The following is a 72,089-nucleotide window of genomic DNA, read 5'->3' on the forward strand; positions in this document are numbered from 1 at the left end:
GTGATGACGCGTGCGAATACTGTCAGGCATTGTCGTCAGAAGTCAACTCATCTATAAGCGGCTACTTGGTCTTGTAGAGATACTTATAACATTTATGTTTACAGATTGTAACCATGGTAACATGTATGGTAATTGGAAATTGCCGTGTTCTTAGGACTAACGACATTTTCCACAAAATACGGAAAAACACTCCTTAGATAATTCTAAATGGAATAGACCTCTTCGGCAATTCCCGACAGCCTTTGCGTATTTACCCCAGAATACATGTACGTCATCTTCGTTACTGCGCAGTCCAACGTGCGTAGAAACGATGTTCGCATCGACGAAGACTTATTGTGCAAAGATTTCCGATAAGCCGGTGAATTCTAATATTATTAAGCTTATTTGCGAAATGACCAATTATAATTATGTATTCTACTATTATGTATTGTATGTTGACGTGAAATTCCAAATTCCTTTTGTGAATCGCGCTTAAAATCTTACTTTCCAGTAATCATGATTGTGGAAAGACTCATATGAGTCTAGAATTTCAAAATGCACCCATTAGTGGAATCTAAAGTTTCTGGATAGCATATTATTCAATATGATATCTATATAATGTTGGTTAACCATTAAGCGTTAGTACTGGTTTGGTGGATCATATCGGCGCCATATCCATACATTTGAGTGCAATTAATCTTCTACGTCATTTTTTTACGCTCTTCAAACATTTATGGATATAACCAGTGTCTTTCTCAACTACATGGAACATAATTTACCAAAGCAATACGTTAAAAGCTATTACATTGTCTACCAGCAAACACAAAACGTTTTCGACATCATTCGCAAAAGGTTATAAAAGGTTGTCAGAAAACGTTTAAATGTCGGGTTATATGATTAATGGTATAAAACGTTTTCATAACATTAAATAACATTTGTTGGTAATTTACTGCACAGCAAACACAAATGTTTTACAGAAAACATTTAAATGTCGGGTTATATAAAGGGTATAAAAACGTTTTAATAACATTCCAAAAACATTTTGAAAACTTGGTACAAATCATTCTAAACAGAATGTTATTTTGGGGTTGGAAAAAATGTTTGCCCAAAATATTTACAATAACGTTTTTAAAATGTTTTCACGACATAATGTTATTTAAGTGTTGACAAAATATTTGGCCAAAAATAGTTTACAGTGACATTTCGAAAACATTTTAAAAATATTGTTGTAGTGTGTTTTCATACAAAACGTTTTAAAACGACTTCATGACCTTTATATAACCCGACATTTTAATGTTATTAAAACGTTTTTACCTAAACCAAAACCCAAAATATAACTTAACTTACTTAAAACGTTTTAAAAACGTTTTTGTGTTTGCTGGGTAACACCATATTGTTTTAATAGTGCAAATGTAAGATTAAAATTATGTTAATTTTATTTCGTAGCCCAGAAATATTTTTACATTGGGTTAACACACATGTAACAGAATTTACCAAAGCAATACGTTATAAGCTATTACATTGTCTAACACCATATGTTAAGGTGCAAATGTAAGATTAAATGTTGATTTTATTTCGTAGCCTAGAAATATTTTTACAATGCACGTTAGGTTAACACTATGCAAGGACACGAATGTGCCCACAACTTTGGTCTTTTCAAGTTTTTTTAGTATTATACGGAAATTAAAAATCGAATTTGTTGACAAATTCATTCATTGCATAACTGTTCTACGAATACGGCATGCTAATGTCGGTTGAAGAGATGAACTAACTAAAATGCAATAATCATGATAATTAATTGGTGGTTCCCTGTTAAAGAGAAAGTTTCTTGATGTTGTTTTATCAAAACGTACTTGATAAGAAAATTGCAATATTTTTTTCTAAAAATGTACATACTAAACACCAAAAAAATTCCATTTGCTTTTACTCAGCTCTACAAATATTAGTTGACGTACTTGCCAGAATGTCTGCATAGAGTAGTTATATACTGCGCCAAAAAAGTATCCACACTTGGAAAAATAATCACAATTTCAAAACTGAACCATATTGGGGTAAATTTTAAAAGTGACAATCTGGTCTATACAAGGCGCAAAAAGATTCCAACAAGGGCAACAAAGAGACAATACAGTTTCTTCAATGAAGCTTTATTCAAAGCAGTTTTTATTTCAGTTTTTACTTCTCTGTACTTTTCATAACTATCATTTTACTTGTCAGTTCTTTTGTTTCAGTTTTCTTTTGTTCCTTTTGTTTTAAATTAAAGGCACGCATTAATTAGCCATTCACCACTCTCAAACCAGATGTCTACATGTAGTCAGTGGAGTTTTGAATAGGCCAGAGTGTCACTTTTAAAACTGGACCTTTGTCTAATCAAATGCTTGTAACTGTGCTTCTTGAAGTCACACTGGATTCAAGTGGGGTGTCATCATGTGCCGAATTAGATAGTGCATCTAGTGAACAAATAAATTTACCAAAATATGGTTTAGTTTTAAAATTAGGATTTTTCTTCCAAGTGTAAGGATACTTTTTTGGCGCAATAGTTTTGTGTTTACATTGCATTGTTGCTCTTATAACTGTTCATTCGAACTCTATAGAAAAACACTTCGTTCATACGCTTTAGGAAAGTTTTAATAATTATTCAGAAACATAATTACTTTATTTTTTCATGAAATCTAGCTGGTTAGAATGACGAAACTTTATAACAAAATGTTGAAATGCACACGAAAATAAAATAATTTGTCTTTCATGAATCCAACGCTAGCATGCTTTATTATTGTTACAATATTATATATTAATGATACTAATTTATCTACATACCCATTGATATCTTTAAGAGTGTGTCAGATCAACAGTCTCATTCCCCAACTTTATCCTATCAACATGGAGATGTTGATATCAGAAGAAAGTTCGTATTTTTCTAATAATCCAATTAAAATTTTAGACCTGTAATATGTTCCGTTATAGATTTTACGAACAAAATAGTGATTGCCTCATCCCGAATGGTGCTTATCACCCGTACTATTCTATGGGCCGCTGTGAATTTTGCTTTTCGTGTCAAAACCACTACTCTTGAAAAATACAGCACAATTTTTTTTTGATTGAAAAATGTTATTATATTTTGCCTAATCCTGTAGTTAGCTCTAAGTGGCAATAAAAGTTATATTTTAGTATATTTGGTCACTTTTTGGAAATAAAGACCAAAAACATGCATTTTTCGTTTTTCAGATGCTGCGACAATCAAGACCAAAGACTTGCAAAGACTAATTTAAAGTTATGCATTGTAATAATATGGCAAACACATTTTCGAATCTTTTTCATAACCAACTATCAAAAATAACATAAAATATTAAAATTTTGAGCTACCTCTAACCCTATACTCAAGATTTTGACTGCTTAGACTTATGCAAAGTCCTAACATTCTGTGATACAATTGTTGTAAGAAAACATGAAAAAAATGCATGTTTTTGGTCAACTTTCAAATTTTGACTTTTATTGCCAGTTAATAGAACTAACTAAAGGAAATAAGGAATATATGATTTAGCTATGTTTCTTTTGGCAAAACAAGATAATATTGTTTTAATCCCAAAAAATAAGTGCTGTATTTTGAATCAGGAGAAGTGCAAGATGAACCCAAAACATAGCATTATTTTGGTATAGGCCTCAATGTGCGGTACAAACTATTGCTAAACACAATATGAATATGATGGAAAAGTCTGACGACCCACCTTTAAGAAAACCTTAATTTGACGTTCTTAGTCAATGTTGCACACATGTTACACGCAAAAGTGTTGTTATTGTTGTTTTACCATATCTCGCCCGATCTCGCAACACGGCTGTATGATTGACGATCTTCAACTTGGCTAGATAACACAAATCTACTTGCGTAATTTATGATCTTAAAAAGCACCCGGTCATAAATTGGTCTTTTCCAGGGAGCCCCCCCCCCAACACCTTTAATTAATACACAATTTCAATTTGATTTTTATTTGATAATTATTTTTGTAATCTAGAAAATATTTTACTGATTTCATAGGCGCGTATCAGCTTCATCCGGCTCAAATGCATGATTAAGTTTCCACATATCATTTGTTTCTCTTTGAAGGGTTGACACCGATTTATTTTTAGGTAAATACCCCCATTTACCTTTGGGACTACCATACTGTGCAATCTTTACCGCTTCTCTATACCCACAGGCCATTGCGCATGTCATCATCACCACAACTACTAAAAATATGCAAACACCGATCAGAAAGTTTAAAAACCACACCGCTTGAGCAGGAGTCAAATTCCACCCATCATCTTCGCCTATTTTGCATTCATCTTTGTCGCAAGTGCTATATTCTAAAATGTCTGGAATTGTTTCTGTCCAGAAGTAGATCTGTTGCCATCTGTACCGGTGCCTTGCTGACACACTGTCTTCATTGGTGGTATCGTTGGCAGAAAGGTACATGTAAGACATATCGTTGAGGTTGTAATTTGGCCACGTTGGAAGATCATTGATTGCATTGGCTGCTGCTGGTTGATCGGGATTCTGATTTGGATTGCTGGAAATGAAACGAGCAAAGAAGATAATACATGATTAAAATTATATTTTCCTGGCATTTTAGGGTGTGAAAAAGGTTATGCCTAGCAGCTGGTCATGCTGATCTCAGATCGGGCGGATTCCTATATATATCTAGGTAAAAAGAGGGCATTCCATGATGAATCTACCTCAGTGCAAATGTCTCATCCCCATCTCCAAGCGGATGCCTTACACGTTAAAATCGGATGCCCTTTGGTCCCACCACTAGTAGCATGGTGTCGTGTTCAATGGAGGCAGTTCCTCTATTAAAACAATTATTGCTGACTGCATTTAGCATTTGCTTTCGGTAATCTAGTTTGGATGCGGTTTATTATTAAAATATGAAGCTGCTTATGAGACAAATCATTCCAATTCTTAGTCCTCACGGTGACATTTCTGAAATAATACCCACTGTGGTAAACTTACCCGCTTTTTGCAAAGTTTGTCCAATACATCATCATTGTATCACTCAGTTCCTCTTCATCCTCAGTAAAGTATCCCATTAACTCAGCATTAAATGGTGCGCCCCATACGTATGGTAGCTCTTCAGAATGAAAGGCTCCAGGTAAACTGTTAGTACTATCAATTTCAGTTCTATGATCAAAGACGTACATAAACGTGTTACTAGATTGCCCTGCCGAAATCCATGACGTCAAGAATTCATAAACTTTAACGACAGAGTTCATATCTCCGATCAAGTTCAAAGCTTGCCGTAGCCTGGCTATATCATCACCATACCCATGATACACGTACTTGTCCCAATCAGTGTATAGTTGATTGACAGACGAAGCAACTAATTTTTGTTGATCTCCAAAATCTGCTAGAAATGAATTAAGCAGAGTGTTCCAAGATTTCGGAGATAATCCAGATGTGAGATCTCCAGTAACCATGGTGACGCCATTGATCTCTTCAATCTGCCTTATAAAACCTTCTAATGTGTTAACACCAATCAAAAGATCATGATCCATGACCATGTAGGCATCTGTTGCTGAAGAGTCCACTGATGGTATGGGAAGGAATTCACCATCAATAACAGGTCCCCATGTAATGCGCCAGGGATGCTTTTTCACGATTCTCCATGCATCCATTAAAGTTTGTAAGTCACTTTCACGTAAACATTGAATAAGATCAGTATTGCTTTCGAAGTTATTGCAATTACCTGCATTTGCTCCAAACTCACGAGCTAAATTCACTGGTTCTCTGAAGCCTTCGTTTAAATTCCAAGGTATAACGACTGAACTTTCTGCAATAACACGATGAAACAGTTCTTGGCTACCAGGCGCAAAGAGATGTAAAGACGCACTGATTCCACCGGTTGATTGTCCAAATAAAGTTACCCGATTTGGATCGCCACCAAATCGACTGACATCTCTTTGGATCCAGCGAAGCACAAGTTGTTGGTCAAGCAAAGCATAATTTCCAGTCGCATATTCATCTAGAGTTGTCAGGAACCCAAATGGTCCTAACCTGTAATTGAAGGTGACAACTACTACACTACCTCTGGTGGCTAACACAGCACCATTGTAAGCTGCACCTTGACCAACTTGGAATTCTCCTCCATGTACCCACACCATTACAGCATGTTTTTCAGTACCACTTGGGTTCATATCACTTGGTGTAAACACATTAAGAGTCAAGCAATCCTCACTTATAGCCTTAGCAGATTCAGGAACATCGAACAAGTAGTCTCTCCCATCATAAATCTCGCTGATTTGGACAATATCTTGCGGGCACGATGGGCCGTACTGCATCGTATTCAGAGTATCATTCCAAGGCGACTTCGGTACTGATGGAGCAAAACGTCTTGGTTGTTCAGCGTATGGTATACCAAGGAAGGCACGATACTGTTCTCCATCTAGATTCTTTAGAGCTCCTCTAACTGTTCCAGATGATGTTTCTATCTGCACTTGTGCAAAACCCAATCTCAGTAGTAGAAAAAGACTCCAGAGAACTCTAAAATACTGCCGCAGAGAAAGCATGGTTGATGTTGTTGTCCAAACTCAGTTTTATAATGTCACATAGATGATAATAGTCCCAGACACGATTATAAATGTATAATATATCAATAGTTGTGTTGCAATTTTTCTTGTCCGATTTTATTACACCACAATTTCCATAATTTTGTTGAAATCGGAAGACGACAAGTTTTAGTTTATTTTTACATATATCCCGATTCCTTACAAAGGGTCACCCCTCTCCAAAGTACACAAAAGTAGTGATTTATTCAGTCACTGGTCGTGCTACTGACCACTAGTTGCCCTACTTACGCATATTTAATAGTTGAATGAATGAACACTGAATTAAGAATTTCATTGCTGGACCACTGGCCTCACCCACTTAAAAAGAGGCAAACATACATTCAAATATCCTGGGTAAAATCAGGAAAGTTCAACTTTCCTGGTAAAATATATTTTGTTAATCTGCTTGCTGGTTCATTTTATCTGTGAACTGTCTAAGTGGTAAAACCCGTTCATTATGTGGTCCTCCCATAAACTATGGAGGTAGATTTGATCTCTGCTTGTTTCCGTTTTATGTAAGCTAAGCAAAAAATGCAAGCTAATGCACATATCTCGGTCTGTTGGTCATTCTGTTCGCAAGCGATATCGTGTAAGCATGTAAATGGTTAAAGCAAACACGAGCCAAGTGTGTAAATGGCTGAATGGTCCGCCCCAATGCACATATTCAATCAGCATGAATAACTATACATTGTTACCCGGCCCAGACTAAAAAGAGTAGAATTTTCAAGGTTTTTGGTGTTTCCCTTCGCAGTCTGAATCATAATTTAGAAATTTGGAAGAACAAAAGAGAGGTGGAGCTGGAGTTGATCTGCGTCCAAATGGGGGTAGTATTTGTTCTATATGCATTCACCCCGACCGCAACAAACAATCTACCTTCAGCGCTGAAATAAAAGTCGTCATTTTTTTGTTTTTTAATCTGTACAACTTCATGCAGTTGAGTAAAGAAACCGCGAGTAAGCCAAGAAACTGGTTTGGTCATGTTCAGAATAAAAATTGTTCTTATATAAGGGGGCAGGCAGGGACACTCAAATTGGGAAATTTTTAGACATTGTTTTGTATTGTATCTTTAAAAGTACATAAAAGTATTTTCAAAGAAAATGCAAGGAATCCATCTAGCACAGAGATATGTGCAAAAATGAGCAGTTTTTGAGAAAAGCATCAACTTTGATTTTCCATCGGCCTACCACTGAATGTTTTTCGGTCCACCCTAACAACTTACCCTAAATATCGAAATTGACAAAAAATGCGTATTTGTGTTCTAAAGACACAATGTTCTAAAGACACAAAACTAGAAAGGTTTTGTCAAATTTTGTAATTTTTCTTCGTTTTAAAAATATGGGTCAAAAAGGATCAAAATTTGCCTTTTTTTTTCAATGTTGACCAATAGACCCCTATTTCAAGGTATATTTTTAAAACGAATAAAATTAACAAATTTGAGAACCCCCTTCCTAAGTTGTATCTTTACAACAAATTTGCAATTTTCGTCAATTTAGATATTTAAGGTTTGTTATGGCGGACTGAAAAAAAAATTGGCATGGAAAATCAATTTTGGTGCTTTTCTCAAAACTGCTGACTTTTGTAGAAATCTGCCGTGCAGGTTGGATTTCTTGCATTATTTCAGTCTGAAAATGTACACTTTTATATGCTTATCATCATTACTAAACAATACAAAACAATCTCTAAAATTTCCCAATTTGCGTGATCCTGCGTGCCACCTTAAGAAACAATTGGTTGATATCCTTTGCCGAGGTGTGGGTGGGGGTGTGGGTATGGAGGGGGGTGCGTCGGGGTGTGTGGGTGTATTCACTTTCGCCTTTCCCTTTCATGCATTTAAAGAACAGTTTTAAAACATGTGCAAACAAGCTTTAAGCCAAAAAGCAAATAGTTGGTATAAGTGAAAACATTTTAAGTACTGATATGAGTTTTGGTGAATTACTTTACCAAGCCCTAGGCTAAGATATATTTATTTCAACTGTTACTTTATATAGCCTGGCCTAATAGTGAACCGATAACATCTATGCCCAGTCAAATGAGTTTGCACTAGCTTTTTGTAAATTTTGTAATGCGTTTAAATCTCGTTTTATATAGGTCACGATTCACGAATGCTTCTTTTAGTATCATCTCATCGAGTTTGGCCGCTTGCAGCCTTAATATTTAGTAATAATCTGCGTGCATTTTAGATACGTCTTTGTTAATGTAGTTGGATATAGATACCCAGATATCTGCAGCAAGCCTTGTTTTAGCACTTTAAAAGTTATATTAACCAATGATAATGATGACGACAACAACAACAACAACAACAACAACAACAACAACATAATAATAATGAATTATAACAACAACAACAATAATAATAATAATGAATTATAACAACAACAACAACAACAACAACAACAACAACAACAATAATAATAATACTAATAACAATAATTAATTAATAATGATAATAATAATTAATAAAATCATTTAATTTATAAGTTTGCCTCAATCACTTAACATGTGGATAAATCAAGTGCACTGAAACTTAATAAACAGCCACAGGATATAGCAAACCAATGTATTGAAGGTGCATCCATGCAGTTGCTTTGTTTAATGATCACAATATGGGTCTATATTACCGTCTATTTAATCAAGTGGAAAATCATGCCAAAAGGTCACCATTAATAACATAAATTAGGGTTTTTTTCTGGAAATGAGCCAAGTCTTATTGTTATCTGCGAATTGTATAGTCTGTGTCATACGAAACTAAATATGTGCGTTATCTTGTATTTTGTAGATTTTAGTACTTCTTTTTATTTAAGGGGGTGCTACACCCATGTGGTAAATTTGTGACTATTTTTGCATTTTTCTTAAAAAATAATTACACACTGGTAACAAAAGTTATGTATATTATTGGGGCAAGGAATCCAATTACTACACTGAAATTTGAGTGACTCAAGACAAGAGGTTCAGTATTATGATAGGAAACAAGGTACATCCTAGCGGTACCTTATTTCTGATCATAAATAACAAACCGCTTGTCTTGGGTCACTGAAATTCCAGGTTAGTAATTGGATTCCTTGCCCCTATAATATACAGTAAGCAAAAGAATTAAGGTAGCAGTTGTGTTCACCCCTGTATATTCTAAATAAAGACAAATGTGTCAAAATTAAAACAAGCAACCGATGCCTCTACTTTTTAGCTCTGATTTAAGACCTTATTTGTTGAAATTGGTTGAGAATTAAAGAAACGGTAGTCCAAAACCTGATGAAGATACGAAATAAAAAGTTGCACTTTTGTGTTCTAATCAATGAAAGCACGATGCTAGTTTTTCGTGCTAATCAATGAAAGCACAGCGCTAGTTATCTTGTTCGCATACGCTTTGTGTACAAATCAATAGGGCATGTAATGTGGCAAACTGCAACTTTTATATTTGCATCTTCCTTCGGTTTTTGGATCGTCGTGTCTTTATTTCTTGGACAATGTCAACGAATGAGGTCTTAAATTCGAGCTGAAAGATGCAGCTATTGGCTGTTGGTTCCAATTATGACATGTTTGCCTTTGTTTAGGATATACAGGGGGTTAACGCAACTGGTACCTTAATTTTTTGGCTTACTGTACATAACTTTTGTTACCACTGTGTTATTAGTTTTTTGAGAAAAATGCAAAAATAGACACAAATTTATCAAGGGGTGTAGTACCCCCTTAATATTACAATTAAATTTGTATTATATGTGTATTAAAGTATTAAACACATGGATTTTATTTTAGACATTTGAAGAAAACCAAATATATAATTATTATCATACTCCTAGTACTATTGATTTGACTTTGAGTGTCTGAACTCAGGAGCCATAAATAAGTAATTCAACAATGGAAAAGTGATGTTAAACATATAAAGCATCTTTTATTTTTTCCAAGCATATAAGTTATCATGTGCACAATCACATTGATGCATCTGTTGCATGCATCTTAAGAGATAAGACTCAAAGGGTACCAACTCAAAATTGTCCTGTGTGTAATGCTATGGTAAATTCCCCCACCATATTGGTTTGTCGCTCATGGAGGACAAATAGTGTACCTCCAGCATTTATCAGCCAAAGCCTGTAACAGAACAATAATTGGCATCTTTTTAAGTGTTATAAACTGAAACTGAAACTGAAACGGAAACATAAAGCTTTCAAATGCAGTGCTTTTATAGTGTAACACAGAACACACTTAGGCATCCGAATTAGAGTTAGCGTCGTTATTGAGCCCCCTATGTGATGCCATTATACAAAATAAGTATTTTCATATTCCTCAATGTTTTCATTATGCTGAAAATTTTAATTTCAGTCCTTGAGACAAATATTACCAAAGACACTGATCACTTCTTCAGAGGACCATCACATATACTGTTAGTCTGTTACATGCATCTGTGTATGCATATATCCTAAAAAATCTAGGGTTTCTCATGATCTCTTTTTGATTTACAGAATTCAAATAATATTTAAAAACAATAAATCTGATTATAATTACAATTGCACTTATTATATTACATTAATAATTGTACAAAAAAAATAAACAAATAATTGGTCAAATCCCAAAGAACATCAGAAAAAAACCAAAAAATTGGCAAACTTGCCTACTGGCCAAACACAAAAATATATTGTCAAAATAAAAAAAGGCACAGAGGGGGAAAACATTAGCTGAAGTATTTTTCACCCTGATGTGGCAGTGGTGTTAACATGTTAAGGCATCTATTTCACGTAAATATCTGTAGCGTCTTTAAACAAATATGTGTGTATGCTAGCACCTTGAGCATACACTGGCAATTTGAAGCTGTGCCTAATGAAATACACACTGACATCACTGCCACATCAAGTGAAAAATGGTATCAACAGTTTTTAGAAATAAGGATGATATGCTATCCTATGGGTTTGTAAAATTCTACCTAATTCAACACTGACTTCTACATAAATCCTTCCCTGTTGATATGTGACATGCAGTCTGACCTGTATAACGTAAAACCCTACTTTAAACATGACATATGTGTTGAATTCAAGCCAGTAAAAATCTAGGAGGTTCCACAGCTTTCCAAACTAAATGAATCATGAAAATGTTGGCTTATTTCTCACATTAGCTATAAAATAATGCAGGGGTTTCAATCCTGTTATCGAATGTGGCCAAGTCAGACCATTCTTTTCAGGTTAACCGTTAAAAAGGCACATATTTACATATAAGGTCATTGTGCTTTACTGAAAGCTGCTGACCACTTTAGCTAAGACACACCTTATCAACCAAAGGATGTAGATGTATCATACAAGCGTAGAACTGCAGCCTATATATAGAATAAACATTGCAGCAAGGATCAACTCCCAGAGTTTCATATGGGGCAGACAGACCAATATTAAGCAAGTGCCTTGTTCAGGGGAATTTCAAACTAGTTCCAAAATTTTCCATTAGAACATAATCATGACACACAACATGGCATAACATAATCCATGATAATAAAAATATCCAACTCACCAAGGTCCTGACCATCTAAAAGAACACGGTGATATGTAAGGACAAGGTTACCTGCCCAAATCCTAGTATAAACATTTAGTAATTGTTGGTATTTAGTTCCTGCACAAACCTTTTTGGACCTTTAAACCAAAATTTTGGACCTTTAAACCATTATATGCATTTGTAGTGTTTCTTGACATGTATGGAGAACAAAATAGAAATATCACAGAAACTTGAAAGGGTAAATTGCATGAAAACTGACAGCAAAAAGTTGATGATTTTTCAGAAAACAGCAAAATATATTAAACTAAATGGTACCTGTTTTTGACACACCACATTTACAACAATGGCTATAATGACAAAATTTATAACTTTGATATAATTTTTTGAGTTGTTCATATTATACAGCTATAAAATAACTTTTATACTATTATAAACATAATAATAATACAAATAACATAATGATGTTGTAATATGAAAATAAAATAAATATACAAAATGATTGCTAACCAGAGCCATTGGTACAGTAGCAAATTAGTGCTATACCACAACAAAATTCAGCCTAGGCTTGATGATGTTACGTATTTATCCGATATACAAACTCACACATTTGTGACCATTCACTACAAACCTCTTGTAAAGTCGGCCCCCTGTCAATTTTGGTTTGGTTTTATATCATATTTTGAAATTGTATGTCTTAAGCTTTCAAATGATCATTTGACTTTAAAGGATATCCAAAAGCAGAGTAATGGTCAGTTGAATGTTACAATTCATGCACATACAAATACAACCTTCATGCACATTTTACACTGCAACACAAAATCAAATTTGCCACCTCTACGAGAGGTTTGTGGTGGATGGTCACATGTGATATGATCAAGCAATATGACTTTGATGTCAACTCAATTTTATCTCTTATATCAGTCATTTTTTGTTTGTAGCTTGGTTTCTCCAAAAACTGCATCTTTCCATCCACTTGTTAAAAAGTTATTCAAGGTTTAGTCATGACAAAAAACAAAAGGGATTAAAATCATTAAATAGGAAATTTCTACCCATTTTGCTTGATCACATCACATTTTATATCTTGTCTTATGTACAATCATGACCCATCATCATGAAGTGTCAGTTTTTGAAGTGTTTGTTGAGATTGAAATACTTTTACATCTAAGCAGTAGCCACTCTCTCATACTTTATACAAGTATTCATTGATAGTGAATTAGACATTTCCACATGATTACAATAGCACTGCCCAAGCTTATGAAGGTGTACATAACAAGGTTATAACTAGTCTTCAGCACTCCCAAAAGTTTTGTTCCAAACTGAGACAAACTGATTATCGATTCATGACATTGAAAGTTTTGGTGTTTCTAGAGACCCTGGGTCATTAATTTTGAAATGATATCGGCCTCAACAGTGAATGTCCGTCCATCAAACATTTGTGATGTGCATCTTCTGTGAGCCTATTTCAGATCATAATCAACCTCATTTGAGCACATTTTAAAATTAAAGTGCAAGTTTCATGGGCCAGTAAAGTAACTCTAGGGGAAGCCAGTCAGTGGGACGACTTTACAAATTTGCTTCCCTTGGAAATTTTGCCCAGTATGCCACCAATCTTGAACCAGTTACAACAGAATTTGGTTACTGCAAAATTCTGTCACAAATTTTGGTGAGTGCTAAAGACTTGTTTTAATTTGATTTTATCTATGCATTTGTCCACTAGCATGTATAAAGCATACAGGCTCATGCATATTTATGAGGTCCTCAATGTGATTGGGCAATTTCTGAGAAATACTGGAGCACTTCATTGATACTAAATTCTAACTTGACATTAGCTCCTGGATAACATCTTGCAATCAGGCCCTCTATTTGCTTATATTGACGGATGAACTCTTCTTGGAAGGAACGCCATGTTACCTAGCAACAAATAATAAGAGAAAAAATATTACAATTGTGGAAAGTGTAAAATTAAACTGTTTTAAAGGGATATACGGTCACTTTGTATATTTCAATTTTGTTTACAAGCAGTAGCGTAGCCAGTGGGGGGGTTGGCAGGGGGGGAGAGTGCCGCCCGAAAAAAAAAAAATGAAAGAAAAAGTGCCCCTCTGACAAAAAATGAAATAGAAAATCAGGAGGGCAAAGGAAAAGAAAAGGGGCCCCTTTTCTACCAAAATTCAGCCCGATCATGGGCCAAAATAGTGTAAAATAACAAATATTTGCGCACTACGCGTGCACATCGTCCCAATAAAGCCTTTTTTTGAAGCTCATGTATGTATGCATCATTGTATGATGCAACTGTAATTTTTTTCATCTGTGCCCCTGAAATTTTATGTTGCCTCCCCTGACCAAAAAAGCTGGCTACGCCTCTGTTTACAGGAGCTTTTCACACCATAAGTTTTACATGTTCAATTCAAGGAGAATGGTGAACAATGTCAACAAAAGAATTCCCTGTGTTTAAAGGCAGCACGATACTAATCATACGACAGAATAAACTGCACAAGTGCCCTTTATTCAAGGGTGCACCATTTTACTTAAAGATTATGAAGAAAACGGCTTTGAGTCCAATTCAACAAGAGGTTAGGTTTCTTTAATCACAACTTGCATACTATTGTCAAGTTGGTGTTACACTTTGGGTGTTTAACATCCAAAGTGTAAATTTTAAAAAAAATGACTGTATATCACTCTTGTTCTTTACATGAATTCAGGTTTTGTTGGAGTCAAAATGTCCATGTTTGTATTTATTTAAGCCTGTTCTGTGGGCTTGTTTTTGTTTGAATTCACACACTTTTTCTCACCAGTGTCAGTGTTTTATGTTAGTGAAACTGAGAGGCATCTGAGGTAGAAATTATTAAGAGAAATAAATTGTTGCTTCAGGTGTGAACTCAGCAGGATTTTGAAGAAACCCGAAGTGAATAGGGAAAGGTTTGATGGCCAACCACTGGACATAATATAATAGCAATGTGCCAGTTATGAATATAACATTATACAGCCACTTATTACCAATTAATCAAATGCGGCACTGTGATTCCTTCAAATACACCACATCTGCTTCAAACATTTGGGCAAATCTATTTTAGGATGACACAATAGATATGCAGGGTTTCAATGGGTTTGCAATCTCTTAATAATGTATCCACTACCAGTATTAGATACTGAGCTCCAATGTATTATATTGAAGTTGTTGAGAACCAGGACACATTATTTGCCTACCATGCATAATGCATCACAATACAAATGCAAAAAAAGAAAAACCTCCTTCGTGTAATTGGCCCCTGAACATGTTTCAAGCAAAACTACGTAACCTCTTGGCAGTTTTGTTTTAAACATGTTCAAGGGCCACGAGTACGATGGAGGTTTTTCCCATGTTATTCTATTGCATCACCAACCTGGAACAGATTTTCTTCTTCACACAATGTTTTCTCTACTTTCTTGCACAGACCATCTAGTCCCTTTTTGACCTGAAAGAAATACATATCAATATCAAAGCATTAATTATCCAATCAAAATCTACCTTCACGGATATCATAATAACATGAAGTCATTTTCAAAGCTGCATCAAGGAATGCTAAGAAGTTATGTTAACATCAGATAAGCAAGGTCTAGTTTCATTCTTTAATAAAGTACTTTTGTTTTTTAAGTCATTCTTCATGTTAAACCATTAGTTAGCTGGATATTGGGTCGAGCCATGTCCGCCAGGGACAACATTCTCAGGAGAAGCATACTTACCTCTTTGCCTGGATATTGCTGGATGACTTTCCTTAGTTCTTGTTTATTAAATGCCATCTGATAACCAACTTCTTCCTCTTTCACTCCCTGAGCAACTAACGTCTGCACTCCTTCAAAGAAACTCTACAAAATCAAAACATAAAGAGGTAACTATTTGGTATCGCTTTCTAATTGTCTCGAAAATGTGGGCAAAGAATGTAAAATTGCGTATAATTTAAAAATAACGCTGCTCAACGCATGAACAACAATATTCATCAAACAAGAATGATTTATGACCTGACCATGGTCAGGTCATTCACGTTCATGATCAGACTTCTAGTGCAGTCACATTTCACTGAACTACCAGACAGTTTTCCACACTCTCCTATTAATACACATAGATTTATGAGAGTTAAAATAGCACAATGTGATATAGAAGCTGGTTTACTAACCACAAAATAAATTAGCAGTATACCAGCATCACTAAGAATTGAACCCAAGCATGCAACCTCATTTCAAATCACTCCCTGTGACTTTGGCCACTAGTGAATCACTGGAAGAGTTTGGGGACTCATCAAGTGATTTGTCTCTCCTCAGCTGTTAATATGATGCAACCAAAAACAATGCGTGACTTGCAGGATATACATCCAATTTAATTTTGAACCACATAATCAACTTACATTAAGTTTATCCATAGGTCTCCCCAGTGACTCCTGTACATAGAGCTGCAAATGCTCTGTATACTTCTGTTTGGCTTCTTTCCTCTCATTCTCCAACACTGTTATCTTCAGACGGTACAGAACGGCATGCAGATGGTGGAAGTTCTCAAACATGACAACATCTCTGGGTGTTTTCTGGTGTTCCAGGGCTATTCTATGGATGCCTTTGAATTGAGCACTAACCAATTTTGTGTAAGCTTTGTCCAGGTCACCTCTGCGTTCTGAACCTTTGAATACCATTTCGGCTTCTTCCGCAACTTTCTGTGATAAATATATGAAAAGAGACAGGGTTTCTTAGATGCAAAATGGGCAAAATCACCTTAATCTCCCACACAGGGAGTGTGAATTTCAAATGGGGTTACCTGAATGGATGACTTCATTTGAAATTCACACTCCATGTATGAAAGATTAAGGTCATGTCTTCCATAGGGGGTGTATGGATTTCAACTGGAATAGCCCAATGCTCTTATTTCCACCCTATATCTCCACACCCACACTGATGCAACCATACCCATTCTGGCAGTGGCTGATGTAACTTTGATGCACCTATCATATATTTATCACACTATCAGTCTTTCAATATTTTTACTACCATTTTCTTACAATATTTTGGAACTCATCAGTATCTTTTATACCAACATTGGGTTTAAAAAAAAAAGAGAAATAAAGAGACTATCTTGTACTCTTCCACACAATTCTCAGGGTGAACAAGGTAGTTCGTCCATGTTTTTTATACCAACATTGGATTAAATGTTGTTCATGTTAGGTATATAATATCAACTCTGGATTTATAATTAAACATTGGCAAACTACCTTGTACAGAATGTTCACCCTGAGAATTGTGAGGAAGAGTACAAGATACCGTAGAAACCCGTCTATAAGGAATAGAAGCGACTGTGATGATAGCATATTTCACGCTAGCGCCCTCCACAATATTATATCATTATGGAATTTGAGCAAATCATTTACCGACACAAGCAGGTATACAATGTATTATTTTATCTTTATTTAGCATCTCACGAGCATAGCTCACTTGGCAAGGCATAAGACTTTGGTTCTTTAGATCGGAAGATGGTGAGTTCGAGCCTCATCACGGTCACACAAACTTTTATAAACAAAATATTGTTCAAACTTTTCATTTATATTTTCTTGCATTTTCTAAAGACTCCTTTCGTGATCATTTTTTTTCATATTTAGTTTAATTTATTCTATTGTTTTTCTTTTATTGTTTCTTTTCTTTGTCTTTTTTTTTCTTGTTTAATTTTATTTTTCTTTATTTTTCTTTGATTCATATAATATTGGCAGGATAAGGAGAGGAGGGAACGAAAGACCCATTCAGTGATTTGGTCATCCGGACGATCGTAAAAATCATCAAAATTCACCTTTGTCATTGTCATAGATGTGGTAACATGCTAGTGGTTCAGCAGAAAACCGTGTGACACATAATATACATTTGGCTACATTTTATTATACGATAAATACGAATTTATTAAACATGGTAACAAATATTCTCTAGCAGATCGGTTATACGATGGAACTGGTAGGCATAGGCCTATTATAAATTCGGGATATTAAATATCTTCCTGTGAGACAGATCTGCGCATGTGGTCAAAGGCGATTCCTTACTAGCCACAGACCGTCCGCTGGAATTAGTTGAACATGAACCATTCGCTATGGCTGTTGGTCGGACCTCTGGGACCTCTCATCTCTCCACATCGATTGTGACCTATAATCCCCGACATTGCACTTATGAACTCACATCCTCCTGTTTTATTCCAATACGCTGGCGAAGTTACGTAATAATCGGATTAACTACCATAGCAATAGGTGAAAACAATTTTTGAATATACCGCGTTATACACTGATACGTTCAGGCGGTACCTCTTCATTGAACCATATCATGCTGCACCTGTAAGATCTTTGAAAAGACCAGTATTGTATTCAATCTATGATTGCAGACATACACAGTACAGGTGATGAGTGTAACCTGCTTGTAGCGCAGCGCGATATGTTCAAAATTGTTTTCACCTATTGCTATGGTAATTAATCCGATTAATTACATAACTTCACCAGCGTATAATGGCGAATAAATTCTGACCATCACTTGGCTTGTTGGATTCGTCTATACTACAATTAGCTGTCGAGTGACGTAATAATCGTAATAACTACCATCAAGCAGATTGCACTAATCACCGCGTATGTCACCAAACATAGATTGAATACCACTCTTTTCATAAATACTAATCTTACATGGCGAGTGATTAGCATTTCTTTGACAACTATGGTTTAATGCATAGGTGCCACGTGAACGATGAAGTGCAGGGCTATATATTCGAAATTGTATTCATCAATTGCTATGGTAGTTAATCCGATTAATTACGTCACATCGACAGCGAATAGCCTATAGTATGGGTTCAAGTGGAACAAAAAATAGTGTATGTCCATTGCTAGCTATGGTAATTAATCATGTTAGTGTTTACATCACTACTTCGGTGAAGACAAGAGAAGTGTGCCTTCTCTACCAGCGCCTGTGATATAACAGGTGCAAGCGAAACAAAATTGAATGACCAGAATAGTTTCCTTTGTCAGATGAATTGATTGAAGTTTTTGAAGACACTCTATTCTTGATGGGACAATAGATTCAAATATGGAATAATTATTATTCCTCATCTATTTTTTTTATTGAAAAAACTGCAATTGTGGCAACAGAACAATATTTATTTTGATTTCATTTCAAGTAGAAACAAAATCGTGCTTAAGCCAAAAACGCACCCTACCTACCATTCCTCAAGAATTGGGATGGCACAAAGGTGCAACATAGGTTTTTATTGCAAAGAGGAGGACAGACAAGTAGTTACAACACATCTGTCTAACCGAGGGTTTCGCTATTATTTAGAATAAATGCTTTTACTAGTTTCTATAAAACCACACAATTACTAAAAAAAACTATAAAAAAACTAAAAAACACAAAAAAAAAACACAAAAAAAACACACCTAAAATTAAAAGTAGAAAGGTAGATTTGAAGAAAGATAAAAAGAACATGTCAAAAAGTTAAAATTAAGCGAGAATGAAAAAAGCGGAACGGTGCCGGACCATGCTCTCTTCAGCATGTCTTCAGTTCCAAAGTCTGACGCTCTATCAATTGAGCTATACGATCCTGATATCTGAAACAGTCGTTATTATGTCAATACAATTGATTGGTGTTACAACATACTTAGATGGAATGCATAGCCACCCAGTGCCAGTATATATTTGCTCAAACTCCAAATACAACAAGCAACCAATTTTATTGAGGGCGTTTCTTAGGTATATCCTTGTAGACGGGGTTTTACGGTATTCCCTTTATTTTCTAATGCCAACAAATCACACATGTCTGTATACATATTAGCTCAAACTGGAATAATGGCGAATTTGGGTATTAGAAACTTGCAGCAAGGTGGTGTTTTTGTTTATTTGAAAGGCCCCAATCAAGATGCTCGGTACATAATAATTAAAAATTACAAAGTGATAAAGTGACAAACTAAATTGGGGCATATTTGAGGTACATATACAACTGCAGTAACTCAATCAAAATAGCAAAGTTTTGAAAAAAATCAGTGAATCCAAAACTATTCTATTCATAATTCTCATTGTTTTTTGTTGTTGAAGATTTCCTACTTACCTCAAACTCTTTGACAAATGGTAGAATACCACACTTTTGTTTCTTTGACATCCTAGTTTCTTCCATGGATCTCACCATGTTATCCTACAGAAATATCAAAGTAAGAGATCCTTAGCTCAAGATTATCTTGCCTTCTCTCTTTTTCTCTCCCTCCCTTTTCTTCTCTCCCCTCCCTCTCTCACATTCTTTCTCTGTCCCATTTTCCTCTCCCTCCCGTCCAGACATCACTCTCTCTCTCTCCTTTCTCACTATTAGTATTACTTTCTTTATTCCTTTGTTGATGTTTAAAGAATGTTATATATATTTGAGTCATATATTCCAGTACTTACTATATACTTGTCAAAGTTTCTCTTGACTTCTACAAGACAATTAGCAAGCACCATACTGAGGTAGGATCCAGCCTGACTTGATTGAGATAACACTTGATGGCCAATTCTTACTAACATATACACTGAGTTACTGCCAACAAAGAATAAGATATGTGATGAATTGACAATGGTGAATGGAAAGATATTCTACAATTGGAAGGTATAGTATATGTATCAAATCTTGATGTGAGAAATACATATTCATACTACTGAAAACCGAGTACAGGAATTCAACATGAAGATATATTTGTAATTATAGGCTTTAGGGCATCGCAGCTTCAGTGGATCAAGTAGTAGTAGTAACTGTCAATGGCTTTGTAAAGACAATTTCAGTGAGAGACCACCTTTGAAAACAGAATTTATTTTTTTTCTTTTCTGCTGCTGTTTGAGCCTGTATGTGTCTGTCTGTACATCATGGTCTTCAGTTTATACCCTTACAAACTATCAAAATACATGTACAGCATTGTCATTTGGATAGAGTACATCTACTTCAAATTTGACCAATTCTGGTTCTGGTTAAGTCAGCATCTTGTACTTCACCAACTTTACCGGTCAAAGGAATATGTTCAAATTAAGGCTAACATAAGAGCATGTTTGTAGTGTGTACAAATCCTAGCTAATCTTATTTGTTCCATTATAAACTTAAGTTGCCTGTACATCAGGGTTCCTGCTAGGTCCAAATATTATGGGATCCACCTGCAAAATTTGAAATCTATAGGTCCCAAACAATTTTTGGGGTCTTTAGACACAAATTCTCACATGTTAATCTCAAATGATGGGGTCCAGCTGGACCCCATAATTTTCAAAATCTGAAAAATAAGGAGTCCCTTATGATTAAATTTACTGTGCTAAAAGACCCCAAAACTTGGTGTAGCGGGAACCCTGCTGTACATCTCTCTTAAGACTGTCAATGGAATGTAGCCTTGAAGACAGACAAAAAAAAAAGAACAATAACAAAAGAAAAATTCCATAAATTTCTTACAAGTTATCTACTCTTTCAGCAAAAACAGTGAAGTTCTTCATTTCTGTCTCTAGTGATCCAAATAGATCAGACATCACAGCCCTGAAATGAAAACACATTAAACGACAATTAATTTAATTAATAAATAATTTGAATAGAACATTACCATAATTCCAGGAGAGCATGAACAATATCTGAGAATAACACCTACCTTCATATCATGATATTGCGATAAGAGTCGATTTTGGGGCATGAAAATATGAACCATATACTGTCAGTAGGGTGCTACCCTTAATCTTAGTCATGTGTTATCATGTAATGGCATTTTTGGAATTGTTATCGGCATATTTGGAGTAACAATGGTATAGAAAGTAATTTTGCACAGTTCCTTTCAACTTAACTTGAGTATGATAAATTTGTATCAGCTTGCCATAGTGTGAGATACAGATTAACTATATTCTATGAAGTATTACACAATTTAGTTCCTTGATGGGGATAATATGAATCCAATCCAACATCTTCAAATGACTTTTAAAAGTCTCCCTTATCACTGTTACATATATGAGTATGAATTAAGTATTATAGCCAATTTGCTACTTCAATTTACATTATCATGAAGAATTAGACTTGTAAATATTTTGTAAACGTGGTAAACATTATACTTTACTGTAAAAACTTGATAGTTAGCATATGTGCTTACTATCAAATACTTTTAAAACATGCAAACATGAAGAGCCCCATCCACAAAAGTGTAAAGGGTTTTGAGGAAAACATCGATAAACATAGTGTGATGTGCCCTGAGTAATTTAATTTAATTTAATTATTTAACTTTGTTTACAAGCTGAAAGTATTTCATGAGATGGGAAACCCCTTGTATTTTGGAATTCCCCAAATTATTGTAAACAAAGTCAGAGCTATGTTTGGAACTTGGAAAGCCCCAGTTCATTATTGCACCACCAGGAAAGCCCCCCAGGAAGTGATGTAATGTGAATGTGTATAATTAATCTTGGGAAATCCCAAGATTGCAGCAATGTTGTGAAAATGTGATTGAAGTAATGGTTTATTAATAGATGATGGGTTTTTGCATGAGTACTGATATAAAAAGCTGGAGGTTTTTGTTGGGACTTTACAGAATGCCGTGGGAAATTGAGAAACTCCACATGTGTGTGATGGTCTTCGTGCTTCAAAAAAGAAGTGCATTTTAACCAGTTTATATAGCCAATAATTGAGCTAATTTTAATACAGCAACGAAGAAGACAGCGAGCACACAAAAGTGCTCTTCCTCATCAAAGGATTAAAAGTTCTTCTGTCAAATTGCTGGAGTTTGCTGGGTTTGTGAAGGCCAAGCATCTGTCAAAAAACAGCGGAGCTGTGTTAAAGAAACCTGTTCCCTGGAGAAAGAGAGAATGGTGAAAGAAACACCATTTTTGGAGAAAGCAGCGCAAGGAGATATATTTGTGGAGAATGCAGCGCAAGGAGATATATTTGTGGAGATAACAGCGCAAAGGAGATTGGAGAAAGCATCATCATTTTCGTATGAGGATTTTATACATGTAAGGATTTATAAGCGCAAGTGTACACTGGACTTATGAGGACAAGCGAATAAGGATATATTACATCAGTCGTCCAGAACATTGCAAGAACTCTAGGATCACCAACAAGAAGACAGCTGGTTAAGTAGTCATAGAGTAAAACTGTCATTGTGTGATTTTATTGTATATGCGATATTGTTATTATATGTACCAATCATACTCTGTTTTCAATTAAAGACTTAGATTTTGTTAGCTTAAATAAACAGTGTATTTGTGTTGTGCATTCGTGTGAGTTTGGGTAAAAGGTGATTTTGGCCTTGAGTCAAGTACGACTCGTAACAATAGTTATATACCAACAATCAAACCTGCAAATTTGTGTCTCAACCCCATTAGCTCAGTTGGTAAAGCGCCAGACTTTGGTACAATTTCATATTTTCAAAAGCGCTCAATAATAAGCACAAATGTTAACAATCAAGTTTTTACAGTATATTAATATACCACATTACAATATAGTTGAACTACAGATAAAATTTTGCAAGATTTTGAAGGCTAAAGATTCTCTACAAAGCTACAACACACAATTCTGAAGCTATACTGCATGTATATAAATCTATACACATGGATTTTGAGGTAGTGCTAACTGTTTCAGCCCAATTTAAATAATGTTCCCAGTTTCTAGAAAACCTGTGAACCAAAATCAAAGTTGTCCTCTTCTTTTGACCCGTATCTCAAGAATCACATGACCAACTTAGCTGTGAGGACAACATTTAAGTTCTTTGGAATTTAACAAACATGGTGACTCAGTTAGCAACACCTTATAGTCCATCTGTCTTCCTAGAGACAGTAGTGTCTGCATGTCATACATGCGAGATCAAAGGTGGTGTATCTGTAGGGTGCAGTCACTTTGTACCGCATCACACGCTACAGATGCGCCACCTTTTATCGTGCGTGTATCACTCATGAATGCTTCTGTCTGGAGGAAGCCAAATGGACTATAGCGACAACCAAAGGATATAATGTTATAATAATCAAGCATAACATACAATTGGTTTATATCCAAGCAAACCTTTATAAATGAAATAATTCTACTGCTATAAGCTTGGATGACTGCCATCTAACCATGTACCAAACACCATCAGTTGCAAGCTAGAGTCCATATATCTACTTCGAGTCACTGGTACTAGCTTTGAAGTTCAGCGTATTCTGTGTTAGCTTAGCATTATTTGGTGCGTGTACATACTTTTACGTACACAATCAACGTGCCGCATATATGTACACGCAAGAAACCATGATAAGCCAACGCAGCACACGCTGAACTTCAAAGCTAGGGCAGGTGACTCGAGGTAGATATACAGACTATATAGAGTCCTGGCTACTCTTACAGTGCAGTGAAGCAACAAGGTAACACAATAAACATAACAGAAAATAATATATGCAAGAATCCTAGAATCAGTCATTTTTCCTTGCTCTTGGATAAATGTTGAGTGCATATAAATGATAACAAATTTGTATTTAAATTTATTATATGTGGAACATGCAAAAGCCAAAAGGCTATGGGTATTAAATTATTAATAGTAAACTTATAAAAATATTAATTCTAATACCCAAAGTTACATTTTTCAAATGTGTTATTTGTTTGGTCCATTTGCTAATTTTAAATAAAATTTATTTAAGGGCCCTTATATTTCTGAATCACAATAATATATATCATAAGAGCATTCTATATAGAGAGTTACACATATTATGTATTCAATTTTTCCTCAAGATACAATCTGGTATTTATGTCCTGGATATATGCATACATGCTCTTATTTCAGAGTAAACAACTTAACAAATCTAGACAAAAACATTCTCACTAAGTTACACTATTTTTGAGTAATAAAACGGATAAAGAGCATTGCAATATACCATTTACACCCAATGTATCCTTGGCATTAAAAATAATGGGTTTGTTGCACCTCACCCATTATTTCCATCTTTACTGCCTCAGACACATTATTTGAAAGTAAAGGATACTGCATTACCCTTTATTTCTTAAATATCAGCTAAATCCCTCACAAATTATCGGATGTTTAAATATGATAGACATAACAATATAACTAATCCTACATAAATTGTTTACACCCAGACTACTTTATATAATGATAGGTCCTTATTTATTAACCCTAACACCCAACCCTGCTTTTTGTTATCTGAAGTTAAAGAAATGAAAAAGGAGAGAAGATGAACAAAGAAGTCAGTTGGCACCCCCAAGATTCGAACCTTTGACCTCCCGCATGCCAACCACACGATCACCGACCGGTAGCTACACGGATTATCGCTGCCCGGCAGCAATTCTGTGAGCATATACCACTTAGGGTGATTGTGTCATCGCAGACCCTGGGATTCACGCATGCGCGGTATTTTTCATCGTGGTATTTTGTGGTTTTTATGGGTGTTAGGGTTAACATAGGCTGTAATTTGGAAAAATACATGTTATCTAACCCTAACACCCAACCCTGCTTTTTGTTATCTGAAGTTAAAGAAGAAACGAAAAAGGAGAGAAGATGAACAAAGAAGTCAGTTGGCACCCCCAAGATTCGAACCTTTGACCTCCCGCATGCCAACCACACGATCACCGACCGGTAGCTACACGGGTTATCGCTGCCCGGGCAGCAATTCCGTGAGCATATACCACTTCGGGTGATTGCGTCATTGCAGACCCTGGGATTCACGCATGCGCGGTATCTTTCATCATGGTATTTTGCGGTTTTTTTGGGTGTTAGGGTTAATAAAAAGACATGACCTTTCAAATTTGATTACTATTTGTGCCCTTATTCATCATAACATAATCCCCATCAATGAAGTAAACCAGCACTGACTGACTGGTGGTGAGAGATGGACTTGATACAGCATTGTGGGGTTATCAAGCTTCCAACATCACATCAGCAGATTGAATCAAATATGAAGAAATACACTAGTAGTTTTTACAAGCCACAGTCCAAATCTTAGTACACATTAGAAATACTATGTCCATGTCAAAACAATAAATTTAAATATATGTCTCAAGAAATAAAGAAAAACCTTAGTAATCAACAACAACATTCTGTAGACAATATTATTCTACATAAACAATGCGATTATAAAAACAAAATAAAGCTATCTTTGTTCTTTGACTCTGCTTTATGAAACATGCCTGCATTTCATACCATTTAGTGAAGCCTCAGAGTAACAGAAACTTGACAGATGTGAGATTTGAACTCATTTATAATGCTAAATTGTAAAGTGTTATATGTTAGATATTTTTTCATTCAAATTGTAGTCCTGCTATATTCACTCTGTAACTGATATCAACCAAACACTTTTCAGAATTTTCTGGACTAGAAACCTTCTTATTGTCAAACTACTTTTTGGTTCTAATCTCATTCCATTCAAGTCGTCTTTTGATTTCAAACACTTAGTAATGATAAAAGCAGCATTTTCAGGCAAAATGGCATAAAAGAAATACCCGGTTTAAGAGCACATTAAATAACTACCATGCATTGTGCAATACTCAGTGTCCCAAGAACTCTACCATTCACGTCTTACCAAAGTTTACATGTCTTAGTGTTCTTAGTGGGAAGGTGGGCAAAGGAATCTGGATTTTGTATAATTACAGGACACTGTTATCAGAAACTGGTTTACAATTGCAATTATTTTTTTCAAAATTATATCCAAAATCTAAAAAAAAGTGCATTTTCTTTGTTTGCAATGATTTTACAGAATTGGAATAATTTACCATCATTATGAACAGAAATAATTGAATATTGGTACATCTTTGAGCTTCTTTTTCCATCAAATTTAGTATATTAGTAAAATTTAAAACTCCCACCCCCTGGGCAAAAGAGCTACACACCTTCTGCTTTCTGATATTAAGCCTTATTCCTTTATTAAACATCAGTTTTTACACAATACAAGCCTTCCTTAAACCAGACAAGATGTGAAATTCAAGTTTTATGAGACACTTTAAAGCTGAGAAGCTGACACATCCCAGTGACCATTCAAAATGAATCAAGTGACACCACTACATAATGATGATGATGATGGACAGGCTACAATACAAATCTTGTGATACTTGGTGACAGTCTAATAGGCAATCTGTTTATACTTGGTGATAGTCTAAGCACATCAAAAAGTGTGTTACCATAGTAATCATGGTGTGTAAGCTTAACTTACCTGATTTGCCTCTTACAGGCTAGACTGAGGTTTGCAATGCATTATGGGAAGGAGACAAGTGGTTGTTAGTGATTCAAATTGATTTAGCAATTCAACATAAATATCTCTAGCTAAATGTTGACACTAATACAACAAAGGGCAGGGGTGGGCACAACTTTAGAATCTGGTAACCACTCCCGTCATCAGCCCTCGAATTAAGGATCTGAAGGGGCACAGCAACTTTTTTAGGGCAAGTTAATAATTGCCTTGGATTTTCACTGAAAAGGCAAGGCAGCACGGCAGTTTGTAATATTTCAAGAGGGCATCATGGCAACTGTTGAAAATTTGAGAAGGGCACCAAGGCAATTTTTCAAAAGTGAAGAAAACACACACAAACATAGATAGATGATTTTATAATGAAGGGGCAGGGCTGGGGCACCACGGCAACTTCATTAGAGGGCACTGCAAGTGACTGCCTTGGGTAAAGGACATATTTTGAGGGCATTACGGCAGTGGGGATGGGCAACCACGGCAAAATGCCATGGGTGCCGTGGGTTAATTCGAGGGCTGCCCGTCATACACTCTATGATTGTATTGAGAACAGTGCATACTCACGGAATATAGCACAGTTTTTTGGTGGCAAGCATTATTGTAATATATCCCAGGGGTGATATTGTATATTTTATGAAATTACATCAATGTTGAATGGTCTGCGTTTAACCTCTACCAGAATCTTCTTTCTGCGACCTTAATCCCTTCTCAGGATCTTCTTTAACTGGTACACTTTACACATTATAGTTTATTAAGTTTTTTAGAATTTGTCTGCATGCCACATCACCCACCTCATCATATGACTTCCTAACATTATTCTTTGTCCACTCTGGACAGCTTTGTGCAATCACTGAAGCCATAATATGATCTACTTTCTCTTGGGACAACACACCAAGTGCATGCAAATTAGCTTACTATTCTAATTTAGTTAGTTGGCTTCTGGGACTGACTCCACGTTGTGTTTCCAATCATTTACAGTAATTTCTAAACCAAGTTGTCTGCTGACATACAACATTACTTACCTTAGTTCACTCTTGACTTGCTTTGTTTCTCTGAAAAGTAAACAAAAATAGAACAAAAATATTATATAAGTGTACATCAAATACCGTAAAACCTTGTCTATAAGCATATATATGCCTCTAAACGGGTTTTTTTTAATGCAAGAGACGAGAGGCAGAAACTCTCAACAAAAACATTATTAGGAGTTTGAACAACTATATTACTGATATAGGCGACTGACCAAACACGTATTATTGTAAGACCAATCTATTGTAATGTGTTTGTGGAGGGTATTTGCCTTTCGTCTCTTTCGTCAAAAAATACCTCGTTTAGAGGCATATATGCTTGTAGACGGATTTCTACGGTATGTCAACACATGGTGCTACAAACTTCTTAATGTTTCACTGGTTCCTTACACTGTGGTCTCTTACCTCGACATACATACCATATGCACATCCCCATCCCAATACCTCCACTTGTAACGTCCTTCAACCAAGGACCAACTTTTTTCTGTCTATTTGACCCATTTGACTTTTTACCATCCAACCGTTACCATACTTTACACCGGCAAACAAGACCTAGTCTTATATGCGTTTCCTCATTTATTGCATTGATATGCTGGTATCTAGAGGGAACTATGAATATCCTTGGTTACCTGGTGTCCTCATTTAATATCAACCTATTTGTCAGGGCTACATCACCCCACCCTTACAAAAACACATCCAAACACACAGAAATTAGAGAGTCAATGAAATAAACTTACTCTGGTTTCTTGTTCTTGGCACTAAACAAGTTGCCATCCATTTCAGTAGCAGAAAACTCTTCACCTAGAAAATCCTGCAACACAAATGTATAGCAAAATTAAAATGTATGTCAATGTGATTGAAAATATGGTGTCATGGTTGGTGTGTGCAAGTGTGTATGAATAATCTAAAGAGGTTCTCAGTATTTGTCCCACAGTTTTGCCTGATTTTTCCCTCAGAAAGTTCCAAAATTCCATGAGATATTGGGATGTATTACACTAACATTTACGTTGCAACAAAAAACCTAAGCCTAAGTCCAAAACTTACTCTATTCCATACGATTTCTAATAGAACTACAACAGATTTGGACTTACAACAGGTTGTAAGACTTCTGATGCCTGGTGAAATGTTAGCAGATATGCAGCCCAGGTATGTTTTTTTATAATCATTTATTCTTACTTTTATATACCATTTCAAATTAGCATGCATGTTATCATATGTTTTTGAATGCCTTCTAGATTCTACATCACCACATTATACCGCCTCAAGATGTTTTACATTCTGAGTACTGTGACACATCTAGGTATAAACATTAAAAACAAAAAATCTTGGGCAAATTTTGATTATGTGCCAGGTATTAAATACAGGCTTGACACTAGGTGCCTGCTAAAATTGAGAAAGATTCTAGGTTTTTATTCAAGCTGTCTGCTTTATTGTCAAATCACAGGTGGTGCTATTCTGAAAACGGAGTGAACAAACTTTAGTCTTTGTGGTTCAGTAGTTGTTTCTTTATTTTGCCTCTAAATAAAGCATTGCTTTCTCATTTGGTAAGGTAGGAAGGAACATTTGAAAATAGGATTTTTTGTACAAATCTCTATTGGACTGGCATTTACTAGTGTGGAACCATAATACTCATGCTATTGTGTGAGCACATCCAGACCTCAAATACACCAATGCACAATGCTAATTCCCCTTCAAAGTTCACATGTTGTGCTATGTACAGCTTTCCAAGTAGAGTCTTAAATATTGTGATCCATTTTTCTTACTAAAAATCTGTTGCCCTCCACATTACATTTATTAGCACTGCACCTCAACATAACTTACAGAGTGCACTTATCTTGCAACTTAACTTTGAGGTCTAGATATGTCCAATCAAATCTTCAGCTAACTGTTAACTAGCTATTTTTTCTACAAGGTAATATACTACATATAACATAATTTGCTAGAATGTTTCAAAACATGCTAATTGTGTTAATAAGGCAGACTATTCAATTCACAGGTGCAATTATACTAGCTTTCAGAGAAGTTTGGACCTCTGTTGCTCTGATTGCCACGCATGATCTGTTAATAAGCAACATAAGAGGGGCTTTGAATTCCCTTTGTGACCCTTTATAAGCATGAATGCAGCTTTTAAGCATAATCAGCCAATCCGATTATCAGTCGATTGTTATGAAGATCAGATGATTGAATTAGCCAATTGGGACCCTACTTCCATTTTTACGCTGTCTATGCAATAAAAATGTCACAAAGTCCATTCTTCTCTGAAAGCAATAGTAGCAAGTCTACTTTAGGAAAGTAAAAACAAAAGAAAACAAAAAGAAAACAATTGTTATTCTATAAAGTTAACACATGCAAAGGGAAAACAAAAATTTAATACCACTAAATTAGAACTAATCAGAGCTATATTAAATCACATGCACACATGCAGAAGATTAGAAACAGGCAAAGAAATCTTGTCACCAAGCAACAGAGCAATTAATCACCATAGCAACAGAAAAAAAGAGTCAATCAACATAGTAACCAAATTTAAACCAACATACCTGACTGTTTCCTTGAGCAACTTGTGTAGGCTGTTTCCATAAAATATCATAAAATAATTTCACAAAACTTTAATAACTATTACTTTTAACTAGTATAACTGTCTCTCAAATATTCACTTAAACATATAATCACTTCCAATATCAAATGAAAGGACCTCATAAACACATTACTTTACAGAACAATACATTCAGGAAAACCAACATGAAATTAACATGTTAGTTTACATTGTATACAGATAAAAGTTCCTGAAATATTAGGCAAACTACGTAACTTCAAATTTCCAAAAATAATTGGGAAAAATCTGGAAAAATAATATATTTATAAATAAAGTTTTGACACAAAAAAAACCCCATTTGATAAACTAACCACACGAAAATGCAAATAACTCAATTTTTTTACACTATTTGTCATGTCAAATTGTCACATTTATCAGTCTGCGAAATAAAGTGACCAAACATCCACAATCATTCAGAATTTGGTAACATAAACATAGGGTTACATAAGTGCTCTTACCAATAAATCTGGTTCTACACCCAGACCAAAGAATTTTGAGCAGAAATCTTGTTCTGCCTGGCACATTGGTTCTATCTCATTCAGCATGGAGGTGAACACCTGAATGGGAAAAACCAAAGTAAAAGATTCAAATATAAGAGTTGACTCAAACCTCAAAGTAGTCCATAAATAATAAGAATGAAAACACTTTCGTGAACAAATATGACCTGAGATTGTTTGCACATTATTTTCCATAGTTGCTGCCTGTCCCCCAGTAGTCCATCTTTCCATCTTCATCTTCTTGCCATATCAAACTATTGATGTTTATTTTAACCACATTCTTAGTCAGTGGCTGTGGCTTAGCTTGTTAGCGCTGAATTTCATTGGTTTCTGTATGTGGTCTTTCACACGGAAGACAGCACCAACCGTGCCGTAGCGGAAGACGCTTGTCAAAGCGCGAGTATGAAGCACGTTCTATAATAATACGTGTACGAGATGGCAGTACCCGCAACTTTAACAGTAAACAAGTTTCATTCATTTCAGAAAAAGGGGTGTTTTCATGAAGATAATTTTTTTTTTTTAAATAAAACCATGTTAATTTATCAAAAAATTTTTTAATTAACTAGCTGCGCCGGCATCCACTACTCAAAATAGTGGACCCGCCTGTCGTCTATCACACGGTAGAGGATAGTAAAAACCAAAGTCCTCTCAACAAAAAAAACCCAGATATTCCTGTTTAAACAAGAAAATTCTCATGCCTGAACTCTTGGTAGGTCAGTACTCCTCTCCATCCCTGCTTTGCCGCAATTATTTGTTGAATTTTTATTTATACCTTTGCGCAACTATACCAATTATACCCACTTCCCAAATCAAACTGTTGATGGTCACTTAAATTTGAGTTCCCCCCCCCCCCTTTGTAAGTATCAATAAATCATGCACGGTCCATACTTCTCCCCTTTCGCCATCATTACCTATACTCTCTTTGTCAATCTTTTCAACACTACCTACTTACCATGTCAAACCGTTGATGATCACTTAAATCTGACTCTCCTCCTTTAAAAGTAGTGACTAAATCATGCATGGTTGGCACCTTGCCTTTGGGCCCTCTTATTCCAGCATCACTGATCTTCCTATCAGGCTTCACCTTTCCTTCAGCAGCTTTACCACCTTTGGGCCCTATTAATGCTTGGCGTGCTATCTCAAAGAAGTCTGCTAGTTCTCTCTCATACAGTCTATGTAATGATTCTGTGTAGATCTGTGGAGATATGTAACATGATATAATATATAGAACACTTCTGTCAATATCAAAAACTTGTGCAACATACTGACATACAGGTATTTAAAGACACAGCGTAGATACATACACGAAACAGCTGCTTCAATGACTTGATGTCACTCACTCACCAAAAGTGAAATTACTATAGTCAAGTTTGTTTCTTTTTTGTTTTGAGACAAAGCAATTCAAAACCACTGAATCCACTGTCGAGGATTGTAATTTGTTGTTCATTATTCAGATTCAGCAATTCAGAAAAGCGATTCTCACACATGCTCAGTGTTTACTTACATTTCCAGAGCGTCAAGCTGATCAATTGATTCAAATCGCTGAGGCAAAAACAACATCGCTTTTGCAAGTTTAAGAAATCTCAACTTCCCAGCGATATCGCTTGACACGTGAATGTGTCAACCAATCATATACATTACCAACTGGATCTATTATTTTGCTAATTAATTTACCTTTCTCGATTATTAACTTTTGGTGATTAAATAATTCAAAGCAATAATTATTGACAGCAACTGATGTTTTAAAAATGTGTTTTGCGGCATTTACAATATTTTAATTGTCGTCTGCAATCCCTATCGCCGTGATAAGTATAAATGCAAAAGCTCCGAGCGATGCATCGCAAAATTTGGCCATTGCCTATCACTTTCCAAAAGCGTTTCATCGCAATCGCTTGGCGATTAAGTATAAATTCAGCTTCAGACTAACTTATTAATCAAATCCATAGTCATTTAGATACGCACACACACAAACATTTAAAAAAGCAGCATTTACCTTGGAAAGTTTCTTAAAACTGGTATTGTCTGCTTTCTTCAACCACTGTATCAATTCAGAATATGGAATGAGATCTCTATGGAAAGAATGGTGCTTAGGCAGGGCTATACTACCAGATCCTGTCTCACCCATACCCATACCCTAAACAGAGAGAGCAAACTTATTGGGTTAACAACAAAATAATTAGCTTACATTATGTGTTCTTAAGATATGGTGTTATCAAGCAAACAGGGTTTGAAGTTCGGCAATTATTTGATATATAGACCACTTTACATCATTGTTTATCAACAAAGGCGAGGGATTGGTCTGTCGATATGCCCGAACGAACCGCTTCACTGTTCAATGGCTTTCTTGTACTATATGAAATGTGGTGGGAGATTTAAAATACACATGCCCTGAGCAGACTACGATGCGCACGCACACTGCAGGGGAAAGAACAATGGAAAGTACCATAATGCGTGCGCATACTGCCGGGCAATGACGTCACATGTCAAGTGGTCTATATGCACAAATATATTGTTTCTTATGTAACGTAAATGTTTGTCATCCCTGCCACAATTTGAATTTGACTGAATTTTAATGGCACCTTCATCCATGTATTGTTTACAATGTACTTGAGGTGAATCAAAATGTAGACAACAGACTTGTCAGTATTAATGTTATTCCATTTATGTTCTTGAACGTTTAACGCATCAGTGATGCATGCGTTTAACATATTAACATGCATAGATGTCAAATTGAAATACGATACACTATATGTGCGGTGCACCTCAAAAAATAGACATTTTAACAGGTTAAACTAGTACCAATGGCGCCGTACATGAGGAAAATGTTGGCAACATCCCTAACATGTCAGAAACTATTTATTATTATGATGTATTATTGTTAAAGAATGAATGTTTTGAGCAAGTTTCATGTAAATTATTAAGATAGTCTTCAGATTTCGTTTGAAGAATGGGAAATTGAAGGTTGAAAATGACTTGCATGTACACGTCTACCGCAATTGCAAAACATTTAACGGATCATGTGTGCGTTTAACGGTACATGCGTTTAACATTCCCATCCCTAGTCAGTATATGTACCAGACAACAAAGACCATTATGGCAGTCTCATTTACTTTGGCAGAGATCCAGATCAGTTGGCTATGTATTTTAACCATTGGTCACACAAAATATATTCACAAACAGTGGGGTTCACTTTTGAACCCCAATGGATTTAAAATGAAAAAATATTATTTCATAACATATCACACCTGTAGAATTATATGACATAATGTAATGGCTGCTCCCCCTTATATTTACCTGCTGTATAAACATGCTATTGAGATGAGTCGCTAGTCTCTGTGCAAATTTCTCTTGTAGATTTGTAAGGAGTTCTTGTTGATCTGTGATGGCTCTCATCTTACTCAATCCTGTACCAAAATAAAAATGTGATTTCATATTGAGCTACGTAAATACATTAAAATCTGCTATCTGGTTTGCAAAACAAGGCAGCATTAACATGTAAATTCACCCTATCATCAAAAAAGAGTAAATAAATAATATCAGTCAATTTACAATATATTTCATTTTTAGGCTTCATTCCCCCCAATAATCTTATTTTTGCAACTGTTTTACCGCTTTATTTTAAAATGTAGTTCTCACTCTGTCATAGCAACTGCTGCTGTTTTAAATGTTTTCAGGACACCTTCTAACATGATTGGATATTCATAATCTCATTAAATATGCGAAGTCTGGGATCCAATCAAAAGAAATTGATTACCTGACCCTGCACTTATTGTGCAGTCATTAATAACTCACAATGACTTCTGGAACACGGCGTACACGCTACAATGACTTATGCGTGTCAGGTTTTGTTTTGGGCCTTAGTACTGTGCCCGAGGAAAAATTTCCCACAATGACCTCAAAATAGGTGGTGCGCAGTTATTATTGTCTAAATCAAGACTTCAACAGCCACTTTTATTTTTCAAAGTCTGATAGTGGTAATTCTACTATATGGAATTATAAATTTGATTGCTGTAACGGATGCATCCCAACTTGTCTTCGGTGCCTTAGCTGAAAGAGAGTTTGCACATCATTTTAACCACATTTTTCATCCAAGTTTACCCTTACAAAAATTAACCAGGCCTTCGCAGCATGCTGGAGGTTAAGCAAATTCACACGTGTTGCTATGTGTATGGCCTTAGAATGTGATCTGCTTCCAATCTGCATAAACTTTCGTACAACAGATCTAAGTATAATTTGAAATATATGGCGTCATCAAGCTAAATGAGTTGTCAACCCCTCGCAGGGGTACAAACTATCTCCAGTGTACAACAGCTTGCTGAAATCAGTGAAACCAACTGGCAACTCTAGTAGAAGATCTTCTAGAAACACTGATCTCAGCAGCATCTCACACACCATTACCCACTGAGGAAGGAACCAGTTGGTTCCGAAATATTTGGGAAAATAACCTGGTGAGTGCAGTTGAAAGTTTTAATCTTTTTACTTCGAGTTGTCTGCCGTTAATATTGATTTTGAGATATACATGTAGCCAATAATAGAATTCAACTTTCTTTGTATTTTATTGTTCTGAGCAACACTAACATGATCACATGTCCAGAATTGTAAGTCTAATTGTGATGGAGCTGTTAGCAAAATAAAGCTCAGAAAATGGCATTGCAATTGAAAACTGAATTTTGGTTTTACTTGATTAACTAGTCATTTGGCTTGATTGCATCTGATCTGTCAAAAGCATTACTTTTGCTTAGCCCAAATGCCAACTCCCTATCCAAGTGACAGGCCAAGCTAAGACACTGCTGGCCTTCCCTCATCTTACCGGTATGAACTTTAGTTTCCATCTTCTCCTGGAGACATTCTGCAGCAGAGGTGCATTCCATGATGCCCTTAGGAGAGCCCAAGTCACCTCTGTCTAACAGAGCCATCTGGTATTGATGTGGTATGTCCAGTTTCTTCATTGCGTCCTTCAACTCTTTTGTTAATTTGGCATGATTCTGACTCTGGATCTGTATCATGGAGTCCTTCTGCTCCATGATCTCCATGTGAACTCGAACACCCTGTAATGGTCATGATAAAAATAGGTAATACAATCAAGGTTGTGATATTAAAAAGACGGACATTCAGCGTCAGTTGATTCACCCCTGTACAAGTGGACAGGCTTCATATTGTTGTTGGGTGACAGGCTCCGTCTATCTACCATTGCTACCGGCCCTTGTCCATGCTCCAAGTTGCTCTGCATGGCAAGGTTACTGTTGATTAATTAAACACCCATTGAACTCTCCAGAATTGATAAAATCATAAAAATTAAACAGTATCATTTTAATGCTTATAACATATACTTTCTTAACATGAAATAAAATAAAATTGACCAGGGGCTGACTTTACGAGAGGCTCGTAGTGGATGGTCACAAGTGTGGACAAGTGTATAATTACAAAAATCAATTTATAGTAATTGACAAATGCCTGTAGATGTGGCTACTGCAACTGCTTTGCTTACTTTTAAATATATATATTCTCACCTCTAATTTCTTGTCATAATTATCCAAACTCTCCTCCAGACTGCCGACCTCCCGTAAACCTTCATCTAAGACGTGCATGAGTCGTGCAACTTCTTGCTGAGACTCAATGATGGAATGGATGTTAGCCTGAAATCACACACACATATATGTAAGTATACACAATCATACTTCATCTTAAATAATATTTCTTATATTAATAAGGGTGTGAATCACTTGTTTGTACTGTTTTGTAGCATAATGTTGTCAAGTCAAGTAGGCCTATATCTTCACTTGTCTCACACAGACCAACCAATTCATATTTTGCTTTTTGAGACACATTTCACATAGTTTTTAAGCATCAAGCGTTTCTCACTGACAACATACAACAGAATGGATGTTACCATGAAATCATAGCTATAACATTTCACACTAAGTTCAGTGGCGTACGCAGGCTGCTCCTACCTGGGGGGCTAGAGAAAAGGGTTTTTTTTAAACACTTATAAAAACACATTTTCATCCCTCAGACAGATAAGGTTAGGCACAGCTAATTTTGTGGTGTGGTATCAACAATATCATTCAATTCATGGCAATTATTGTGGATCATTTTCAAACTATACATATTTCCTAACTTCTTCATTTACTTTCAGGCAAGCAATCTACACTTACCCCATCTAATACAGACAAATCATTGGCCAACTGCTCCACAAAAGCTTCAGCATTGCCGATAGCAAACTCGCATTCATTCATCATCCTTTCCAGATCCTTCTCCTCTCTTGGAGACAAGGCCTGGTAATCATCTGAAGAACTTAACCCATCCTCTGGCTGGCTTAATACCACGACTCTGGTCCTCAAGTGACACAAACTCTGTTAGATTTTCAACAAAATGATAATGATAAATATCATACTATCAAGGATTTGTTTTGTTTGCTAGGCATATATCAAATTCAAAGTGTGGATTGGTGGGGTTAAGGGGTACTACACCCCTGTGGTAAATTGTGACTATTTTTGCATTTTCTCAAAAATAATAACACACGGTAACAAAATTTATGTATATATTATTGGGGCAAGGAATCCAATTACTACACTGAAATTTCAGTGACTCAAGACAAGCGGTTCAGTTTGTATGATAGGAAATGAGGTACATCCTAGCGGTACCTCTTTTCTTATCATAAATAACAAATCGCTTGTCTTGGGTCACTGAAATTCCAGTGTAGTAATTGGATTCCTTGCCCCTATAATATACATAACTTTTGTTACCACAGTGTTATTAGTTTTTGAGAAAAATGCAAAAATAGACACAAATTTATCGAGGGGTGTAGTCCCCCCTTAACATGTTTGTATGTATCTGTCTAAAATGGGGTAAGTCACATTGAGTGCATTTTGTGATAAATTGCAAAGAAGATGGCTATGTCCATGAAGTTTCAATGCAAGGTGGTTTTATATCCATGCAGTTTCAATGCTCTACCACATTATTTCACTATGAAGCTTGAACAGATAACTCTTTGTAGCAAAAACTGACTTAAATATTTTTATGATTATGTGACTTAACCCCATTTTAAAACTAGCATCCTCATTGATGATGAATTCATATTGATCTGAATGGACACAAACAACTAAAAAATTGGTCTCTTGTAGCATTTGGTCTTTGTTGAGTCAGCTAAAATTGACTCTTTGAAGTAATTACAACTATGACTACCTTGATATCAAAATTCGATGATGACCCCTTGTGCACAGAATCTATGGAATTCAAACCCATTTATTTCTGTTCTTCCAAAATGACTTTTAATGTTGATACTGAAGACTGGTTACAATACAACTTAAGATGATATGGTTTATCCTCCCCCAATTATGTTAGTAGTAACTGTTTATAACCAATAGAATGCAACCTTATTATACAATAAATGAAAATGGAAACACTTGACCCAAGAATGAAATAGTTAGGGGTGGGGGCACATTGGAAAATATAACTGATATTTGGTTCAAAAAATAGGAATAGTTCAGGAATGTAATAGTAATGAAGCTGTTTTGAATCTTGTTTCTGCTTCTTAAGAATAAATAAATATTTTAAATGCCAATAGAGTGTTTGGACTTGGTAACATTGATCATCTAAGTGTACACAGAGTAGACATGGCTTTTTGAAAACTGCCTGAAAAAGCGTTTGAATTCAGCCTTAAATCCCCAAAACAGGTTGAAAAGGTAAAAATGTGTAAATTTGGACAACAAAACTGCCTGAATTCAGGCAAAAGCCCGAAAATTCTAATGCCTGACGGAGCACTCAACTTACGCACAAACTTCCTTTTGCATATGCTTGTGCACTATTTGCACCATTTTTAAGTTCGCTGACACACCCCTCGCTTATCGTCGACCCCATGGGCAACATGCCTACCTTCTGCAGTGTGGTTTAAGATGTTTTTAGTTAGTAATTGAGTACTTTTATGTGTGATTTTGTGCAGAGTCCTCATGCAACAAAAGGGTCAATGGCACTGAGTGTATGTACTGGGAAATGAGTTTGAGCTGAGGATAGAATGAAATAGTTAGCCACTTTTGGCATGGAACCCCAAAACTGTACAAACCTCAACCACTGAGTGAGATATTATGCATATACACACATAAGTAAATATTCGGCTGCCTTAGTTTTAAATGAAAGTGTTAGATATAAGCATTATTTGCTTTGTTTGAAGTTGGTTAAATAAAACTTATTAGAGAGTAATAATTAAGGCTGTTAAATGCATTTAGCATTGTTAATGTATTATACATAATAGCATTAAGGCTTACAATGTAGATACCACACTTTTAAACTGAACAATTGTAACATAAAGGCAAATGCCCACATTTACTTTTGCATTCCCAATTAAATTAGCAAATAGCAAAAAACTGCTTAAGTTTGAAAACATACATGTATATTTCATTAGTAACCAAAGTTAGTTTGAATTTAGGATTGTCTCCATTTTCAGCACTTTGCATGGGCTAGGGCAGATAGAAAGTGGAGGGTGGGTTCAGAAGATGTGCCAGAAGAAGCTTAAGTTTGGATCACCACCTCCACAGGCATCTGTATCATTTACCACTTCACTTTGGATAGGGAGGAAGATGAGTGCAATAATATATATTAATCACTTCAATTAGGGTGGAAATGAATGGAGGTGGACTGGAGGTGGAGTGTGGGTGGGTTGCATGCCTGCTGCAACTTGGTCATGTAAGTTCCTTGTGTAAACCTCATCATGTTTCAAATCAATAACTTTTCTTAATTTAGTAAATTTACAGGTAAGTGCTATATCATAATTATCCACTTCACTTTGGGTAGGAATGAAGTTAAGTATTGTAAACCCACACATGTAATATTTATTGCACTGATTCCAAAATTGAATAGACAAACTGTCAGCATACCGTATTGTCTGTAATAAACGCTCCTCCTCTAATAAACGCCCCCCTCCCAATTTTTCAATGAAAAATTGACAAAAATGCAAACATTTCCATGCCATAACGTGTAGGTAAGCTTAAAATTTACACATCAGTCATGTCAGTCATGATCACTATATTGCATGGTCAAAACCTATTATGACTCAACTCCCATCCATTTCATTGCCTAAGTATGGTAGAATTTCATTAATTCCATGCACTCACCGGTATAATTTTGTTGTATTTCCCACAAAAATGTTATTTTCCTTGGGCGCCGCCATCATATAGTACCCACTACAGTATAGTCGTAAACCCCTCCTTTCAACAGGAGCACCATCGGGAAATTGAACCCGATTTTTAAGCTTTTTTCACTGACAATTCACTTCCAATAAATGCCCCCCTTTTGGAAAAATGCAACGTCCCTGGGGTGTTTATTACAGACAATACGGCATATTTATAAATCTGTACATGTGTTATCAATGATTTGCAATGATGATAATAATTTTTTCATTCATATGAAAACAAAAACCTTTAGTTAGTTAATCCACTCCGCTGCAAGACAGATAGGCATCTATTTTGATTAATAGCCAATAAATATGCAGCTATGTTGATGAACGACATAAATACTATTTTGTCATAATATTCAGTTGATTTTTGATGAGTTAATGTTAGATACCTTCATCTGCATGAGGAACAGACAAGTTGTTAGTATAAATAGAGCAAAGGGCAACAATTGGATAATGTAATTATCACAACTTCCAAGTTTCCTTTAGCACTAAAGAAAATGTTTCACTCATTTTAAATAATTTAAAATCAACCTATAAAAATGTGCTTCAAAGCTAACAACCTCTCACTCAGACAGTTTCTTCTTTAAATTGCCAACATTTTGTTGTAAATGTTAATCATGCAAATGTGACAAGGAAACTTGGAAGATCTGATGCAACAGATGCCCAATGTATCCAATGTGATCATTGTTATCATAATAATTAAATAACCAATTAGTGCTCTGTTGGTGTAGTACACATACATACCACTGACTGATGCTCTGTAACCTACAAGGATTATGGTATACATGGAAATACAAAATCAACCAAAAGAAAAACACAATGACACATAAAATAAAACTAAAGTGAGAAATCAAATAATATGGAAAATAAGCACATTTTAAAACATTACAGTAGAGAATTTAAACGTAACAGAAAGATACAAAAATTGCACATTTTGACATTTAAACAACATCAAAACAACACTGCACAGTTTTCACATACTTGTCTTATTTAAGATTGTTGTAAATTCAAAACATACTCCCAATGTGAGAAAAATACAGCACTAAATATTTGGAATCAAACAAATATCTCACAAAATTTAGCGCTGTATTATTTTGGAGAAGTAGCAGTGCAAACCTGAGACAAGGATTCTCAAATCAGTCTGAGATATGTAAAAACTACTTGTGTTCTTCATCGTTTGCACATCAGAGAAATCCTACACAAGTGTCCATTAATATAAACTAAATAAAAAGAGATAGGAGAATTGGGACTCTCTGCTATCTTTGTTCAGCTATGGAGGATTCATGTTTTTCCCGAATGAATTTGGAACTATTGTCTGTTTGAGCTTTGATGACACCTCGGTCACTTTTTAAGTGGTGCCCTGTTCAATTCTTAGCAAGATTTATTTGCTTCATTGCATTCACACCTATAAACCTCCTCCAATAGTGAAAGAAATGTGTCCATTGCATCATCATGAGGTATCACCACAGCAGAAACGTATTATAATTGCTGCTAGGTGCAATATTTAAAAAACACTTGGTGGCATGACACACCGATTGCATTGAAGGAGTTACAAAAGCACATATTTATCATAAGTTTTGTCACAAAAAGTGTTTTAGTTTCCACATTCTGTCAGCAAGGATGACAATAGCCCCAGATTTTCCTCCATGGCTGTTGGTGGCAATAGACAGGCAGAATAGAGAGCCCTGACTCTCCTTTAATCTATTTTTTGACATGCTCTTGTTTTCTGGGGGTTTTTTTTTCCGACTTACCTTCCATTAAGGAGGGCTTCACATTGATGAAATCAGGCTTGTTGAGTTGTTTCAAATACCTCTGGGTTAACTATGTGGAAAAAAAGTAAAAAGTAAAATGCATCTTTTTTTTTCGTTCAATTGCCTGACCTTGATTACAATTAGTTACACATTCATGTAACAATAGTGCTAATGAAACCAACACATGAGAAATGGGAACATTTTTGACAATAAAGCCACCCATTGCATTTCACTGTTTGCCAGGAAAATAGTCAGAGAGTAACATGAGTAAGTGTAAATTTCACCTTAATCAGGTAGTCCCGCTTGGCTAGTTCTCCACAGAAGAACTGACAATACACCTGTTACTTTGATGACAGACAGAAAAGAATTTACATGGATATATTTTAACCTTGATTAATTCCCCAAGAAACTTGAACCAAAAGTGTGGCTTTCACTATAAGCATGTGCCTGGTCTTACAATTAGAGTCTGATTTTCCCCAAGGATACCGAATATATGTCCTACATACATGTAGTATGACTACAACTGGCCAGATTGACTTTCACTTCCACCTCTGTTTTTTTTTCAAGTGATATCTTTAACACACAAACTTACCCTACCCACTGCCACACATACACATCCCTACATAATCCTGCTATCAAACATGGACGTTGGATAACACTAAAACCCAAACATTGAGGACGCAACTTTAACTATCTGCTAGTGGACACACCTGGTCAAACTGCAGCAAACCGCGGACCTTTCATATAGCCGTCTATGGGACATAGTGTCAAACATATTACACTATCAACAATCTATTGCAGCTGTAGTAAATTGAGGATGGTCTCCATTGCAGGTGCATCCTCATTTGATAGTTGTGTGTCCTACATACATAGACACATTGCATGCATACATAATAAAGAATTTAAGACCGACTCACAAAAATGAGACAAAATACAACTTACTTTCCACAATGATGCTATGAAACTGTTTTTCTCAGCAACATTACTCGCCAGCCATTTGTATGCCTTCTCAAAATGAAGATCAAAATCAGGAACATCCTGCAAAGCAAAAAATGGACAAAAAAGCCTCATGTTTAAGCTAAGAAATAGGATTGCTGCAGAATGTAGATTTTGTATGCTTTTAAAAAAGTTCATGTTTTTGTGCAAAGATTATTCATTACTACATGCAATTGTTAATAAGCATGTGAAATATTAAATGATTGCATTTTTCTTGATTATAACCTAAGCTAATCTTTCAATGTGCAGAAACTGTTCTCCTAACATCTGCACAAATTCTCTGACTGTGGTTTAGCTTGCAAGTGCTGAATTTCATTGGTTCCTGGATGTTGTCCATCTACCGCATCATCGCCGAACATGCTTGTCGAGGCGCGAGTTCTAAAGCGTAATACTAATAAGCAAACAAAATTGCAGAACGCACAACCAGTCCAAAACGTTAAACAAGTTTCGATAATTTCAGAATAAAAGGAGTTTTCATGACAGTACCTAAACTTTTGCTTTTAATATAATAACAGAGTGTTAAGTTATTAAAATTATATTTATCCAACTAAGAATGTGATTGTGAATAAACAAAATGAATATTTGTTTTCACTATCTGTGTGATAAGATGATGATTGGCGGGTCCGATGTTTCATAGTCGTCAGCTTTCTACTCAAAATATTTTTACCGTATTTTCAGTGATTGTTTTAATATATTTAAATGTTATAAATGTGATGGCAAGATGTTTCTGTTTTTATTTTACTTCCTAAACCTGAAGATTATTATTTTTCTTGTGTTTTGATTGTGGTATCATGGTTTGATGTTTGTTTAGTTGGTTGGTTAGCAGATTGCTTGGCTCATAGTTTCATGTTGTTTTAGTTTTATTTATTAATCTCATCATTTGTCTTTAATGTGTATAATGTATCTCATATTTAGATGCAGGCCACCATCTTGGCTTGTTGCTGTAGGCAGTTCACTTGTTGTTTCCCCCACCTCATTATATGTCTTAGTTATTTACTGATTTATTTATTACCTTTCTTATTTATTTACTGAATTTGTTTACTTATTTATTTACTTAGTTCACTTATTCCTGTACTTGTTGTTTACTTATTTGCTTATTTACTTATAAATTTATTTACTCCTTTTACTTATTACTTGAACCATTTAACAAATGCACAGACAGCAAATAAGAAAAATATTTTACATGAATCAAGAACATCTAACTAAATTTGGCAACAGAAATAAAGAAGAAATGGCAACCTGCATGCAATCCACATGCTTCATTTTCTTGAGTCAGTACTCCGTACCTACACAAGGAGGATGGTCCTATCAATAACATAATTCCATTGTTTTCTTTGGTATCCTCATTGACCTTCGGATATATTAGTGCTGAAAAGCATTTTGTTTCGATTATGCAAGCAAAAATGTGCCACACAATGGGTTATTGCATTATTCTATGGGTCTTCATATGCATATTTGGATACCATATCAAAAGGGATTGGAATACTGGCATGAAACTCATGCATGAAACTCAAGTATGAGTGGGTGTCAACATCATTCAACTAAAGCAAACATAGCATGGGATTAAATTGGGCCATCCTCCTCCTAACTATTCAAATACAGTATTTATCATTCTAACAAACTTACAACATCTGGGGCTTTGTCATCACCTATCTTGACTTCCGATAGAAGCCATGATTGACTCGTCTTATAGATTGAGTATAATATGGAATTTAACATACAAATGTACATAATTATTTTAACATACAAAACTACATATTTGAAAACTACATATTTGAACATGAAAAGTAGACATGGAATCCTAAAAAAACTCTTGTGCATCCATCACTTCATTTCCACTCTGTATATCAACAAGCTGCTGATTAATAAGAAGGCAATCAAATCGGCCTGAAGACTTTCGCATGATTACTTCAAGTATGCTTGGCAAGATATTTCACCAGATTTTGGCATCACATACAATTGACCACTTTACCAGCAACAACTTGATTGACAGCTAAATCTAAAGAGCATTTAACCATAGTCTATATGGCCTAACACCAACCAGTTTCCTATAGAACTCTCAGTGCAACAATACTCAATATGAGGCTTGCACTAATAAGGAAGAAGCAGAAGAAGAAGAACTTACTTCCCATGCAAAATCTAATGTCTGTACCCTTAATCATGAGGCTTTATGTGACTTTCTTCACCCTGGAAAATGCCTTTGGGTCTGTTAACCATGACCTTATCAGCAACTCCTTATCAAGGTTGAAGTTTCCTCAAAATATCATGTGATTTTCTTCGACCTGGTCACCAAGATCTTATCAAGGATAAAGATTCCTCCTAACATCCTGGGTTACATTTGAGAACCTTTATTCCAATCTTGAAGGCTGTGTCGTTACCACTGATCTACTAAAGGCAGTTAAAGTTATGTCCGCATCTACTAACTTTAAATTTCACAAAGGTGTCTTAACACCCACTGCCACATTTTTGTCTGTTTTCAATCCAATTTTAGAAAAATTACAACAAAATGAAGCATATATGGATATTCAATCAACGACTCTAAATATGTCACGACACAAGTTCATTCGCGGAAGACTTAATCCCCACGAATAGGAGAACTCACCAGTGACCAACATATTTCCAATGAAATCTCTGAGTGGACTAAATCATCTTATGCTGAAACCAATTCAATGCAAATCTCCATCTATTGTGAGTGGCAAACCCACTCCAATTGTTTTTAATCTTGTTGAAAATGATGTCAACACAATCCAAGATGATCCTCATGAAATTATTGGATCTTTCTGGGAAGCAGGGAGATGCTTTTGATCATGTCAAGGACCATTTTTGTCCATGACTTGACCAAAACATCTCTCCTTGCTCTTGATTCAGTTGTTCATAAGCACATTAATAGTTGGTGTGGTCTTGCTAGATTTGCTAGATCCAAGGGTATCCATATAAACCAGTTTGTCAGTTTATCAACTTTACTTTGAATGTCATATTTTAGCTCATTTGTCCTCAAGAACAAATACTGACTCCAAAGTCAATGTTACTCTTGACTCTCGCCTTGAAAGGGAAAAAAATGGTCTGAAAAGTTTTTGATCACGACCTGTCAAAATTTACCATGTTGATCACAATTCTTCTGGTATCTTCCAAAATCTTGCTCTCGTTAATGAAAGCTCAAAATCCATCATCATTATTGACCTCAGTAAACTGGCAAAATATATCCACTAGACGCATGGACAAACAAATTAAATATGCTTGTTCAACCATAGATTTTTGAGAACAAGAGTTATGATGCAAATCTATTTTGTATTGACATAGGCAGTAGAGACCTCATCACAGTCTCAAAAAGTACAAACCAATGAAGCAGGTCTTTCACACATTTTTAGAAATATCTCTGTCATTGTGCAATTCTTTGTTCATAGTCAATTTTGTACTCAAAATATGACCATGACTGGTCGATCTTTTTATTGCAATTGTTTCAGGGGTGGCAATAGTTCTTGCAATAATTTTTGTCCTGATGTGTTATTGTACAATATGCCTGGGGTCAATCTGGGTCATTGTACCTACTCCACCCTTATGTCTGGTCTTGTTTTTTCTTCTCTATATATTTGCATGTGTATTATTAATAAATTGAAATGATGAAACTAATTATTTAGGTTAACTTACAACATCTGGGGCTTTGTCATTCCATGAACTATCTGGAGTTCTGATATATAGACGCCATGATTGCCTCCATGTATATTCAGTTTTTAAAACTTACAACATCGGGGGCTTTGCCATCAGGCTCAGAAATTTGTCAGGAATCTATTCTCATAGAGATTCTTATAACTGATTTGCGTAAATCTAAAGAGATTCTCGCAGATTTTTAGTAAATGGGGTGAATCTATAAAGATTCTTGTAAAATGCTGTTGCCAGAATCAAATGAATTCTCAGAAGGTGAAATGGAATTCTACCCCAGTCATCAACACAATCAGTCCTAGAGTTCTGATTTAAAGCATATAATTGGCTCTTCTTACAGATTGAGTATAAGGCAAAAAAAAAGTTTGTCTCAAAGCTTGTACGCGGCATTTGTAAAATCATGCAATTTGAAAAAAAAGAAATGCATAATTTTTTTTATTTTAATTTTTTAAATAATTTTTTCCTGAAAAATTCGGTGAAAATCAGATTTTTTTCTCAAAATACCATAAAAATAGTAAAATACCAAGTTGGGAATAAAAAAAAAATCACATTTCGCATTTGTTTTTAAACCACTTGTGAGCTTTGAGACAAACCTTTTTTTTGCCTAATATATCCAGGTTTAAAACTTACAACATCTGGGGCTTTGCCATCAACAATCTTGAGTTCTGATAGAAGCCATGATTGCCTCTTCTTGTAGTTATCCTTGTCCACTTTCTTCACTTTATGAATGGACACCTGGGCTGGTTGGTCAGTAGTCACTGTAAACAATAGGTAGATGACAGGAATCAAAATTTACAATAATTACCACATAAGTTTTGCTTGTCCCCACACTTGATTTGGGTTGGTCATCAAACAGTCTTCACTGAAGAGTCTCAATTAAAATAAATCTTGTGTAGTGAGTTGGAATTCACATCATATATCACATAAATTTGTCAATACTTCATACTTTGTTTTTCAGTGACAATCTGTTGCAAGAATATACTTTCACATATTTAACCCCAAAATCTCCAAGAGAAAATGGAACTATGTGTACACCTAAATTTAATACAGGATTTCATTCTTTATACTGTCATCAAGTAAAAAGTTTCCAAGTTCTTTATTATTGAGTTAAGTTTTCTCATACACCTCCTTCAGTTCAACATACAATTGTACTTGTGATCATATTCAACCTAATTAGCACCCTAACACCCCATCCCTGAAAACTTTCATCATTTTCTAAGGTCATTCTAATGACTGTATAAAGCATACTGTAGGCCTATAGATGATGTGTGGAGTGTCACTTACCTACTACACAGAGGAAGCTGACTTTCTTCTTCTTGCCAGCTTTGGTGACATGTACTACAGCAATGAGTCTCTCATCATGAGGGAGGAATACATCCCTCTGGAGGGTATGCCTGATGGCAGTCATCGTCTCTCACTATCTAGGTTACTTGCTGATGAAGAATATACAAAATAACACACAATTTTAGCAAATGTATGATAAATAGGTTCACACCCTAATTTCTATTATTATAGATTCCAACCAATCCTAGAGAAGCATAATTTTTATGTCAAACAGTCAAACCATTGCCTGAAATTAGGAACAACAATTTGATTTGATTTGTGAAATCTTTATTGAGGGATTTAAACTACTTCAGTGGTTAGCACTGCTTTCTAAGCAGGCCCTCATGCATAAAATGAATATTTAACAGATTGATACATACCGTAATATTTACAAAATAACATCATATTTACACAATTATACAAAAACATCAATAATAAGGGGGAAAGAAAATAAATACATTTCAAGTGCCAGTACATTTCCAATACTGTATAAATCTAAAAATACACAATAAATTATTCTAATTCTGCAGTCAGATGCTACAAGTCATGAATTGGTGCAAAGACAGAGTTTCAAGGTTACATGATATGATCAGGCATGAAAACTGGTCTCAAATAAAATAAAAAACATTGAAAACCATGTTTTTTACCATTTTCTGTAAATTTGATTCATACATTTTAGGCTAAAAACACTAACAAAAACGCTGTTCAGCTAAAACGCTAAATATTTTCATGCCACTATGATGGTGGTACAATGTAAATTATGCCATAAGTTATACAGCTCTTACAATAAATAGGACTGGCAGGCGGCAGCGAGTCTAGGACTGACAGAGAGATACATGTACAGTGCAGTCTTTGTGTGTCTTACAGTGAACTTACTCATTTTGTTAACCGGGGTGGCTTTGGATAAATTTGCTGTATTGTCGACTTGTCGTAAATTATATTTTTATAATGATCAGTAGAATTCTGAGTTTCATGTTGGGATTGGCAAGTACCAATTGAGGACAATTCATGCCCATAGAGTCAACTCAATTTTACTCTATTTTCCAATAATTTTTGTGGGGCAAGGTTTGTCCAAAGTCACCCCTGTGTTTGGGGTGACTTTGGACACCAGGAATTCAAGTGCTTGTCCAAAGTCACCCCGAACTGAAGAGTAGAGCAATGGAGAGGGTGGAAGTAGGCGTAAGGTGGGTAAGAGCACAGAGGTAGATGGGTAGGACATGGTCACTGTGGTGTATTTTAAACAAAGTGTCAAATTTATGGTATTCGTTTATTATGTCAAAAGTCACCCCGGAAAGGAAGCCAAACCCTGGGTTGACATTGAACACAGCCTGCTTTTAAATTCTTAAGAATGGGTAGATATCATGAGTACCCAGGTAGGTTCTTGATTCATCTGTGACTGTGTTCACTATCCAACAGACTTGAGTTTCAATTGTTATGTTCCGGTGGAGTACCGGTACCAGGGTACCGATAGTTTGACCACCACAAAAATCCTATATTTTATGGGCCCAGCTAAAAAGTCATGAAAAACATATTTAAGATTTAACACATCATTTATACTGGGGAACTTAAGCCATAAATATTAAAAGGTAAAACAGCATAATAGTTTTTCCTATGACATGTGTTTCCAAAGTCACCACAGCGTCCAAAGTCTGGCTGTGCAAATCTTATGTACACGTACCCCCAGGGTCTATCAAAAATTGCCCCTCCCCCGGCCTTGTGCCCAAAATGCAAAAATCTTCCCCCTTCCCAGTGGCGTAGCCAGGATTTTTATATTGGGGGGCAAGTTTTTGACACAAACCGACAAGTAATATTGACAATTCGAGCGTAGCGAGCTAAGCGAGAGGAGCGAGCAACGGGTGGGGTCCAGGGGCCCGCCTTAGGGCCCCTGGTGGGGTCCAGGGGCAAAGCCCCTGGTAGGGGTCCAGGGGGCGAAGCCCCCGGAAGCTCTGAGGTTTTAGCGTTGTGGAGGGCCATTTTTCATGCATGTTTTTACCTTTATAGTATTTTGTTCCTTTAAAATTGAGTGAAAATCACTAGAGAAGGTAAGGAAATAATGTTGTAACATGTTTTAAAGAGAAAGGTTGCTATTTAATATAGTGTTTGAAAGTTTGAAATAATTTACGTAGGTTACACAGTGCGCCGGTGTGCCTAAATATCATACAAATAAGTAATGTTGAATCAAATTTTCACATTACTGACACTTTTAGTTGGACCCAAGTTCACATGACCGACGATGCAGATGCATGATTTGCCGACCGGCCCTCCGGGCCGGCACTTAGTAGACCACTCAAAATGAACCGACGGTCCCGTCTGAACCGACGGAATGGCATATTGGGGGGCAATTGCCCCCCCTCTAGCTACGCCACTGCCCCTTCCCCATTTTGATGTGCTAAATAAAGCCTAAAAACATTTCGATTTCCACATGTTACTAATGAAATTAAGGAATAATATAGAACCAGTGCCTGAAACATCTGTACAATGTGTACCAATAAATCCTTGCCCCTTTCGACAAGCCAAAATTGCCTCCCCCTAGCCCTAGGCCCTTTTTTAGGTATCCCAGGCAAACCTTAGTTAACACATTTGCTAGTCAGCGAAATTCGCCGAGACCGGGGCCCAAACACAATGCATATTTACATAGAAATTTGAATTTTTTTTCGAGAATAGGTCGGTGAAGGAAACCTACATAAATATGTTTTCTATACTTCACTTGACCCAAATATATGATTTTTTATGGTGATAATCAAGTCGCACATGGAATTATAGAGGGATTTTGATAGCAGTTCCAGGCATTAAAAAAAGCTGCTATCGCCTATGAGACTAAGTCTAAGATCTAGAAACACCCCCGAAATGCCGTTTTGGGGAATTTTGCTAGCTGAATCTTTTTGATGAAAGTCAGTCTTTGACAAGATGTAACTTTGCTACGGAAAGTGCATAAAGGCGCTGGAACTGACAATAGCGATATTAACACAGAATAGCAACACTGACTGCTAATATGCAATTATCAATGTGAGGCTTTGAAATTAGCGCAATTATGATAAGAATTTGTTGAAATTAGCGCAATTATCAACCATCTTTTGAAATTAGCGCAATTATGAATTAAACGTTGCAATTATGAAACTTTCAAAATGCTCCATGAAAATAGCGCAATTATGATAATAACTTTTCCAAATTAGCGCAATTATCAACCCCATTTTGAAATTAGCGCAATTTTGAACTAAACATTGCAATTATGAATCTTTCACAATGCTCAATGAAAATAGCGCAATTATGACAATAACTTGTTGAAATTAGCGCAATTATCAACTGCATTTTGAAATTAGCGCAATTATGAACTCAACGTTGCAATTATGATGAAAATAGTGCAATTATGATAATAACTTGTTCAAATTAGCGCAATTATCAACCCCATTTTGAAATTAGCGCAATTATGAAGTCAACATTGCAATTATGAAACTTTCACAAAATGCAAGTGATAATTGCGCTATACATGCAATTATGAATTAAACGTTGCAATTGCGCAATTTTGCGCTAAATTGCGCAATTTTCAAATTTCAACATTTTCACTTTACCTCTTAAATTGCGCAATTTTCAGATTTTCACTTTACCTCTTCATTGAAGTGATAATTGCGCTATTCCGCTATTTTCAACAATTGCGCAATTTTTAAATTTCCAGATTTTCACTTTACCTCTTCATTCAAGTGATAATTGCGCTATTCGCTATTTTCAAAAATTGCGCAATTTTGCGCTAAATTGCGCAATTTTCAAATTTTCACTTTACCTCTTTATTGAAGTGATAATTGCGCTATTCCGCTATTTTCAAAAAAATTGCGCAATTTTGCGCTAAAGTGGGACCAGAACGGAAGGGCCCCGCAGAGCAAGAAATAAACTGTGAACTGCTAATTTTTTCATAACATACACGCAGCAGCCCAAGCGTTTCGAGAACATGCTCCAAGTGGGACCAGAACGGAAGAACCCCGCAGGGCAAGAAAGAAACTGTGAACTGCTAATTTTTTAATAACATGCACGCAGCAGCCCAAACGTTTGAGAACATGCTCCCAGTGGGACCATTAACGGAAGAGCCCCGCAGGGCAAGTAAGGAAGTGTGAACTGTTAGGTCTGATGTGTTAGGTCTTTCTTAAGAAATTGATGTTTATGCAGTTTAAGTGCGAACTGTTATTGAGAAATTTTGAGAATTTCACTTTACCTCTTCATTCTACTGTTCAACGTTTACGCATACACGCAGCAGCCCAAAGCGTTTCGAGAACATACTCCCAGTGGGACCAGAACGGAAGAGCCCCGAGGGTAAGAAAGAAACTGAACTGCTCATTTCTTTAATAACATACACGCAGCAGCGGAAACGTTTCGAGAACGTGCTCCAAGTGGGACCAAACGGAAGAGCCCGAGGGCAAGTAAGAAAGTGTGAACTCTTAGGTCTGACGTGTTAGGTCTGATGGTTACGCATTTCCTTCACATCTGGGGATTTACGGCCAAAATGTGTTTATATTTTTCTTAATAACATACATGCAGCAGCCGAACGGGTTTTTCCATCTATTGCATTTACCCACTTGTCACGGTTCTGAAAGGGGACATTGCAAAATCCCTAATGCTTTGTACAGGGCCTTTCAGTTGAAAGTCAATTTTTCAAAACAAAAATACCACTCATTTGCCTTGTCTTTGGTAATTATTCCGTTTAATCCATGACTTGGAGCATGTTCCGTTTCGGTCCCACTTGCAGCATGTTCTCGAAACTTTTGGGCTGCTGCGTGTATGTTATTGCAAAATTAGTTCACTGGGAAATCAAGTCAATTTCCTGGTCATAAATACAACTTTTGCATGTTTTGTATCCAAATACCTTGCTTTTATGTCATGTTTTGTGATTTCTCCCATTGAGTGCAATAACAATGGTAAGTGTCCTCTTCGTGCGAGGTCGCAAGATGGAACAGCCGAATATCGGCAGCATTAGTGCATTTGCCATTTTCATGAATGATGATGTACGTCTATAAGTATCATAATAATCATCATCATGGACAGGTAACAAGCGGCACTGTGCAGTACCGCTCTGCTATTCAAATGCGTGGTGCATCGGTTACGTGTATTTTAAATGTCAACCTGCGAAAATAATCATCGTATAGATCGATCCCTGTACTAAAGTCTACTCTAAGACAGAGTCGCACCCACCTTAATATTAACATTTGCGACACTCGATATTCCACTCTCTTTATCCTAATTATATTGAAATAACACACACTTGCGATATCGTTTAACAGTCTACCTTCAGACAGATCATCACACTTTTCATGCAAATGGATGCGACTATACAAATCGCGACATGTTTGTCTTCTATGGAAGGGGCCATTAATTCTTATTCCTTTTTAATTAGGAGCACCATCTGATTAACGCCAATGCAGCAGTGGTCGGACGCGATAATCTACCATTTACTTGTTCGCGAAATTGGGTTGACGGGTATTGGCGCCTACGTTCTTAACGTTTTGCTTACAGTATATCTTTATTTATAGCCTAGGGGTGTTTCATTAAATCATGATACTTCAAAAAAGGGGTCATCGGGTAGAAATTTTGAAAAAATTGGTGCAACATTTTGAAAGTTTCCGCATAATTTTGAAAAAATGCAGCAAAATTGGAAAGTTTCGCCATTTAGTTTGTGGCATTTTGATGATGCTATTTTAGAAAATCTAGAAAGACAGGAATTCATTGCGTAACCGCAACTAAAAAAAGGGGGGGTCATCCGACTTTTTAAAAAAGCGGGTCATCGGTTATAGACGACTTCAAAAGAGGGGGCCTATTGACAGGCACATACCGTCACTTCCAAAGTTGAGTGCCCCCGGGAAATAATACACGTTTATTCGACTAAAATTCGTTCTGTGAACCATAATAATAACTCCTTTGAGTCATAAGGCTATACATCAAAATAAACAAGAGCACCAATGGCGCTGTGGCTCTACGCTTTTTTGTGGGAAAGCAATTGTTCTTGGAGTCGAATGCGCAACAGGTTGGTAGTTTTATGGAAAGGTTGGGTAGGTCGGTCAATTTTTTAAACCTTCAGTTTGAAAAAAAATCCCCACAAATGTTCAATACGGTCCTTGAAACTCGATGCGGGGTCAATCTTCCTCCGCCGCATTATTATTTTTTGCCGCATTAGAGTTGCAAAATCTGAAAAAATGTCATTATTGTGGAAATTACTACTGAACCAGCAAGAATAATTTGTTCTGCAAAATTTTAAAATCCCCTTTTTTTTTAGTATTTGAAGCTTTCAACAACTATAGGAAGCCTTGACAACTATTAGAATTCATCTAAATTGACCTCAGACGACCCCGAAATGACCTCCCAAAAATTTGGCTCTAAATGGTGATCTCAGATGACCCCGAAATGACCTTCCAAAAATTTGGCTTCAAATGTTGACTGTACCAACCAAGTTTCAGGCACATACGACAGCTTTTAGTAACTTGACCTCAAATGACCCCTGAGTGACATTGGATGACCCAAAAATGACCTACCGAAAATTTGGCTCCAAATGTTGACTGTACCCACCAAGTTTCATGCCGATACGGCAGTTTGCATTTGACCTCAGATGACTCCCTGGGTGACCCTGGATAACTCCAGAATGCCTTTCCAACAAAAATTTGGCTCCAAATGTTGACTGTTCCGACCTTGTTTCATGCCCATACAACAGTTTGAATTTATTTGACCTCAGATGACCCCTGGGTGACCCCGGATGAGCCCAAAATGCCTTTCCAAAAATTTGGCTCCAAATGTTGACTGTACCCACCAAGTTTCATGCCCATACGACAGTTTTTGCAAATTTGACTTCAGATGACCCCTGGATGACCTCTGGTGACCGTGACCCACTAACCAATACAAACTTGTTCTGTGCGACCCCACAAAATTAGGCTCCAAATGTTGGCCGTACCCACCAATGCCCATACAACATTTTTAGCAATTTTACCTCAGATGACCCCTGGGTGACACTGGTTGACCCTGAAATGACCTTCCAAAAATTTGACTCCAGATGTTGACTGTACCCACCAAGTTTCATGCCCATATGACAGTTTTTGCTAATTTGACCTCAGATGACCCTGGATGACCTCAGGTGACCTTGACCCACTAACCAATACAAAGTTGGGCTGCCTCGGGTCAAGATGCACCCACCAAGTTCAAGGAACATGCGACCCCACAAAATTTGGCTCCAAATGTTGACTATCCAGTTTCATGTCCATACAACAGTTTTTAGTGATCTGACCTCAGATGACCCCTGGGTGACCCCAAAATGACCTTCCCAAAATTTGATTCCAAATGTTGACTGTACCCACCAAGTTTCATGTCCATACGACAGTTTTAAGTAATTTGACCTCAGATGACCCCTGATGACCCCAAAATGACCTTCCCAAAATTGGACTCCAAACTGTACCCACCAAGTTTCATGCCCATACGACAGTTTTTAGTAATTTGACCTCAGATGACCTCTAGGTGACCCCGGATGACCTCAAAATGACCTTCCCAAAATTTGACTCCAAATGTTGACTGTACCCACCAAGTTTCATGACCATACAACAGTTTTTAGTAATTTGACCACAGATGACCTCTAGGTGATCCCGGATGACCTCAAAATGACCTTCCCAAAATTTGACTCCAAAGGTTGACTGTACCCACCAAGTTTCATGCCCATACGACAATTTTTAGTACCTTCCCAAAATTTGACTTTAAATGTTGACTGTACCCACCAAGTTTCATGCTCATACGATTTTTAGTAATTTGACCTCAGATGACCCCTGGGTGACCCCGGATGACCTTCCTAAAATTTGACTCCAAATTTGACTACAACGGTTTTTGCAAATTTGACCTCAGATGACCCCTGGATGACCTCAGGTGACCTTGACCCACTAACCAATACAAACTTATGCTGGGGTCAAGATGCACCTAGTAGGCATTTTACACATAAAATACACGTAACCCACACACAATGCAATTGAATAACAGGCCGGTACTGCACAGTGCCGCTGGTTACCAGTTGTTCTCATTTATGTAATCAGCAATTGGAGCCTACAAAATGTGGTGCATTTATAGTGTACGGTACTACTACTAATATGTGATATCGGGAATTGACACAAATTTTACGGTAACAAAATCAGTCATACCCAGAAAGGATAAAATTCGAATTGTGAAAATAATGTACGTGTGACTTGTTGTACTAAAAATGCATCCACCCACCAAGTTTGAGGAACATGCTTCCCTAGTACTATGCTAGTCAGTGGTGCTCTGGCGATATTAACACTCGATCGCCATGCAATCCACGTTTAGTAGGCCAGTGGGACAACGGAATCACTACTTAAACGAGCTACTACTACACTAGTCTCTGAGAAAAGAGGCAGACACAGACAAACAGATTCTAGTGAATAAAATAGTATGATGATCAGTTGTACCAACTACAAATTTCGAACGTTTGTCAGGGGGTAAAACCCCCACCATTTATATTTCCCCCCACACTTTTTAGACAGACACCCTTTTGATCAAAAATTGAACCCCCACACTTATACAGTGTTTGTGACCAAAGCTTTATATAGCATTCTTTATCAAATTCGGAAGACTGTGAACATCGGCGCGACCGCCGTTTCATACAGTCACTTCCGGGTCCATTTTATCCACTATCTGCGCCATGCGCCATCAATCCATTTCAGAATCCGAATTGATGCAGAATTTATCCTCATCTATGAAACACTCATGGTTTTCTTATTCATCTGAAACATTTGCGACATAATATTGGCAAAACTGCATCACTGCAATCATCTTTCAAAAGATACGACTTTAGATTGTTTACAGCATTACTTTATCAAATTCGGAAGACTGAACATCGGCGCTACCGCCGTTTCATACAGTCACTTCGGGTCTATTTTATCACTATCTGCGCCATCAATCCATTTCAGAATCCGAATTGATGCAGAATTTATCCCCATCTATCAAACACTCGTGATTTTCTTATTCATCTGAAACATTTGCGACATAATATTGGCAAAACTGCATCACTGCAACTGCAATCATCTTTCGAAAAGATCCGACTTTAGATTGTTTATCAACACATGGGCATTTGGCAAAGGGCTGCGATCCTGATCTATACTCTCTACACAGCCGCTGTGGTTCAGATCGCTCCACTTCTAGTGTGAGCGAGCGGGCCAAAGCGGCTGGTGTAGAGACTGAAAATTATATTCATTCATAAAACTCACGGCGCGTCGATTCTACTACAGATGACGTCGTACGAATTGAAAACATCAGCAAATTAATTTTTGACATTTTCTTTCCAGATTTATTAAGAAAATTTGAATGTTTTTCAACAGATCATCAAATTACTTTATTATATTTTTTTTTCAATTACACACACGCTTTATATATTGCTCCCACGCTTTGTAGACGGGTAGAAACCCACCCTTTATTCCGCAAAATTTATTTCCCACCTTTTTACAGATTTTCAGAATTCCCAACCCACACTGTAGAAAGCGTTCCAGACAAATGATAATGAATAGCCATGTGACCTTCGCTGTCGAGACGTTGTTTTCAGGGTTGTCAAACCCGCGATTTGGTAACCCAATTAGGCGACTTTTGAAGATTTTCCCCGGGACAATTTCCTGCCCCATAGAATACAAAGGGTAAAGAAAAAAATTGGGCGACTTTTCGATTATTTGACCTGCGATTCGGCCTGAATTTTTTTGGCAACCCTGGTTATTTAGCGTTAATTTAACTAAATTACTACGCCGCTGGTCTCTAAATATTTGAAGTGTTGTCCCATGGTAACAAAACTCCTGAGAACTCAATAAACAATCTGGTCAAAGGAATCATCCAATCACGTTTCTATCCATGTGAGATCACCGCAAAAATTCATGATAAAAGGTCACTTTCCCAAAGAAAAATAGTGCAATCCGTCAATTCCGCCATGATCTCACAACATAAATTACTCAGACCAAAATAATCTCTAGCGCATACAGGGAACCAAGCAAAACGATAGAAATGACTTGTTTCTCAAGCGACTTTTGACTTTTCTCACTTCAAAATAAGTACTTTCCCCACCCCAAATTCACTTCTAAAGGAGTGCAATCGATTGCTAAATAACTAAGCAAACCTTGGAACGTAAATTCAAAGCCAAATATCATAAACAAAAGAAACCTTAGCATAAAAAGCAAGAACACAAGTGGCCAAAATATCTAGCAAAAATTTAGTCCTTACTGAGTGCAATGAGTAAGGCTCGCCTAGCTACGCTAAGAGCCAAAAACAGCCCCTAAATATACCACCCAATGTCAAACAACCACCAAAGTAATGCTAAAAAATCATCAAAGTATATAAAACAAGGGGCACACAAAATAAGCAATAAGCAAAATCCTGTCCAAAACTTGCAATGTTCAATCTTGGCATTCCAACAGTTCTAATTTCTCACGCAGCCTGTCAAAAACTTGGAATTGTCAGAATTCTAGAATTACGACAGCGCCCACTGTCCGTAATCCTCCTGAATTCTGACAGTTCCAAGTTTTTGACAAGCTGCGTCAGAAACATGGAACTGTCAGAATTCTTGCATTTCGACAAAGAGCGCTGTCAAAATCTTAATAAAATGGTAAGAAATTACCTCCGTGCTGTTTGTGTAAATAGTGCCCGGTAGAGATGCTGAAGTTCATGATGAATGAACTTTATGACCTCTACACTGAACCCAACGTTAGCGGCTGTGCAATAATTTTGAGCCCCCTCTCCGGGCCCCCCAAAAATCGCTTGCCCCCCTCTCGGACCGCCAAAAATTCTTTGCCCCCCTAAAACATGTCAAATTTTTGGGATCCCAATTTGCAAACCTTAAATGGTCTAGATGTATATGTTGCGAGCGCAGCGAGCAGGACAATTTGCATATTTAAAAGTTTCCGTACAGTTTTCCTAAGCCTTTTTAGAGCGTTTTATTAAAAAGGCACTTCATGAACGTGTGCCAAAAATCGCTTGCCCCGCCCCTCTCGGCTTGCCAAAATTGCTTGCCCCCCTTTTGGGTCGCCAAAATTTCTTGCCCCCCAATTTTACCCTCCCCAGGGCTCATAGATATTGCACAGCCCTTACAAATTTATTCCAAATTTTTGAAACCCGTCCAAATTATAGGATCCCCACATTCCAGAGATCCACACACCAAGATTAAACAGTAGGCCTACAGAAACACTGAATAAGGTCTATGCACATTTTCACCCCCCCTTTGCAATATAAATCAAGATCAAGACTATTTGGGCCTACTGCTACAATTTGCGAACACTTTATGCATGTGCGGGGGGGGGGCCCTGGCGACATAACCATATCCAGCAAGGGGAAGGAAGGAATTAGAAACACGGTAGAAAACCAAATGACGACACTAAGATAGACTTCTTTACATGCCTTTGGCAACTCCCCCGGGAGAGGAACCCTGTCACAATTATTACACAGCCCCTTCAACACTGAAACCAAACCAAAAGGCAATATAGTTTATTTCCATTGCATATAAATTGTACACACACACATTGAAAAAATTTGTACATGACAAAAATAGGCCTACACACCAAGTAACCGCAGAATATTCATCAACGACTTTGCAATGGAACAAAATGGAAGGGGCCAAACATAGGGGCAACTATTTTGAAACGCCATTTACCAATTTTAGCCCTCCCACCACGCCGACGGCCTCATCATTATTGCAGACCACGACGACGGCTTATCCGACAAAAAGACTACAACATAAACTATAAAACACGACAAAACACACATGTCATGTCCAGCATCGTCTGTTATTATTAAATAAACATAGCGCCCCCACTCTACAAAATGGTGACAGTCCCGTTTAATCACATGATTCATCACATGATCGTAAACAAACAATCATGATAATCGGAACCTTTCACATGCAGCTCCACGATGAGTAAACAAACAAAAACATACAAGAATGTAACGGAAGCCTAATGTATTCAAAGCAGGTAACTTCGTTTGTTTTCATTGACATTGCAGTTAATAACACACATTCCTTACTGTTACCCTTACAAGTGTCTATCACGCGAATCAAAAGATAGCCTGTCTTATTATAATGCACTTTCAGTTTCCCACACGTTCGAACGGAATTGCATTGCGAACTTTCCCAATGTTTGGTAACCGTATTTCCTGCAATAATGTGACAACTTAACGTGGAAAGTTCTATTCTATATTGTTTGGCAATATTGTATTTTGTCAATACAATAGTATGTTTAAACTTGTAACTTTGTGTTTTTGATCGGAAAGATCGGATATTTTTATTGCCGATTCGAAATTCTGGACCATCGCAAGGGTGCAGAACTGTTACGTCTAATGTTTACGCATTTCGATTCCGCTACGTGTTAGGTCAGACAGATACGCATTTTCAACTTTTGAAAATAGCGGAATAGCGCTATTATCACTTGAGTGGTGCGGTAATGTGAAAAATTCAAAATTGCGCAATTTTGTCTAAAGGCCATTTTTGAAAATAGCAAAATAGCGCTATTATCACTTATGGCAGGGTAAAGTGAAAATTGCATAATTGCGCAATTTTGTCTAAAGGCCATTTTGAAAATAGCGAAATAGCGCTATTATCACTTGAGTGGTGGGGTAAAGTGAAAATTGCAAAATTGCGCAATTTTGTCTAAAGGCCATTTTTGAAAATAGCGAAATAGCGCTATTATCACTTGAGTGGTGGGGTAAAGTGAAAATTGCAAAATTGCGCAATTTTGTCTAAAGGCCATTTTTGAAAATAGCGAAATAGCACTATTATCACTTGAGTGGTGATGGAAAGTGAAAATTGCAAAAATTGCGCAATTTTGTCTAAAGGCCATTTTTGAAAATAGCGAAATAGCGCTATTATCACTTGAGTGGTGGGGTAAAGTGAAAATTGCAAAATTGGCGCAATTTTGTCTAAAGGCCATTTTTGAAAATAGCGAAATAGCTATTATCACTTGAGTGGTGGGGTAAAGTGAAAATTGCAAAATTAGCAATTTTGTCTAAAGGCCATTTTGAAAATAGCGAAATAGCGCTATTATCACTTGAGTGGTGGGTAAAGTGAAAATTGCATAATTGTGCAATTTTGTCTAAAGGCCATTTTTGAAAATAGCGAAATAGAGCTATTATCACTTGAGTGGTGGGGTAAAGTGAAAATTGCAAAATTGCGCAATTTTGTCTAAAGGCCATTTTGAAAATAGCGAAATAGCGCTATTATCACTTTAGTGGTGGGGTAAAGTGAAAATTGCAAAAATTGCGCAATTTTGTCTAAAGGCCATTTTTGAAAATAGCGAAATAGCGCTATTATCACTTGAGTGGTGGGGTAAAGTGAAAATTGCATAATTGCGCAATTTTGTCTAAAGGCCATTTTTGAAAATAGCGAAATAAGCTATTATCACTTGAGTGGTGGGGTAAAGTGAAAATTGCAAAATTGCAATTTTGTCTAAAGGCCATTTTTGAAAATAGCGAAATAGCTATTATCACTTGAGTGGTGGGGTAAAGTGAAAATTGCATAATTGCTAATTTTGTCTAAAGGCCATTTTTGAAAATAGCGAAATAGCGCTATTATCACTTGAGTGGTGGGGTAAAGTGAAAATTGCAAAATTGCGCAATTTTGTCTAAAGGCCATTTTTGAAAATAGCGAAATAGCGCTATTATCACTTGAGTGGTGGGGTAAAGTGAAAATTGCAAAATTGCAATTTTGTCTAAAGGCCATTTTGAAAATAGCGAAATAGCGCTATTATCACTTGAGTGGTGGGGTAAAGTGAAAATTGCAAAATTGAGCAATTTTGTCTAAAGGCCATTTTTGAAAATAGCGAAATAGCGCTATTATCACTTGAGTGGTGGGGTAAAGTGAAAATTGCATAATTGCGCAATTTTGTCTAAGAGCCATTTTCACCAAACTGATTTCTAAAAAATACACTGATAATAGCGAAATTAGCACTTTTTGATAATAGCAGTGCTATTATCGCAATTATGTGTAGAAACGAATGACAAAATAGCGCAATTGCGTCTAGTATAAAAAAGAGCGCTAATATCGCTATTATCAGTTATAGCGCCTTTCTCGGAAAGTGCTATGAAAAAAAGGTTTTCAGTTTTGGCTTTGTTTACCTACGTTTTTTGACTAGCCAAAAGTGCTTGCCCCCCCTTTTTTTGGCCTGCCAACAAAAACTTTGCCCCCCCCCCCTCTTCTATAAGTCACCACCCGGGGGTAGGGTACATATAATTATTGCACCACCTGTAACAGATGAGACACAAGTTTATTGATACTACGTCTCAAGTGTCATGACTGAATGGAGTGAGGGTTTCCGAATTCGGCAGTATTCAGTACAACGGAGCAAGTTTCGTCATGGATTACTTTGTACTGCCACGTCCTTTGAAGAAAACATAGAGACGAACTCATTCATCGTTACTTAAAGATCGCACGTGTGCGCAATTAATGATAATCTACACTCGAAGGGCACTAAAAATCATAAAATCTTACCGATTTGATGACAGGCTTCCGGTATTTTCACGAAAAGGGGACGGCCATATATTCTGCGCAGAAAAGTCACTTTGACACATCTGCGCATCAATCAATTACGATGTGAAAACAGGTGTTTGACCTTTGACAAGTGTATTTGCATACCAAAACAAGAGGACTGCTTGTTGCCAAGATGATGTACACAATCAAGGGAGCGGCTTCTCACAGATGATCGCCAGTTCACGTGTACGTGTAATAGTAATACTAATAGTTTGTTGAAACTTCTGAATTGTTGTATAAATCATTAAAATCAACAAACATTTATCAGAAAAAGATTTGTGTGTAGGTGTGAAAAGGGAAAAAGTAGTGTCAAGTCACCAGTACTGTGTGGGATGATTTGAGGTAGGCCTAGTCAAGAAACGGTTTGCAGCTTTTTTACAGGCATTTCTGGCCGGCATTATTATCACCTACATTACACATTACCTTCTAGGAAGATGACTACAGGACACGTTCTTCCGGGCTATGGACCCGTCGTTGGTAACATAACTCAATTTCGGTCCAAATCAGCAGATCCAACTATGTCTAGCTACAAATTCCGCGGGGGTCAGATGCTCCGGGAACCAGCACTAGATTTCACGAATCCTTTACTGTTAGCACAAATCAAGAGAGATGCTAGAAATGCATGGACTGAAGACATGAAAGATTGGATGGACACTCCAGAAAAAAGACCTACCACATATGCTCATAGTTTCTATAGAAAGGGACCTGTGGAATCTGAAGATCCAGTTATTTTGAGACCAACATCACCAACGAGACGGAATAAACCACATCCAAAAGAGTGAGTAGCCTGGCCTTGTTGAAATGAACATTAATGAAATAATACTATTCAATCACAGATAAATCCAGACAATATTATTACTCTTTTGTTCATAATTTTCAAACTTTGTTGTTTGTTTTTCCTTGTTTTGTTTCTTCTTCTTTTTTTTCCAATGTTTGTTGTGTATTTCTGCACGCTGTTCATACATAAATAAATGTTTGATCAATTAAAAGAAGTAATTTTTTATTTCTTACTTTGGGTGCTGCAGCATGGATTATGATTATATTTTTGATTATTTAGTACTTTCATAAAATTATGTTTAATAAAAAAATTGTGTTGTATACAATTATGTTCAATTTTTTTTTTTTAATTGTGTCTAAAAAGATATTTTTGCTAGTTCCTGCATGTAAGGAGACAAAATATGTTTCTAAAACACATCTGATGACCTCTTTTTTAATCTATCTAATCATTGTTTAATTGGCAGTTCCTGTTATATCACACATTTGTCACAGATTAATATAAAATCCTTTTTAAATCAAGATGCAAACAAATGTACCAGGATGCTGCAATAAAGTTGAATGCTAAAACATTAGGAAATGAAGAAGCCAATTTGTAAGCCTTTATATTGATCAAGTTATGTGCAGTTAGTTGATACAATTGAAGTATTGGAGAAATTTAATGTACGTTTGTATATCTTTACAAATCAATAAAAATGATTTTCTGGAGCTGTGAGCGATGTTTGCTCATCTCATGTTTCTATTTATCTGTGTATTGATTGAAGTTGGTATGCAAATTGAAAAACATAACTTTTTTGAGAAATGTTGATTTCAATGCAGTTCATGATAATGATAAGCAATCGTCATTTAGTATCTATATGGAAATAATACAAAAATGTATAAAGATTTGCTGTAAAAATCAGAAACAAACTCAAAGATAAAACTAATGATGTAAAAACAGACAAACAAAAACAAAAAACAATTTGAGATTAAGCTAGAAGATTGTTACTAACCAAAAATCAATAGAATTTGACTGAAGAAATAACACAAGTTGGTATATCTTTTTTACACGCTTAAATGTATGTTCTGTTCAGTTTACATACTGACTTCAAGGGGCAGATTTTGTGGGGGAAGATGAATGAAATATGTGGAGTGCCCTTAGATTGCCTTCATGAAGTGGTGCATTCCTAATTTAAAATGCCACATGGAAATTCCAACATTTTTGACAAAGCAGCATGTTTTATTAAAATATCAGATCTGACAATTTTTCATCAGCTAGCTTCTTACAAACTCCTTTTTGACCAAAATATAATGTTACTCTATTCACTCTGTGTAAAAGTAGCAGTAATGGCTTTTTGAATAATAATAATTATCTGCTGTTAATTATACTATTATTACAAGGTTTTTGAATTAAATCAAATACTGAAACTTGCATTTTTTGTAACTTGCTACGTTGCGTCTGAAACCATCAGACTTCATCAGGCAACGTCTGATGGTTTCAGACGCAACATAGCAAGTTGCAAAAAATGTAAGTTCCAGTATTTAATTTAATTCAAAAACCTTGTGATTTTAACGACTGGATGACTGAGAATAATCACTATTTTTATACTATTATTATAGACAAGGTGAAGGATAAGCATTACTTGTCTTTTTGTTGGTTGATTGTAGTCATGGCAAGCAGATGCTAATCAGACTCCATCAGCTTCCTGGTATGGCATTTCAATGAGCTACAATGATAGATGATCCATGAATGAATGAATGAAATCATCAAAATATTTCCTGATGTATGATTTTTACTGTCAGACCTATAGCTGGTTGTAGCACCTGCCTCAAATCTGTGTAATTATGGGAATGTTTACGGATGTAAAAATGGAATCTGCAGCCAAATCAGAAATGTTGCATCTTTTGCCCAAAATTGTGAGATTTTCATTGTGATTTTGGTTTGTAATGGGGGGTGGGGGCCAAAGGCCAAATTTTACGGTAATACCTCCCCAGGTCTTACCACTGCCTTTTTATAGGCCAAAAGAATAGAACAGTATTACATCATTATATTCCAGTTGAAGTATCCAAACATTCTCACAACTTAAAGGAGTATTTCGTGATCTTAGCATCCTCTACTTATGTCATTTTTCATTAGATATCCACGAAAAAAACCTATTCCCAAAATTTCAGTTGATTCCGATTTTGCGTTCGCGAGTTATGCATGATTATGTGTATTACACTGCTCCATAGACAATGCGTTGTAATTTCGTTATGGTGCACCAGGACGAAATTCAAATTTCACGATATCTTTGCTAAACGAATTAATCTGCAAGAAATATTTTGTACATAAACATATGTAGCCAGAGGTTTCCAGTGATATAAAAATCTCAACTTTTTTTGAGAAAAGTTGGGGGATGAGGCTGTGGATCACGAAATGCCCTTTTAATGCATCATGCATATTTTTAATATTTTAATTTAATGTCAATGATTTTCATTTCTTCTTTTTTCACAGAGTTTTTATGAAGTGTAACCTACAAAAAGTGCCAGGTTATCATGATCCATACAATGCAATGGGACAAGAAATGCATGTAGTCCAAGGATTTCAGAATCCAGACACTACCATCAGGGAAGATGTCTATTTAGGTATGTATGCTTTAATATGTGACTTGGTCAAGAAAAATTAGGATAATGTGGTGAAATGTCAATTTTGTTTTTCAAATTATTTGGACATCTTGATAAAGAACTTTGATTTGATGTAACTGCCATCAAAATGATTATGACGTTAGAGAGTCAAATTTGAAATTATTGACAAATTGTATATAAATAAAGAAATAAGGATTTGAATGGTAGTTGACCCATAACTGAAAAACAAATGGCAGTACACTTTTCACCAAAAGACCCCCTCTGCACAATATGTCAAAAAGAATTTCAAAGCCATGTATGGCATTTAATATTTACTTCACTTCTTCATATGTTAAAATAATAATAAATAAGCATTTGTAATGCACCATTTATCTAGAAAATTTGCTGTACCCTGCTTATCTCCTCTCTTCCTCCCGGATCCCTCGCTCCCGTTATATATCTTCTCAGGGATGCATGTGTTCTTTTATAACCATTATAATTTTGCCTTTTTTTACAGTTGATGGATTGTGTGATAAGTATGAACAAAGTAGTAGACAACAACTTCGTAAGAAATTTGTAGCCAGACCTAATACATCGTATACATCATCTGCAATAAGATATCATGATACACAGGTAAGAGATTAAGAATTTGTTAAAAGTTTTAACAAAATAAATGATTTCAATTGATTATCTTCACCTAAAAATACAGTAATATTTGCATTTTAAACAATCAGCATTATAAACAATTTGGTTGTGTGTTTTTTTAACTTTGTAACCCAACATTTCTGTTATTTGAAAATTTTTAAGCATTTTTAAAATAATTTTTATAAATACTTATGTTTGCTTTGTCTAATGAATTATCACTCAGCTACCTTGTTGTTCATTGTGCTTATTATTAAGAAATGTGGATGATGATGTGATGCCCCTAAAATGGGGGATAGGATGTGCACCCTCTTTTATCAACCTCTTTTGTTTTGCTATCTCCTAATGACCCCCTTTTTACATTATTCTGATGATCTCCCACATTTCCCTAGATTAATATATCAAATGTTGTATTTATGTGGACCCTTCATGAACTATACTTTCCAAGTCTAACTGGATGCACCACTTCTTGAATTATCATTCAATATTACCATGCTGAATAATGGAACTCATCTTTTGACCAAAAGACCATTACTAGTCTCAAACTGCTGTCAGCACATTCCTGTCACTTCCAAAGTTGAGTGCATATTTTCATGCTTTAAAATTTTAAGTTTTTAATGTTAATTTTCATGTATTTTTCTTGACTTTTTATATATTCAGAGAGAAAAATTGAAGAGAGCAATGAATGACCCTAGGTCAGCTCAGGCAGCTGAAGCCTGGATGAAGCTAGCAAATGAAAGAGGTTAGTGATAACCATGGTAACTGTTTCATGAACAAACATTGATATAAGTAAAGGTGTGTGACCATTATACAGCCTCATCCCCCATTCAAAACTGAGAATTTGGTATCAGAAGAAAACTCAAATTGTTCTCATTACCCCAGTAAAATTTAACATCCTATAGATGTGTTTCTTTTAGATGGTGTGGACAAAAATGTGACAAGAAGGTGTAACCATCACCAGAAGTATATGTACTATCCTACGGGGCATTGTTATACACAAAAGTTTAGTTTGGAAGTAGTTTGTGAAAGTTTTAAAGTGTATGCTGTGCCCGTTTGTAATTCATAATAAAAAAAACAAGTCTGACAAACCTTACAAATCACTGTTTGCCATCCTATTTTGTGAACTTTGTTAACTCTTGTAAATAATTCTTTTCTTAGTTTCAATTTAAGATTTATGGTGAAGTATTCTGAAGATCTGTGTCTATTTGTTATTTTATTTTGAAAAAAAAATATACAGACAGGAAAGCTGCTCAGTTTGTGATAGACCAATCACACTACCAACTTCCAGAAAAGACAAGAACACAAAGAAGTCCTAGAATGGTTGAGACAGCAGACCAAATCAAGACACCATTCCATGCATCAGTACATAGGTTCTTAAAAGCAGCTGGACCTCAAGGTAGGAATGATAAAGGAATTATGAGGTGATTGGCACCAATTCCCTTTCATTTAATATTCAAATCTCGAAATTAAACTGCAGTTCTTCTTACAGAACAATGACTTTCCTAGTACTCAAGTTTGGTTTGAGTAGGTATATAATTACTATGCTAACCATGCCTCCAAGAATTAAAAAAAGTTAATAAAAAGTTTTTTAAAATTTCCAGAATTTTTGGTAAAGCTCTACAGATTATTTTGGTAACAAAACAATTTTGAAAAAATGATTTAACATTCAGAACTCGTAATAGTGGCAATTGATTTGTCATATTGACATATTCAATCAAAACCAGAAAATTTGATCAAATTTCCTTGTCTATAAAATTACCAATTCCCCAGTGTATATGTTGTATATGTATAACCGATTAGTTGTATAGTGTAATAAACAAATTTGTTTTGTGTTTTTAATTTTAACAGAGGCCCGGGCAGTTGAAAGTCTACTCAAATCGTCAACAGCTCCAAAAGCTTTACCAATGAGTGGCCCACACTTTCACATTACGGATTATAGCAAACGAATCAGGATTCATCCAAAACATACAAGGACTGATTTCACCCATCATCCTGATTTTTACCCTTGAAATGACTCCTCTGAGATTGGTCAATACCAGAGACTATAAGGAACAATTCACCAATCAGATCTTGGCATCCATAATTCTGCCCTTGAAAGGAACATAGGACCATAGACCCTAGGCCGGGCCATTGAGTACCAGGAACTATTCACCATTCAGATCTTGACATCCTGGTTTCTTCTCATGTCTTGATCTTCCGGATCATTCCAAGTTGTTATTATATAACTATATAACTGCATCTGCTTGATTAACATCATTGCTTCATGTGACGTGACATGTATGCATTACCATGGTTGCTGAAGTTGGAAGATTCTGATCTCTTGCAGTTCACATCTTGAATGTTAGCCAATAACCATGGTTACCAAAACCAGGATTGGGTAGCCCAATTGGGCAATTTTGGAAGATTTTCAAAATGATTTTTGGCCAGCAATTGTTAAGTAAATTTTAGCGACATTTTTGTGATTTTTGATCCATCATTCAGGCTGGGCAACAGTTTTGTTCACATACTTTATCTGGCATTGCAATAGCAATGTTTCAACTGAAGATAGCAACATGTTGTTCACACACTACCTATCTGGCATTGCTATCTACTGAAGATAACAATGTCTTAGTTGAAGATAGCAACATGTTGTTCACACACTACCTGTCTGGCATTGCTATCTACTGAAGATAACAATGTCTTAGTTGAAGATAGCAACATGTTGTTCACATACTACCTGTCTAGCATTGCTATCTACTGAAGATAACAATGTTTCAACTGAAGATAGCAACATGTTGTTCACATACTAGCTGTCTGGCATTGCTATCTACTGAAGATAACAATGTCTTAGTTGAAGATAGCAACATATTGTTCACACACTAGCTGTCTGGCATTGCTATCTACTGAAGATAGCAACAACAGTTAAACAAACAAGATCATCTTGTTTATTTAGTTGCTCTGAAGATGACACTCGCTAGAGTTCCAAAAGCTCAGCCCTCTGAAAAGGACTTCTCTAGGGAAAGATTAAATCTTACTCATGTTTACAGGCCTAGAGTACCAAGTAATGTCAAATCGTACTATACCTGACACATACTATATCTGACACTGTTATTTACTGAAGATAGCAATGTCCAAATGTTCAAAATCTAACTATATGATATTGCCATCTTTTGAAGAAATCAAATGTAGGTCAAATATGACATGATCTGGTCCACATGGTCCATGGGGGCCAAAGGAGCCATTTCTGAAAATTGAGTTACTATAATTATTACCTTGCACAAACATTAGACTATCATACTGAAAACACAAAGGTCTAGCATACTTGGTTTTAAAGTTTTGAGGTTTTGTGATGTAAATTTAAATGTATATTACTGTTTTTTACTCCATACTTTTACCCATGGACCAGATCGTGTCACTAGTTGAAACACAGATGGTCAAAGTTGAAAATATAAAAACTTAGAAGTTTATCACTTATGTGTAGCCTTTTCCATTTATTTGAAGATTTATCAATAATAATTTACATGTCTTTCTATGCATTGAGATATCTATGCATTACATAAAATCAGTGACACATGTGTACTTTCAGGTTATTATTATGTCTTTCTGACTGTATAAAATTACATTGTGGACTGTGCAATAACTATTTATACCCCTGGGAGTAAATTCTCCCAATGGTTCACCCCCCCCACACACACACACACACATGTATAAACTTTTTTGTCCCAACCCAAAATGCAAGAGTAGCAATCAAGACTTTGCATATTTGAGCAGTTGTGTTTAAAATTTCTGTACCTGCGAGGGTGAAATATTGAAAGGTGGACCAAATTGTGCCAAAAATCACTTCTTCCATTCCCCTTGATCTGTGGCTTGTCAAAAAATGTTTGCCCCATCTGTTATTCATCCCCTGTTTACATTCAAATTTAGGGGAAAGGTTTACTGGGCCTTTATCTGGGAAGTCACAAAGAAACCAAACTTTTATTTTGAATGCTGCTGTAGATACTAAGATATAGATTTTGAGATTGGTATGAGTGGATTGATACTATCACTTGATTTGTCAATAGCTTGAGAAAATTCTAAGTATTCTTATTTTCATGGTTTTTTAGGGTCTAACACATTTGCGACATCCAAGAAAATGGCATTACAATAAATGTTTTAAGGATAAAACTGGCAATCTAAAAAAGTGTAATGCAGCTCTACTCTGAATCACTTTAAGTTTGGTAGTGACATCAATTCTTTTTCATGGTTTTGCTGCAATCAATTAACTTTACACATGCGATTTGATACTGCGGCCAGCAAAATACGCACCTATATTGAACATCACTACCAAACTTGAGGTGAATTGAAAAGTTTATACTATACATCCAGGGTGATTGGGGTACTCAACTTTGAAAGTGGAAGGGATGTGCAAGATATCACATCATAACTACAGGCTTGCATTGAGATGATTTTACACCAAAAAGATGGCCATTGATTGAGACCCACCCCTCCCTCCCCTCCAAAAAAGAGAGTCATTCTCTGATACTTACGGAAAGGGTAGAAATCACAGCACAGTTTTGTACAAAACATCAAAAAGTTGCTAACAATTGGGAAAATAAACAAGTCATTTTTCTGAGGAATTTTTAAGAAGGGGTCATTGGGTGACAAAAAACCAAAAATGGGTCATTGGGAGAGCATTGGGAAAATGAGATTGGCTGCACATTCCCATCTCCATTTCAATGAATGCCCCTTCCCCAGGCTTGCAAGCTATGCAATGTTGCAATAAAGTATTATATTCAAAGGCAGTTAACCTCATGATACAAATTTTGTTACAAATGTGACACGATCTGGTCCATGGGGGCCAAAGGAGGCATTTTTGAAAATTGAGTTACTGTAATTATTACATTTATACATACAATAGGCTATCATTTACTGAAAACACCAAATGTCTAGCATACTTGGTTCTAAAGTTATGAAGTTTTTTGATGCCTATTTTCTTATGTATTTTATTGTTTTTTACTCCATATTTTTACCTTTATCTCAGTTTCAAATTTGCGCCTTTGGCCCCCATGGACCAGATCGTGTCACAAATGAAGGTTTAAATGTAATGATTAGTAGCGTAGCTAGGGACAGGGGTGCCATCTTAAAGGGGCACCCAATTGGCATCTTAAGAGGGCACTGAATCACTCCCTCCAAGTAGTGAAAGTAAAAAAGTCACAATTTTCGTGTGTACATTTCATCATAAATAGTTATTTGAAAGACCATTTTATAACCAAATTAGCAGTATTTGTGCAAACATTCTTGTGCTCCATGTGCAATTGTTTCAGAATTGGGGGTTGTAGGGGCACCATTTGGTATCCTTTCCCCCGGAGTGCCACACCCCTATTTACACCACTGGTAACAATGTGCAA

The 72,089-nt window shown here is 36.1% G+C and overlaps 5 protein-coding genes across 5 annotated transcripts in view; 2 read left to right on the forward strand and 3 right to left on the reverse strand.

Annotated features, from left to right (window-relative positions):
* Positions 1-1,857, forward strand: part of LOC140161257 (uncharacterized) — a 9,756-nt gene extending 7,899 nt beyond the window's left edge. Inside the window, 1 exon segment of the mRNA XM_072184718.1 lies at positions 1-1,857. This exon segment is cut by the window's left edge and continues 1,331 nt beyond it. The gene's annotated coding sequence lies outside the window, so the exon portion shown is untranslated.
* Positions 1,858-3,451: 1,594 nt separating this feature from the next.
* Positions 3,452-6,845, reverse strand: LOC140161256 (carboxylesterase 1C-like). The gene is made up of 2 exons (XM_072184717.1): positions 4,964-6,845; positions 3,452-4,520 (listed from the first exon to the last, which is right to left on the reverse strand). Exons 1-2 carry the CDS (start codon positions 6,514-6,516, stop codon positions 4,004-4,006), a joined length of 2,070 nt encoding a protein of 689 aa, XP_072040818.1. The 5' UTR covers positions 6,517-6,845; the 3' UTR covers positions 3,452-4,003.
* Positions 6,846-10,440: 3,595 nt separating this feature from the next.
* LOC140161258 (exocyst complex component 1-like) lies at positions 10,441-48,301 on the reverse strand. Its single transcript, XM_072184719.1, is given in 23 exon segments — positions 10,441-13,935; positions 15,405-15,476; positions 15,745-15,867; positions 16,404-16,703; positions 20,105-20,188; positions 20,434-20,563; positions 21,455-21,535; positions 27,160-27,183; positions 28,212-28,241; positions 28,952-29,025; positions 30,752-30,781; positions 31,266-31,364; positions 32,257-32,499; positions 33,298-33,438; positions 34,599-34,708; positions 36,115-36,352; positions 36,815-36,940; positions 37,460-37,624; positions 37,626-37,657; positions 42,228-42,297; positions 43,170-43,265; positions 47,514-47,641; positions 48,168-48,301. Coding segments are annotated over 23 exon segments (2,673 nt in total). The 5' UTR covers positions 48,292-48,301; the 3' UTR covers positions 10,441-13,782.
* Positions 48,302-63,052: 14,751 nt separating this feature from the next.
* On the forward strand, positions 63,053-69,222 carry LOC140161259 (uncharacterized). Its single transcript, XM_072184720.1, has 6 exons — positions 63,053-63,502; positions 65,972-66,102; positions 66,599-66,714; positions 67,384-67,465; positions 67,961-68,119; positions 68,572-69,222. The coding sequence occupies exons 1-6, from the start codon at positions 63,159-63,161 to the stop codon at positions 68,730-68,732; spliced, it is 993 nt and encodes a 330-aa protein (XP_072040821.1). The 5' UTR covers positions 63,053-63,158; the 3' UTR covers positions 68,733-69,222.
* A 2,728-nt stretch (positions 69,223-71,950) lies between these two features.
* Positions 71,951-72,089, reverse strand: part of LOC140161261 (uncharacterized) — a 12,060-nt gene continuing 11,921 nt past the window's right edge. The window contains exon 2 of the mRNA XM_072184725.1: positions 71,951-72,089. This exon is cut by the window's right edge and continues 2,374 nt beyond it. The gene's annotated coding sequence lies outside the window, so the exon portion shown is untranslated.

The sequence above is a fragment of the Amphiura filiformis genome, chromosome 9 (assembly GCF_039555335.1).
Source record: "Amphiura filiformis chromosome 9, Afil_fr2py, whole genome shotgun sequence".
In the NCBI taxonomy this organism is placed as follows: domain Eukaryota; kingdom Metazoa; phylum Echinodermata; class Ophiuroidea; order Amphilepidida; family Amphiuridae; genus Amphiura; species Amphiura filiformis.

Coding starts and splice junctions, on each gene's coding strand:
- LOC140161259 (XM_072184720.1), top strand. CDS start 63,159: ATGACTACAGGACACGTTCTTCCGGGCTATGGACCCGTCGTTGGTAAC. Junction 63,503..65,971: donor AATAAACCACATCCAAAAGA/GTGAGTAGCCTG, acceptor CTTTTTTCACAG/AGTTTTTATGAAGTGTAACC. Junction 66,715..67,383: donor TAAGATATCATGATACACAG/GTAAGAGATTAA, acceptor TTATATATTCAG/AGAGAAAAATTGAAGAGAGC.
- LOC140161256 (XM_072184717.1), bottom strand. CDS start 6,516: ATGCTTTCTCTGCGGCAGTATTTTAGAGTTCTCTGGAGTCTTTTTCTA. Junction 4,521..4,963: donor ACAAACTTTGCAAAAAGCGG/GTAAGTTTACCA, acceptor TTTCATTTCCAG/CAATCCAAATCAGAATCCCG.